The following is a 70,625-nucleotide window of genomic DNA, read 5'->3' as shown; positions in this document are numbered from 1 at the left end:
ATGCAGCTGAAAGATTCTAGAACCATCAACCTTATTGAAACGCTCTTTCAGATCATTTTATACAGAGCTAGTATCAGAAGAATACACAATTCCACTTAGTAACTCCTTCGATACACAATTCTTGATCCACGATAGAACTATCGCATTGCATCATTCCCATAAATTTATCAAGTTTGTATCAAAATTAGCCTTCTTACATGTTCCATTGATGAATCCCAACTTGTTGCGTCCAAGTATATCGATTTTCATCGAACGACTCCAAACTGAGTAATTCTCAGATCTTGTTAATTGAATAGAAATCAATACCACTCTGAAAGTGTCTGTCGTATTCAGATACAACTGATGATTATGACTCAGCTTTTCTGGCAGCTCATTATCTAGAACGTCCGCCATTGTTTCTCTCATTGGTTTCGATAATTCCGATCTTCAAACAGCTCAATCTAGACCATATCAATAGGCAAAAGCTCTAATACCATGAAGAAAATAGAATCTAATAACAATGAACAGAAGAACAAAAGAGGGAAAGTGAAATTAACTATGTAGGAGAAAATGAATTTCTGCCATTAGAGAGAATTTTAAGTAACTGCAATTACAAGGGTTAAGCTAGAATGTTCCTATCCTCTTCTATATATACATGAGCTAATCATGTACCTCACTTGACAGTTGTACACTAGCTGCTTAACTAATTCACAGCTCAAACGAAGTTTAAGCGTTTGAACAACTGAACTATCAAGATATTACAATATTTTGAAATATTATAAGTTGATTTTTGTTGGTTAACAAAAAAAAAGTCTTCTAAAAAGCAAAATATTTTTTTCCAAAAATGAACAGGTAAGCAAATTAGCTTATACAACTTTTTAGTAATGTTTTCACTTAAACTTGTTCTTTATAAATTATATTCTCTTCTTGATTAACACAAACCTTATCCATTTTATTGGAGTATAATTTTTAAAATCTAAAACTACTTCCTATTTTATTTTTATTTGACATTTTTTGGGTGTATTAATTTATTTGAAAAAAATAGAATCAAGTTAATTTTAAATATTTTATTTTATCTCTCATAACAATGTTTTTATAACTATGTCACTTTACAGGTTTTTATTATTATATATAATTCCTTTCAAAAGCCTTGTACCGTACATAAATATTATGATAAGTTAACGATTTCATACTTCAAAATTTTCTCTCAAATCAAATTACGTGACATAAATTGCGAGAATAATTTTGTATAACAAACCAACCTATTACTATCACTCTCCGTAATTGTAGAATATTAATGTTATAATATACTCGAAAATATAGTTAGATGTTTGACTAGGACTTGCAAAGCAAATGGTTGTTTGTACTTTCAGTTTTCTTTTTTGAAAAACTTATCATCCAAAAAGAAAATTCATGATTTACGATTATTCTTTTCTCAAACATTATTTAATCTAAAGACAGATTTCTCTTTTTCTAAAGCTTTTCAAAAAACATATTTCAGATCATGAACTCATCTTCAATATACTCATTTTAAATGCATCTATCATAACTAGTTACTTGAATTATATTGAGTAACATAATATTCAATAACTGTCGTCTTTCATCTTTAATATGTTATCTTGAAATTAAAAGTACCATGTAAATTGATTTGTGTTTACTATGAAATTCATTGAAGAAGACGTTTTTCATTTTCTATTTTAGTGAAAATACTTGCATGATATATGTGACGTGAATATCCAAATTAATTAAATTTAAATATATGATTTTGGTATATGGGTACTGCTGCTGATTAAAATTTTTGGACTGAGAGTTAGAATCCACATGGAATATTGTCGGTGTAGGGGAATGAGACAAATTAAATTAAATACACCTACTGTCTCTATAACTTAAATGTTTTTTTGTGGCTTATATAGCATATGGTTTTTTACGTACGGAAACTATATGCCAGTATGTGTGTGGTGAAGTTCTTAATAAAATCCATAAGAACCTAAACACAAAATGTGTGTTCAGTATTACATCATTTCAAAAATAACCCGTTGGTGTACGGAAGGGTGGATGGTTATTAATTATTTGATATCTTTCGTCAAATATTATATAATATAGATAAATTAATTATTTGATATCTTTAAATAAAATTTTTGAATTCGTTGTTAATTGAAAGTGTATGAGAAATGGAAGGTTGAAGCCAAAGTTGGAAGGGTAAACAAATAATGTACACATACCCACTAATTAAAGAATTTTTCATCTCTCAATTTATATGATATATTTTTTTTAGTCAGTTTCACAACACATTTCTTTATTTAGCAAATACTTAATGACATTAGTAAAGCTTTGCTATTTTGGATCCTATTTATTTGGCAAAAATTTCATAAAGATGTAAAGTAATTTAGAAATCCGCAGAGTCTTCTCATTTCATATCAAATTACATTACATAAATTAAGAATAAAGGCGTATAATTTACCTGTTAGATTGGACATTTTTTACTCTTTCACATGACATATATATTATTAAAAAATGCAGAAAAAGGACGAGTAGTATATATAGCGTAGGTGAGGAAAAAAGGAAATGCACAAGTCCAAATACAGAAAAGGGTTGAGATTTGCCTTAGGTAGGAAACTTATAATCATGAATGGGATCTCCCATTCACTTCTCTGTTCATTTCCTCTTGTCAATACATGACCTCTCAATTTTCCCTCTGACGCACTCTACTCATTACTGTTTGGTTTAATTCAACGCTCGATTTTTTATTTATTTAATAAAACATAGTGAAACAATTATTTGTGGTAATTTCCTTTTGAATCATTCTATGTGAGATGATTTGGCGTACAATTTGGATATAGAAGTTTCAAGTTTTTTGACATAGTTCGAATATATATGAAAAAGAGGTGTGTGAATGCATACACTAGCAACACAGTGTGAGAGATTGTCTATAATAAAATTTAGAAAAGGTATGATATTAGATAGATCGAAAAAGAAAGAGGATGGTGAAGATGGAGGGTGATTAGATATTTATAACAAGACACATCTTTAGCTTACTATTAAAGACATGAGTCTAGATAGGAATGTATGAAGATGGGTGAGTAGAGTTGAAAGGTAATTATAATAGGTAATCAAGTGTTTTCATACTTTTATATGAAAGAAATGAAATACTGGTCTCTTCTCCTCCTTATTTAGTAGTACTATTTTGTATTTGCATAATATCTTACTCTTTATTTTACTTTGTTTATTTTGTTATTTTATTATCGTTATTTTACTTTTAATTCTTCTTTGATTACATCTCTTTTGAATCGAGGATCTATCTGAAACAAATTCTTTTATCAAACAAATGTAGAGGCAAAATTTACATACATTTTATTCTTTCAAGATCTCATATTACGATTACAGTAATTTTGTTATTGTACATAAATAATAATATTAATTCCATATTTTATAATTTAGAAAATTGAAAACTATATGAAATAATCGCAAAAAAAAAACTTTGACTTTTCAAATAGAAATTGTATCACGAGTGGACAAATAAAGTAATAATTTTAATTTTAAAGGTATAATAAAGTTATCCTACAAGTAAATTTATAATTTTAAAAGGTACAATAAATTTAATTCTGAAAATCTTAAGGTCAAACTTATCAAATAAAAATATAAAATTTGAACTCTTCTCTTGTTTTATGTAATGTGAACTGTGAAGCATAGAGCGGCGAACTCAAAAAAAGCAAAATAGACACGACATGGCCTTTACTTACGTGTCATCGTTGAGGCTATTGCGTGACTTACTGGGGTTGCAGCGTCATACGGTGTTGCTTGTATTAGGCCATTAGTTTTCACTTAATAATTTTGAAAGTGGGTATTCTTCAATTTTTAATTTTATTTATCTTATGAGAATTTTTTTGAGCTTCATAACTTTAGTATTAAACCTTATAAGTTTGTGAGCGAAACAATTAATTTTCAAGGTTATTGGATGTAATTGTATATGGGAAAATTACCTAAATGTACAGTATTCAAAAAATATTTACCATATAAAGCAACATAATTATTTTAACCATATAGAGCAACATAATTATTTTAACCATATATAGCAAATTGTTTGAATTAAATTAACTCTCACCCCTTATTTTCTCTTCCCCTGTTTCTCTCCAACTTTCCTACGCCAATATTCTCTCCAATCTTCTCACCCATAATTTTCTCCAAAATTAGGACAATACTTAGCTTCATAGCTTCTCAACCACAACTTTCTACAACATTTGTACTCCAATTTTGGAATTAAGTGACGTGTATTCGATGGAATCTCACTTCTCAGAAGAAAACTTTTTGTTCTCCATAGCCAAAAAGAGGAAGAAGCAAACATGAGCAACAAATAGTATGATATTCAACAATATTCATGCGAAATTTTCTCCAATTTTTTTTATTTTTATTACCCATTTTCATTTTTTTGATTGCAGCGATTACTTGTTCAAACTATTGTTAATCGGCGATTTTTCTGTCGGCAAATCATGTCTTCTTCTCAGATTCGCCGTATGTTCAGCTATTTAACTTTGATCTCCTATGTTTACAGTTTAATTCAAGTTTAATGTGTGTGTAATTCCTTTGTTGTTCAACTTTAATTCATTTTTGTGGCCTCACAGATCACTGAAGGTTAGTTTTGATAGCTACATGTTTCATTCGTGTCTAATACTCTCTTAATTCAAGTTTAATTCATTTTTGTGGCTTGCAAAGAAGGTTGGTTTCATTAGCTACAGGTTTCAGTCGTCTCTAATTCTCTTTTAATTCAAGTTTAATGTGAGTTAATTTCTTTGTTGTTCAATTTTAATTCATTTTTGTGGCCTACAGATCACTGAAGGCTGATTTTGTTAGATACATGTTTCATTCGTGTCTAATACTCTTTTAATTCAAGTTTAATTCATTTTTGTGGCTTACAGAGAAGGCTGGTTTCATTAGCTACAGGTTTCAATCGTCTCTAATTCTATTTTAATTCAAATTTAATGTGAGTTTAATTTCTTTGTTGTTCAACTTTAATTCAATTTTGTGGCCTCACAGATCACTGAAGGTTGGTTTTATTAGCTACATGTTTCATTCGTGTCTAATTCTCTTCTAATTCAAGTTTAATTCATTTTTGTGGCTTACAGAGAAGACTGGTTTCATTAGCTATAGGTTTCAGTCGTCTCTAATTCTCTTTTAATTCAAGTTTAATGTGTGTGTAATTCCTTTGTTGTTCAACTTTAATTAATATACTGTGGAGAGGCAGGCCACTTTTCTAGGGAATGCACTAGTCAATCCGTAACTGCCTTCATAGTTGTTATATCCCATATTTTTTTTAATTTTCACAATAGGACATTTTTGGGATAACGGTAACAAGTCAAGGGCAAGGCTATGTTTGATTTTGTTGGATACATAATTCTTATGATTAAATTGGGATGTGAAAATATTGGAAAAGTTTAAGGGTAAAATTGGAATTTCACATGTGGAAATACTATAAAAGATTAAGGACAAAATTGGAATTTCACATGTGGAAATACCATAAAAAAAATTAAGGATAAAATTGGAATTTCACATGTGGAAATACCATAAAAGGTTAAGGACAAAATTGGAATTTCACATGTGGAAATACCATAAAAGATTAAGGATAAAATTGGAATTTCACATGTGAAAATACCATAAAAGGTTAAGGACAAAATTGGAATTTCACATGTAGAAATACTATAAAAGATTAAGGGCATAATTGAAATTTCAACTTGGAAATATTAGAAAAGGTGAGGGGCAAAATGACAATTTCACATGGGAGCCTTTAAGTCATCTAACTCCTAGAATCTTCAAGAAAATTGAGAGAAGAAGGAAGAGGAAAACCAAAGGAAAACAAAGAAGAGAAATCGGACAAGGAGGGGAAAAATTCACTCCTTGAAATTTCATATCTAAAATTAGAATTTCTTGGTATTTCCACTAAATCAAGGGTCCTCTATAACATGGTAAATTTATTTTGGAAGATGTTGTAGTATGTAGAGATGTGTAGAATTTATGGAAATATGGAAGTTTGTATGGTGGGTTTTACATATGTATAAATCCATGTATATGAAGATTTTGGAGGCAAGATGAATTAAATTTTTGTGTAGTATTTTAGTAGTAGTTATGGAGTAGTAGTTATGGTAAAAAATTTATGTTGGAATTGGAAGTTGAATGAATTTATTGAAGATGGAAATATGGGTTAGGTGATAAAATGGAAAAAAATAAGTTTGTATAATTTGTTAGTTGTTGTTATGATTTTTGGGATATAAATGAAGTTTATATGGTGTAAGTTGGTATTAAACTAGTTTGTAGGAATTATGTAATTTGAGTATGATATTATAAGAATATGGAGGTAAATTATTAAAAGTATGGAGTGTTGTTGTTGGTTGTGAAGTTGAAAGAAGGAAATGAATTTGATTATGAAGTTGGAGGAAGAAAATGAATTATAATATTTTTGTTGTGTTTATGGAATTTTTGAGTGAAATATGGAATTGATAAAAATTGGATAGCTTACTTGGAATATTTTTCATTTATGTTGGAATGAGTTGAAATTAATTATGGATATGAGATATTCATATTTATTTGGAAATGCAAAGTTTGGTTGAAAGTTGTTGCACTAATTGGAAAATTACACCAATTTATGTTATGGTGTGTTAAATTGATTATCGATGGAATTGGTGTTGTTGTTGGCTTGGTTGTTAATATTGTGGCCGAGTTGTAATCTCGGGGTGTCATATATATAGGGGAGATGCTGCCGAAATTTTTGTAGACAAGTATTGGAAAAATTGAATTCTTAAAGTCTTATGAATAGTAATTGGTAAATGCGACCAATTGTAGATTTTGGAGGAAACGGAAATTGAACTTGGACAACCGTAGAAGGCCAAAAAGGTATGTAAAGCTTTACATTTTCTTCTCTTGGCATGTCCTAGATGTAATAGGAGTGAATACGAACCTCGGGGATCACTATATTCTTCGAAATCGACGCTCGAAAATTTCCCTTTTTTTATTCAATAGAATTGAATTAGGTAATTATGAATAGTTTTGGAAAAATTGTCTAAACTTCTAGATTTTGTACAAATGAATTCCGAATACCTTGAAACTCTTCTAAATAATGTTATGAATTCTAACGCACGTGATTTGTATACGCCACTTTATTTGACCGAGGTGGGCCCCACTATTCCGAATTTTTCTTCGTTATTCCGTTTGAATTACGGTAGGTAGAATTTGAAAGAAACTCTTTGCTATTCTTCCTAATATTATATGAATAATTATTCCGTTAATTCTCATAATATATTTGAAAGTACGGAGATGATTCAGAAAATACTATTTTTACGTAGACTATTGTGATATTGGAAGTACTTGTACTATTATTATTATTCAAGTTTCCTTTTATGATTTGTTATCAAAATTATGCGATCGAGTCTGTATAAATGTTTTGTAATTTAAATTGCATTTAGTTTCTCACTACTCCACTCGTGGATGCCTCAATGCTTCTTTCACTAAGCCTGGGCCAGGATATGTTTTCGTGCGTATTTCTCTGCATTGTTTGCCGTATCCCGACGTGAGGGGGCAGGTATGACATGTACATGGGATGGTAAATATTATGCCACGGAGTTATGCTGTGCCATATACATATATGTTTGTGATATGATATGATTTGATATGACCATCTGATATGATATAATTTGTTACGGAGATATTCCCTACTCTGGTGTTATGCTGTGCCGTGGTGCCGATGATGGGAGGGCAACCACACTTTGTTCACCGAGTCCATAATGGGGTCGGATATGGCATATGTCTATGCATATATGGTTTGAGATTTTGATAAGCATTTTGAAATTCTAAACGTTGATTTCATGTTTTGCATATACTATTCAGATTATGATTTTATATATTACAGTGCATGCTTTACATATTCGGTACATTTTCCGTACTGACCTCCTTTCTTCGGGGGGGCTGCGTTACATGCCCGCAGGTACCGAAGTTCAATTTGCTGATCCATCTGTTTAGGATATTTGCTGCGTCGTTGACAGTGCTCCCTTGTTCGGAGCTTGTATTTTGGTACTGACTTTATCTCTGTATATTTGGATATTTTGGTCAGGGGTACGACGGGGCCCTGTCCCGTCATATGACTATGCTATCATCTGTAGAGGTCTGTAGACAGATTTATGTTGTGGGTTTTGTATATATGGTTTGGGTTTTGTGTGTTTTGTGACGGCCTATCATCCCTCGTGCCTACATCCATTTTTTTGATCTATTTAGCATATTTTTTTTCACTACCTTTGTTTATTCGGTCAAAAGGCTAATTTGGGATAAGGGTACGTTTGGGTGCCCAATTCGGGCACCAGTCACGGCCTACGGGGTTGGGTCGTGACAAAAGTGGTGATCGATTGCCTTTTTCGAGGTTGCTTGACTAATATTTCCGATTATCCATTCGAGCTGAAACTTCTTGGGCTCTGCAATTTTTGGAGTTGCTGTAATCCTGCAAAATTTGGATGATTTTTGGTGATGGGTGATGCAATTTGTTGAGGGCTGTTGGGTATTGTTCAGTTTGTGTGTTGCTTCTGGCTGTGATGTTGTTGCAGCCCTGCAAGTTATAGGTGCTGCAGTTTTGCCTTTGTACCTGCACAAACAACTAAGCCCAATGAATCCCCAAGATTGTTTGGTATTGTTGAATGTTGCAATGCTCCATAGTTGCTGCAATTGGTTTAGCTCTGTGAAACCTGCACAAACTAGTAAGCAACCACAAGCAAAAGAGGGTGATGGACTACTGGTACAGATCTGTATTGGATGATGTATTTGATTGCTATGGTTGGATTGTTTGGTGTAGCAGGTTACTCTCAGCAAGGATCCCTGCATTGTGATCCACCATTCCTTTTTGTGCTCCATGTATTGAAACTATTGCTGCACAACCAAACTCAAAATCACACTAAAAGTTAGTTGCTGCTTGCAAGCTGATAGTGCTTTCATGTGCTGCAGTTCAGAGTGTGCCTGCATAATAAGAAAAGAAGAAAGGCAGAGGAAAGAAAAGAACTCCGGAAGAAGTCCCAGAGATGGTTGAACATGTATGTTGTTCACTCTTGGAGCTATGCTACTTGCTGCAGTTATGGTGTTGCAGTTTCCAGGGGTGCTGCATGTTGCATTTGTTGCAACCTCAGGCTTGCTTGTTGAGTGTACCTACAAAATCCTGTACCTGTACCTCCAAGATTGTTGCACAGCAGCAACATTGGAAAGCCATTGCATTGTGCATGTTTTTCCTTCCAGATTGCAAGATATGTTGCAATTTTGAAAGTTTCTTGGTGGTCCAATCAACTTTAGTGTGTATGTAATTCATTTTTGTGTTTTTATAGATCACTGAATGCTTTTTCATTAGCCACACTTTTCATTCGTGTCTAATTTTATTCTAATTCAGCTTTAATATGTATGTAATTTATTTTTTATTCAAGTTTAATTCATTTTTTATTCAAGTTTAATTCATAATGCAGGTTTCAGTTTGATAGCACTACTGAAACACTTTAACATTAACGTAGCTATGTATTACATTATAAAAAAAGAAGATATATTTTACATGAACAAAAAACTATATTAAAATTGTATTTTACGTGTACAAAAATTATCTTAAAAAGGATAGCACAAAACAATCTTCAAAACCTAACTAATACATCAGCTATAAACTGTTTTTAGACAACATAGTTTTCATATACATTTTAACTAATATAACTACATTTATTTATTTATGTGGTCTTTCATCTTCACTTTGAAGGTTACTCTTTTGCTTCTTCACTGCATATTCTCGTAGTAGAGCCTCAAACCTCTTTCGGAGACTGTCTGCACTTAGTTGTTGATTTGCAATATCCTGGCCATTGCTCACTAACTCCACAAATGCAGCTACAAAAATTCCACAGTCCCTATAAAATTTAAAATATAAAATCATTATAAAAATACTATTGAGTTTAATAAGACCAATACAAAAGATAGTATTTATTTGATAAACAATTAAATTTATGATCCTGCATATAAATAATTTCAATCTATCACTATAGATAATTATATCTTAACATGAACCCTCAAATAGGACTTAAAAGATATGTGAGATTTCAAGGAAAGAAGAGTAGCTTTATCAGTACTAATATTAGCTAGTGAAAAAAAATGGTAATGAAGCATAATGAAAACTGTAAGAGAAAACAGAAGATTGCAAATTCTACCCATGACTATTTTTATATTGGAATGTCTTTTATATGACAATAATTGATAATACATAGCAATGATCTTAGAAGATCTATTTATTGCTATCAAATCTTCCTTTGATATTAAGCTCAACAATAAGATAAATACAAAAGATTAAGGGATTATGAATCTAACGTAGGAAGTGATTTCAAAATAGAGAAACTGATTTTTTTTTCCATTAGCTATAGGTTTCATTCGTCTCTAATTCTCTTCTAATTCAACTTCAATGTGTGTAATACACAATTTCATTCAAGTTTAATTCATTTTTGTGGTGTACAGATAACTGAAAACTTTTTTCAATTAACTACAGATTTCATTCATCTCTTATTCTCTTTTAATTCAACTTTAATGTATGTGTAATACATTTTAATTCAAAGTTTAATTCATTTATATTTATTTATTTAAAAAAAAATAAACAAATTGCAACACAAAAGATCTAACAATTCATGACAAAACTCCCAACAATCACTGATATATAAACTTGAGCAAATAAATTTAGACTATAATAAAAGTATCAAATACACAAATTTTTCTTCAACATCTAGCACACAAGTTCAAAACAACAACAAACTAAGAAAATACACATAAACAGATTGAAAATGCTATTAGTTAAATAATGTGTTGGTAGAATGACATACCGGATATAAACTCTCCGGTAGAACCGTATTTTTGCACAATCAATTTCGAATTTTTGGATTCTTCTCTTGAGTAACTGTAGGTTTCACTTTCTTTGACTGAAATTGAGGAGGTAAATCCTCAAAATCATCATCACTGTCAACAAATTTCTTAGATGCTGATGCAACATCAACTCATTTTCTTTTCGATTTAGAACTCAATTCATTGGTTTTTTTCTTACTTCTACCGCCCTTTTTCTTCACATGCAATGCTTGAAAATTTTGATTAACCTCACCACCAGCTTCTTCTGGAGATTGATTTGCAGAAATTCTCAAACTAAAATTTGGACCGACATTCATTTCACCACTGCCGGTTGAATCAACAATTCGAATTCTTGGGCTTCTTCTAGGAGATTTCTGACCTTTCATTACAATTGTGCACCTAAAACCTATAAATTCCGTCTGAAATAAACAAGAAGATTAAGGAATAAGGGAAGAATGAAGAAGAGATGAAGGAAGAAGAGAGAGACGCACAAACCTTAGAGAGAGAAAACCCTTTCCTCTTCCTTAAATAAAAAGGGAATATAATGTTTCTTTAATTAAAATATTGCTATTAATTGTTAAAAATGGTAATAAAATAAAAGTATATTTAAAAATAATAAATATTTTTTAAAACACAGTTAATTAAGTAATTTTACCATTGTATATTACAAAAGAGTTTTGAGAAATTTGCTCAACTAAGCCCATTTTATTTGCATGGCAGAAATAAGGGTCCAATAAGATTCATCCTAATCCTACTAGCGGCCCAATTACTACATTTATCATTCGAAAAAATTACTTAATTGAGTGTTTTTTAAAAATTAATTACTGATTTTAGCGATATTTTTTATTTGTTATAATTTATAGCAATACATAGCAATATTATAATAAATATACATTTGTATTAAAAGTGAATTATGCATATAATATAAATGTATTATAAGTGTTTTAAAATATATATTATGTTTGTGTAGTAAGAAACTGACATAATGTATTATAAGTTTATTAAAGTATGTGAAAAATGTATTATCCATCTATAAAACTTGTATTATATATGTTTTATAAATAGTTCTCTGCAATATATATTAAAATTGTATTATAAATGTATTATAAGTGTTCAGTGATTTTTTTTTTATTGCTATAGATGGTAAATATTTTCTTAATATTGTATATTTATGTAAGTTTCCCTTTACCATTCCTCCTTTCAACTTTCACAAATAATTACTATAATAAACTTAATTAGGCTTCTTAGCTATAATTTGCATATTTATAGGTTGTAATTGTAGTTTAAGATGACTCGTTTGTAGAATTCATGGATAATTGAGCTATTTTGTATAAATTTGAAATAATGAATTTATACAAATCCAAACATCTAAACTTTAAACAGTTATACCAATTACATTATACAAAATTTATACAAATTATATTATATACAAATTTTGAATTATACAAACGTGCAAATTATACAATTTCAAACTGTAATTAACGCTAAATATTATTGGCAAATTGTAAATTAACTAAACTTTAGTTATATTAACTAATTAACTAATATATATATATATATATATATATATATATATATATATATATATATATGTACTTATTCGCATAATTTTCCCTTTCTTTAAAGTAGTTAAGTGAATTAAAGATTTCTTTGGAGAACAAGAAAATCACACTATAATTGACACTGTCACTACACACTTTTCATTGGTTTTGAACTTATTATTGTTTTGGTTTTGGTTTATAAAGAACTTATTATTGTTTCGGTTTTGGTTTAGAAAGTCACTAACTCCTCACTATTGAGCATAAATTCACAACATTACTAACTTAAGATGCATTTCCTAACAAACATTATGCATAATTGACATCAACAAAGGTGTCAACAAGAGAGATACATGCATTGTGAGTTAAAGAGAGATTTTTCTTCTTAATGTAAAGAAAATAAATAAAATTATAATTAAGAAAAATTGAGAAAAGAATGAGCAACACCTAGTAGTGATGGAATGTAGACCTAAGATTGTGATGATGATGAAGTAGTAAATATTTTTTTATTTTTAATTATAAATTGTTAATATAAAATCACCTTTACTAAAAATATTTTATCATGACAATTAAAATAGAATAGAAGGTATAAGTTGACTCACAACAAAATAAAGTGAGAAAAAAAAAAGCACAGTAAACGACACTGCACACAGTGTGCGTGAGTGTGTTGTGAAAGTAAACAAAAAGTTACAAAAACCGATTCAGAAACTCTCTTAGCCCTCTTTTGTACTCTCTCATCTTTTTCTTCACCGTCTGCAAATTTTTTCTCTCTCTCTGATACACTAACCATGGAGGAAGAGTACTCTGTGGATCCGGCTCAGTTACTGGAAGCAGCTACTGACTTTGCGTATCATCCTGGTATTTCTGATTTTTTTTTTAACTTGTTTCTCCTCTTTGGTAAATAAACAATTGGTTAGTTTGTGTATCATCCAATTTTTTTCAGGCGCTCATTCCGATGCGTTAGCTCAAGACTTTCTCAATCGATTTCCTCTTCCAGCCATAATCAAGTAACTCTATTTTCTCTTTTCTGTATTGTCAGTGCTTTCTACATGAGTTTTCGCCCTACAATATCAATTTCTCACTGAATATGTGTGACAGAGTTAGAAACTATGCAAACTCTTTCCAAATGCTACGATTAATCCTGTGGATATTGGTATAGTTTTTTTTTTTTTGATATGAAATGTTTAAACTAGATGAAAGTAATATAGATTACAATCTTTTACTCCGTTAGTTCACTTTTACTTGTCATGTTTCGCTTCACGAGAGTCACTTTGAATAATCTTTGAAGCTAAATGGATCGAGTGAATTTAATATTTTAAATTTAGATATTAGGGAACTACATGAAAAATACTAGTATAAGTTACAATCCTTCAATGAAAATATATATCTTAAAATGTCGATCAAAGTTCATGTAGCTTGACTCTTGAAGATTGAAATGTGACAAGTTAAAGTGAACGTGAACGGAAGGAATACGCTTAAGAGAATTTAAACCATGTTTGAGTCTTTTTGGAATGGAGGGGGTATTCAACTTTTTAATTTTGGAATGGAGTCTTTTTGGCTTGAATTTTGCCTCACCATATCGCCTAGCCTAGAGAGATTATGTTTTGTCAATTTCCCACCAAATATATGTGGCAGAGTTAGAAACCATGCAAACTCCTTCCAATTATAAGTGCTAATGCATTAATCCTTTGGAGATTTGGGTAGGATTTGTTTTTTGAAATGAAATGTTTAAACTATATAAAACTACTATAGATTACAATCTTTTACATTTGAGAGAATTTAAACGATGTTTGAGAAAGTTGAAGTCCAAGAAAACATAGTAGAGTATTTTTGGGACACAGGGGGTATTCTACTTTTTGGAAGTGCTCCTCCTGGCTTGCTGATTGTGAACTTTGAATCGCTTGCAGTGCTTTGCAAACAAAAGCAGATTACCCTGGCTTAGAAAGTGCTCTGGCTGATTGCTTGGAAAGGCTATTCAAAACAAGATATGGAGCATCACTCATTCCCCACTACATGGTATGACAATAATGCTCGTACTACTAAATAAGCTAAATTCGAATCTTCATATGTGAATGAGTTTTTGTGGGTCTGGTATCACATGTGTGATGAAGTATGTATCAACTATTTGGTTATTTACAGTTTAGACCATAATATTACAGGGGATGTAAGCATTAGATTGATAAGTTTTCCTCTTTAGATTTAAATGTGCTCAGGAACTTTAGGGTTCTATCTAGTAGAGAGCAAAGGAGAAACACTTACAATGAACAGGAGGAAGTTTTAGAAAATTTAATCAACACTCACTTGTTATTAGTCTCTGTTTTTATGTGTATGAAGGAAGCTGATCTTTGTTGGGTGATAGATATAGACAGCTATAATTTAAACCAACTTATTGCGGTAGGGGTACAACTTCCTTTATAAAGCAACCCAAGGAATATAAAAGGTTCATTTTCTTGCTTTTCTTTCTGCTTCGAGCTATTCAAATGGAGCTTTATCTTATAACCATGTAAACTTCTGTTCATGACTGATTTTAAAGGATCCTGATTAATAGTGATCAAGAATGATTTACTCTTTTACAAAAGTTCTGTTCATTGTAAACACGTAAACTACCCAGTACTTTCACTGATTTGACTTTCCTTTATTGTTAAGACTACAAGGACCTAAAAAGGAGCTTAAAATGGAATGAAAAAAAATAGGGAAGGAAGTATACATCATAAAATGTTTAGAAAGGAAGCATTTTGATAACAATATATGTTGGTTTTTAGAAATCAAAACAAAACCTTTTTCCCAAAGTGAAAACAATCCAAAAATAGGGTTTTCCTAACAGCTAACGTCTCCCCTAAAAATTGCTTTTCAAAATATTTTCAGAAAATCTAGGCTTCTCAATATTGAGCCAAAACCAAATCCAGAGAACTGATCTTAGATGGCAATGAGGAAACAGATTTGGAATTTATCAGTGTAGGGGTCCTTTTTGTGGTCTTATAGAGCTAGTCAATCGTAGGTCAATGTACATTAATAATTTATTTCCTTATCCATCTCTGTGCAACATTTATACTTACTCTTATGTGTGTCCATCATTATAGATTTTGCTGTAAATCATTAACTTTTTCTAAATTGCTTGGTCTGCTTTCTGCTTCATTGCAGCCATTTGTTATTGTTGGTCTGGGTGCAGAGTCTCAGAAAGTCAGACATTTAGCATGCCAAACAGTAAGTGCTTCTATAATAATTTCAAGCCTTTTTTGTTAAGCATTAGAATATGTGCCTCTTAAGGTAAAGTTAAGATCTTGTCTTCTCATATTTTTCAGTTTCCACCCAATTGAGACTCTTTCTGTATGGATGCTTATATATCTGGAAAACATGTAGTTAGCTCTGTAGGATGACGTGGGTGTATGAGAGAACTGAATAGTGATGACAAATGAATTTAACAGCTCTCATATTTCTGTGTATGTGTCTCTGGATATTTTAAGCAGGATTGATATTAATCTTCTTGATGAAAAAGCGGTATTGATGTTAATCTGAAGTTGACAACTTGGCAGGTTTAGACATTTCTTCTTATGAGAAACAGAATATGTGAAGTGGTTATTGGAATTGCCGAATGTTCTAATTTTTGTTACCACACATTCTTATCATGCTGGAGAATTCACTTCTTGTTGTATCTAGTTTTCATTTTGCTTTCCTCATTGCGTGCTCCATGTCATTCTAACTTTTAGCTATCTTTGTCTGACTTGCTGAAAACCATGAATGCGGGCAATCTTTTTTTGGTCTCCAAGTTTGACTCTCATGAAGTAGTAACCATGTCCAGGTGTCTTGCCTGTTGGAGAATATTGATGAAGCAATTGTTATACAGCTAATTCATGAGTATGGAGTTTATCAACTTTTGCTTAATTGCCTCATCAGTGGGTAAGACACACTACAATTTGTTACTATATGCAATCACTGACCGAACTGTCTATAATTTTTTTTGCTCTGTGGAGATGGCTTTGTTGGATGTACTGATCCTGCTGTGGGCTGGCCTTTTTGTAGCAGTTGATTTGATTTCACTTGCTTCTTTGACAGTTGATTTGTTTCTTCTGCCTGCATAGTGTTGGACATCACATGTTATTCTTACCTCTTTAACCGTCATATGGGGCTCATTCTAAGAGAATATGGTGCGGTCATGAGTTAGAAAAATAATATGTACAGGATTAGATTAGGTAACTAACTGTTCTCTGTCGCGTCATATTATCTGCTAGCATGATATGTTCTGTTAAAGTACTTCAACCAGGTAGTATGACTTTCTTCCAATTCTGCTTCTTTGATGCACATTTTTTTTTAAAAAATATAAAATTATTGGGTCATGCGGACGAATGGTTCTTGTATAACCTACATGTCTTCACTTCGTGAACACATTGTCTAATGTGTTGTTTGTTGGATTCTATGTTTGTTCTTGTAAACAAAAACATTGATATTTGTGACAATATTTCTTGTCAATGACAAAATCTTGAATGAGAACTATTACTTTATTTTTCCCTTTTAAAACTTTTTTCTGAGCCATGTACTCAGGATGTATCTTTGTTTGCATGCTATTGCCTCTTGAATTGCTGACTAGTTGGTTTTGGGCTCCCCTTGTGGAGGTTGCTGGTGAACTGATTTTGTAAGGCCATGCTGCTTATGTTTGGGGACCTGTCATCTTTTACTGCAACATTCTTTAGTTCCTCACATCCTAGTGGAGAGGCTTTACATGCATAGATCCGTATGATTTTGCTGCACGATATGCTTGTTGTGACTTCCTAAAGTAGAATTTTATATCCTCATTATTGATGATAACATTTGATTAGCACACATCAATAATAAAAGCATGCACCCCAATATCACTTCTTTCTCCTCTTCTAGAAATCGGGTCTGCTTGTACTCATGTAGGGTTTATTCTTCTGGCAGGGATGCGGAAGTTGCTGCAGCATCTACAGATGCAATTAAGAAACTGGCTAGCCATTCGAAAGGCATTGTATGTAGTATTCTGGTTTTTATCTTGGTCAATGCACATACATTTCTGCATGCCTGTGGCGATAATTTGACCAGATATTTTGGAAATAAGGATCTCTGTTGAATTTGATAAAATTTTCTGAAGGATATCATATTTCCTGAAAGCGGCAATGAAGCGACAAACCTTGTGAACTTGGCAACCAACTGTTCACCTCTGGTATGGTTTTTTCTGATGGATGGTAAAAGTTCTGTGTACCTTTTGACAGACAATGTGCTGTATGCAATGAACAGTTCTCTTCTGAAATTAGTGCTTCGCTTTCAGTCATTCTGAAATTAGTGTGAAAAAACATGTTCAATGAGCAGTTCTCTTTTGAATTTAGTGCTTTACTTGATGTCATGTTGAGATTAATTGTTATAGTTGCTATCCAATTAATCATAGCACATGAACTTATTCTTAAATAAAGAATCTAATTGGCAAAGACACTACTCTTAATCTATACATACTACGAAGGAGCCTTGGTGCAATGGTAGGGGTTTCTACCACTTGACCAGGAGGTCAGGACTTAAAGTCGGGGGAACATTGTCTTGCAAAAATGCAATGTAAAGCTACATAAAATTAACCAAACATAGTCTGGCCCTTCCTTGCACCTGCATATAGCGGTTTCCCGCACTAGGTTTCCTATTCTTTTAACCATCGTACTTGTTATTTTTTCTAATTTGGTGAAGCTTCTCCAACATATTCACTTTACTTTATAGTTTATTATAAGAGAATCATACCTCAGAAATATCTTTTTGAATTCAAACTTGGTTTTGGTTTTGCATCAATCGCACATAGAATCTACATGACGTAAGTTAAAAAATGCTAATATCTATTGTACGTGTTCTCTCCTCTCATTTGAACAGAAATTATAATCATCCATCTATTTTTCTCTGGATGTAATTGAGCTGGTGCCCTGTTGTGTTCGTCTTGATTATAGAACTTCTCTTACTCATCCCTCCAAAATTAAAATAAAAAAGGTCCAAGAAAGAGGAAATAAAGTAATTAAAGTGGAACCCAATGTCTCTGGTGGTTCTTGATTCATCTGAAACTCATTGAGCTGTGGTATGCTTTTGCCCTCCTCTATCAACTGTTCTATTATCTCATTGCGAGTACTTGGGCTTTTCATTTTGCTAAATCCTCAGGGACGAGTTAGAGTGTTAGCTTTGATAGTGAAGTTATTCTCCATTTCCACTCCGGTGGCGTCAAGAGTCTACAGCTCAAATCTTCTTCGCCTGTTGGAGACAGAAATTAGCAATTCAAATGATACATTAGTCACTCTGAGCAGCTTGGAACTCCTATTTGAGGTTTGCTCCTAGCTAGTTATAATTTTTCCTCTACATGTGATCATTGCAGTTGCATTTTGCTTGTAACTTCTTAAGGTCTCATCAGTTATAAATTTTGCATATTTTGTTCAGCAGTGGTAGAACATATCACTGGGATTTTATTTGTTTGAGAAAAACTCAGGAAGGCCATGTCATAAAAGTTGTGCACTCTTCACGCAAAGTATCAACTCTTTACCTGTTTGGCATAACACAGAGAATGCAAAACAAACCTTTTTGATCGCAGAATAACATGTGCTGAATCTGAACCATAACTATCTAGTAGTGTTGGTGATGTGACCATGTCGTAGAATATCAAACTTGTCTTGATGCCAAATACTTGATGTTCTCTTTTTCCCCAGCTATCGAGAAATTTCACTCTCTTGCTTTTTTATGTTTTGTGCCTTCACCTACTGTTCTACGATGTGGTTCCATAGTCTATTTTAAACATAGAAGAAAATGAAAATTTCAGGTAAGATACTCTGAAAAGATACGGCATAGAACTAGGGTTAGGTATCAACCCAAAGAAAGTTTTCCTTGTCTTCTTTTAACACCTTATCAAAACTTTGCATCATCATGTGATGTGGAGAAAGGTAACTAACACTTGGAAGTTTCCATATAAATTTAAGAGCTTTTTCTTGAATACGTTCTTCTTTTTCTAGCTAGAGGGGTTCTAGTGGTGGCATATATCAAATACTCTCCTTTTGTTTGGGGGTGTGTACTTGTAAGTTTAGCTGCTATATTCTTATTCTACAATCACTCAATAGCCTTTTCTCCAATTTGTTCCTGATCAATGTTTTACTTGTTTTTCTTGTATGTGTTGGGTGAATGAAGTTGGCTGATGTTCAGCACAGCACTGAGTTCTTGTCAAGGACTAAGCTTCTCCAAATTCTTACTTCTATTATTAGGTCTGCACATGAGAATTGCTGCTTATGATTCTGAATTTGATGTTCTAGTCGTTCAATGATTCTAACTGTCATATTTATTTCGTCACCTGTCTATCTTCCCTAGTGATGCTTCTGCTGATTCGATTTTGCGATCAAGAGCAATGATGATTACTGGAAGACTGATGACTAGGGAGAATGCTTTTGTGTTCATCGATGAATCTGGTGATACTCACATATACTTCTTCTAAGTCTTAATTGTCAGCCAAATTTGTTTGTTTGAAATTTACCAACTTTACAATTTGTAGGGATGTTGATTGAGTATTAGAGTTTTCATTTTCTTTATTAGCTTATCACTAGAGTGATGAATAAGACATGTACATGGCTTTGGTATTGTATTCAGGTTTTCTGGTGCATAATTAATGGACTTGTGAGTGGGTCCAATTCAAGTTCTTTCCATCAATTAATTCAATATCTGATTGAAACCCACCGTATACGTTAGGTACAAATATTCTCATATCCATGAAAATTAGCGTCGCGGTTTGGCATATTTTAAGTAGAATGTAGGAGGAGCTCAATTTCATCCTCAAAATCTATGGTATATTCTAGTCAAGGAAATACCTATGTCCAAAGTATATACATAGGTAGGCTTTGATTTTGTGAAAGAATTTGGTTTCCAATATTAAGGCTCCTTAAGGCAATGGATGGGCGGCCCAAAATTCTTATAAATTCTTTTGGAAGCTTACATAATTTAGGTAGGATGACTAGGACAACACCCTCATGTGAATGAATCTAAGCATCTACCAAAAACCTCAAGGCCCCTTAAGCAGGGTGTCAATGGCCCAAGACCGTTATAGACCATCAATTGGAAGCCCATTTTCAACCTACGTGGGACAACAGAACTCAACAGATTTTAATGCACACACGGTAGAAGTGGTATAGCAACTGCATTTATTGAGATGTTGGTTGATCTCAAGTATTTGTAATTTATTTTAGGTAGGAAATAGGAAGGTTATATACATAATCTAGCAAAATTAATTCCTTGCTTGATATTCCTTTCTTCCTCATTGTTGTCTAAGTTAACAAGTCAATATGTATCAACAGAGGATAGGGTCTCATTATGTGGTATGTTTTCTATGAAGTTATCTGGTGCCACGTCGTTTGTTGTAATATATCCTACCTTATCTTTTGTTGTTCTACTTCAGGTTTTGTTTGCTTGCATAATAACACACTGGCAGATGGGCAAAATCATATTTGACTGAAATCTTTTTATGACTTTCAGGTTGTAGAAATCTTATTTCTGCCATTGATGGAAGATTCAATTTCTTAGAAAGTCAAAATGCAGATGAATGTGAATGTGCTCTTGAATCATTGGGACAAATTGGATTGTGTAAGTTTTTAATTTCTTTATATTTATGTCCATTTTCGGAAACAACCTCTCTAAGGTAGTGATAAGGTCTGCCTACATTCTACCCTCCCCATACCTCACTTGTGGGATTTCATTGGGTATGTTGTTGTTATATTTATGTCCATGTGATGCAGCTCAATATTTCCTTGACAGAGAATACCTTGAACTACATTTATTTTGACAAAAGCTTTAAATAGTTGAAGCAATTTTTATTTAGGCTTTCTTTTAATTAATGATCACACCTTGTACTTATGAGACCTCTGTTGATTTTTTGGTGTTTAACTTAGAGTTCGAGCCTTACTTTTTTTTTAAGTATCTGAACAAAGTGTGTGTACCGTAAGAGGTCGTTTGGTTTGGATACAAGTTATGATGTGATTAGTTATATTGGGATAAGTTATGCTGGAATAAGTTATGCTGGGATTAGTTTTTATTGTTTGTTTGGTTTGTCATATTCAAAATTATATTCATTATATAATTTATAAGAATAAGTTGTTTGTTTACAAAAGTACCCTCCATCTTATTTTAGTTTTTTTTTTACATTTTCTTTGCAACCTTTAGTTATTCATTCTTAAAAATAAAATTTTTATCTTATTTAACTTAAATATTTTTGTGTATGCATTTTCATAATTGTGCCGTGTGTATTTAAAATTAAACTTTGATCTTATTTAATTTAAAAATAAAACTTCCATCTTATTTAGCTTTAAATAAAATTTCCATCTTATTTACATTTTAAGTTTATTAAAGTAAAAGAAATTTTATTATTAAAATTATTTACATTTTAAAGTTATCTACATTTTAATTGATATAAATATAATTTTTAAGTGAGTAATAAACTATTTAATTAAAAATATGTAATTTAGTAGTGGAGTGAACATTTTAAGAGAAATCAAAATATAAATAAACATAAGAATTAGACAAATAAATTCAACTTATAATATATTCATAAATACAAATTATACTTATAAAATGTAATTGTTTTAATAGAAAGATATATTATCTTAAAAACAACGATTAATTAAGGTCGTGAATGTTATTATAAATGTTATTAAAAATTATATTAATATACATGAATGTAAAAGTAGTATATAAAAAAGACTTTAAGGAGGGTATTTTTATCATTTCACATGCTTTATCATAGGATAAGTTATCATGGGATTACTATATCCACCCACAGGGGGGATAACTTATCTCAATACTAATTGTTAATCCTGGGATAAGTTATCCCAGCCTATGCAACCAAACAAGGAATTTAAGGACACTAAAAAATTATCCTAGGATTAACCTTTATCCATCACACCAAACGACCCCTAAGTGTGCATGGCAATAGTAAGAGAGTATTGACCTGTCCTCGGGTCTTTCCCCCTTCTTTTTTGAGAAGGTAAAAGGCTTTTCATTGATGTCAAAACAGTACAACATTATCAACTCCAAAATAAGAAGATAAAAAGAACAAAAGATTAGACAAGGCTTATAATGTAGCCTGACTGTACATGAAGAGTATCAAAAGCCTCTAGAATGGTCTCAGCTTCGCCTATGCATTCCATTTTGCACCAAGAAGCAAACAAAACCAAACAATTGAACTTGATCTTCCAGATTTGGTTGATTAACCCGTCAAAGCATCTTTGGTTCCTTTCTCTCCTAATAGTCCACCATATACAAGCTGGGATTGTTGCCCATTTCTTCCTAGGCCTTTTGTCTTTACTTTTTGTGCTCCAGCATTTCAAGTGGCGATGTGGCAATTACCCACTGTAATCCCGTCTTTTCCTTACCCTTTATACAGTATATTTCTGGTTTGCCATTTAATAACAATTTTTTTTGTTTGATATCAGTAAAAATGAAGAAAGATTGGAGCTCTGATGCTATAATTTCTTACATACCCTATAGAGATCTTTATGCAAGAGCAGAACTCTGGTATAAGTTGGTGTCTAAGAACTAAGCCATGGATTACCATGTCACATGGAAGGAGTTAACGTGATGCTGTATTGTGCATGAATTCTTGGTCTAATGACGCTAGTATAGCTATCTAGAAAATCTGGTTAATGGTACCAGCTATTACTTTTTGGTGCATCTGGTCAGAAAGGAATCCTAGGTGATCTGATTTGAATCTCAACTCCAAGTCAATCTCTAAAAGCCAATTCACAGTCTGTTTAACTGGCTAAATCTGAACCTTTTTTTGGATTGTTGCAGCTCTCCAGTTATAGCTTAATCTTTTATACCTGAGCAGACTCGATCATCCTTTTGTTATGTTCGCTTATGCATCTGCTTGATGCTATTAATGAAACTTCTTACTTCATCAAAAAGAAAAATTGTTGGTCTGGTGACACATTGGGTTATGCTTAGTGGGCTAGAATGTTGTGTCATGACGTAGTGATGTACTAGCTCAAAGATCCATATGCTTTGTATAACCATGTGACGTGATGGTAATCCTACTTCTATGCATATTTTATCATTCTGGACTCTAGCCCTTGTTTTTGTAGTATTAGAGTTGCTTCATAACTATTCTCAGGTATTAATGTATTCAGGCTATGAAAAATCAGTACTAGGTTGCAATTTTATAATTGTAGGGAAATGCCACTGGTGGTAATTGATTCTAATCTCATTCTTCTGCCGTTCTTTCTACTAGATATTACCGTTTATGCTGAGCTAATATTTTATCCGCTCATCAAATATTCTTTAGTCTGTTCTCTTGTTCTTGATATGCCTATGTTTCTCGATAGTACTGGTTCCTGCATTCATGCAAAAACATGTTCTTTTGTTGCACGTTTGACCGTTTGAGTTTCTTTCTGGCATTGTGTAGTTCAGTGGGACACATGCCACTTCAACCCATGTTCACTTGGTTAAGATATTATGTTGTAATTGATTTTTTTTTTCTTGGCCTTGACATCTTGCAGCCAGCAAAGGGGCAGCATCACTTCTCTCAGGTGCACAACCTGCAGGAAGACATGTGATTTATGCAGCTTTTGATCGGCAACAGCATGGTAAACAGCTGGTAAGCACATCTTTTTTGCTGCATTTCCACTCTGCTATAAAAATTGAATTTGAGACTCTATAGTGGGTGAGCTTTAACTTATGTTATCCATGTCCATTTACACAACCTTGATTTTATGAATGTTGTTGATGATGTCAACTTATTATTGTATTCTAATATAATTCAGCTAGAAGCAAACAGGAGACATATTTAATATCTTTATCTATTGCTTAAATTCCGTGCGGAACTCATGCAGACTCTGACTTCATGATTTAAAGAGAGTCAGAAATTTGTGACCGGCATAATCTTTACTTTAGACTTCCTTTGAATGCAAAAACAGGCGGCATTGCATGCTCTTGCAAACATTGTTGGAGAAACTCGAGCAGAAAATGATGTATTGCTTGATGGTGATGCAGAGCAGAATCTTCGGCGCCTGATCTATGAAGCAGCATCCAAGACTTCAAAGCTGACACCTTCAGTGAGTTTTGATTTTTGTGTGTCGTCTGGCTTCATGATTAAAAAAAAAACCTGTAATCATTACTCCATGTTCCCAAAAAGGGGAAGGGAAATTGAGAAGCAAAGAGAGGGTAAACAAATGGATTAATAAAGAAAGGAAAACATGTGAAATGCATTACCCTGGTGGGTTGAAGATTTTATTGGGATTTGATGTGCATGAACGTGTTGTTAGATTTGTGTTCAACATTAATAGCCTGTTTGGCCAAGCTTTTGGGAAGACGGTGGGAAAGAATGGTCAGCACCTTTTGAGAAGAATTGCTCTTTGGCACACAAAAAATCACCAGCAACATCTCTAAAACACCCACAGCAGCACCACTCTTACCTGGAGCAGTTTGCAACTCCGATCCCTAAGCCAATTAGCCTTTGACAGGCTTTCTCATGCAAAAGAACTAGGGTCAATAGTTCAGCATTTAGGCCATACCATTTAGCAACCAAAAAATATTTCTGATGTGAATTCGGCGGGTCGTCCCCCCTTCCTATGGGTTCCCCCACCGACCTAGTGACACACCAACCACGCCCCTTCTCTTTCTCCGATCACGTGGGCTTGCCAGTTTTCACATTAATGAGACAAGTCTGGTAGAAAGAGGACGTCTTTGTCCCCTCACCTGACACCTACTGTGCTTATTTTAGAGAGTTGTGGTGTTTGCCCAAACATTTAGGAACAAAATAAGTGTTTTTGAGTAATTGTAGAAACTATTTTTCAGAAGTTAAAAGAGTAGTTTTCCTCAAAAGCACTTTTGGAACCTTGACCAAGCACAATTACTGCATTAATATTAGTAAAAATGCTTTTGAAATTGATTTAGCCAAACACATACTCCTAAACTCCAAAAGTACTTTTTTTGAAAAACACTTATAAAAAAAAACACATTTAAAAATAAGCAGATTATAGAAGTTTATCCCTATAGGCTATAAGTCTTCAAATTCTTCTTTGAATTTTTCCCAATATAATTTCTTGACATGATGGTTCTTTTTCTGGTCTTTTTTTTATTTTAACCCTTGATTATTTATCTGATTGTTCCTTGTGACAGGGTCTCCTCTTATCAGTTCTTCAACAGGATTCAGAAATTCGTAAGGCGGTGAGATATATCTCTGCAACTAATGACTTATATCATCTCACAGAGAGGAACAGTTTGATGAAAGTTTCCTCGTTTGTGTTATCCTTCTAAAATTTACTATTTGAAGTAGCTATTCCTTCCTACCTAGCTATCTCTGTGGAAAGTCTTAATTCTTTTAGCTGCACAGTGAGATGTGTGATGCATGTGAATCATTTCAACTGAATTTGGATTTTACAATTGACTAAAGTGTGTGGAGGAATACAACAACAATATACCCAGTGAAATCCCACTAAGTGGGGTCAAGGGAGGGTAGAGTGTACGCAGATTTTACCAGTACCTCGAGGAGGTAGAGAGGCTGTTTTAGAAAGACCCTCGGCTCAAGTGCATGAAAACCATGTAAAAGAAGAAGAAACAATGAAGAAAATATAACCGTTAATAAGAAAGGCAATGTGAAGTCTACCAGAAAGAAATAATAACGACAACAAAATAGTGTCATAATTGAAACACAATACATAACATAAGGCAAGACAACACTTCACCCCCTACTAACCTTCTACCCTAATATGCGTCTTCCAATCCTTCCTATCTAGAGTCATGTCCTCAGTAATATGAAGCTATGCCAAATCCTGTCTAATCATCTCTCCCCTATATTTCTGCTGCCTACCTCTAACCCTCCGGGTCCCCCCTACAACTAGCCTCTCACACCTCCTCACTGGGGGGTCAACGCACCTTCTTTGCACATGTCCAAACCATCTCAGTCTTGCTTCCCTCATCTTGTCCGCCACAGAGGTCACTCCTACCTTCTCCTCGATAATCTGATTCCTAATCTTGTCGCTCTTAGTGTGTAGAGGAATAATGGCTACAAAACGAGTACTTTATTCTTATCTCTTCATTCATGTATTTTCTGTAGAGTGCAACGTAAAGCAAACCATTTCATGATGCTGGACGTGTTGATGTTCCACTTAAAAACAAATTATGAAGTAGATAATATCTACGATTTTTCTTTTTATAAAAAAGATAAAGGAGAACGAATCCATAAAGCAACTATCTTAAAATAGATTTCCAACTTTGGAAAGTCAATGCACTGCATAACCATTTGAATATACCTTTACATTGTTAAAGTACAAACCCAGCTTGCCTCGGTGGTTTTCAATTTCTTTTATCGATATTATTGTTTAGTAGTTTTTGAGATTATGATTAAGTAAATAAAATTGTGCTCTCTCTAACAACTTAAGCTTTTGTATGAGATAGTCACACACTTCAACAATGTAGTATTAGAGCAGGCAGACGTCCTGGGTTCGAGTTCGCCAATCTTTATCAAGAAGAGTTTTCATGTGCTTCGACTCATAAAAAAAAGAATCAAGCCTGCACATGAGGGCGTGTTGAGAATATAATTAAATAAAAAAAGTGTGCTTTCTTAACAAATTAAACTTTTAGATGCGATGGTCAGTTTATTTTTGTGATCCCCTTATTATTGGTATTCATTTGATTGTTTGGTTAAATTATGTTGTCTTGTTGTTCTTCAGTATTTTCAGTGTTGTCTTGTGGTGACTTCATTTACTATTTGTTGAACTTTTCATATTTTTAATGATCAGGACATCTTCCTTTGATCTTCTTGCTCAATTTGGTATCTATTTCTTCTTTTGGTGTTAAAATATGTTCTTCACTGTTCTTCATAGACATGAAGGAAGACAGATTGGACTTCTAAAGGCAAGTTTAAATATATACCATATAGCTTCTCACAGTTAGTAAAGTCAGTATCTTCTTACATTTTACAGGGCTACAGAGTGATAACTGGGTTGGTGATGCGACCTTGGTGCCTGATGGAGGTTATCTCCAGACGTGAAATAATAGATATAGTAACTGACGCATTTACAGAGACAGAAAAGATAGGTGTGTATGCTAATATCCAATTGACTCGACAGTATACAGTAACATTGTTTTTATGGGTACAAGTATCTTCTGTTTGCATATCTAAATGCAGTCATTTGGTGACATTTTTTTGGCTTTATCTCTGATTGGTCGTCTCTTCACCTAAAGGACTTCTGTGCTACTGCATTTTCTCATTCAACCTTATGTTGGCCCATATTTATGTGAAACTGCAAGTTAGTGTGTTTCTTGTTTTAATTATCTGGTCACCCTTTACCCTGATAATTCCATTAACAAATATTGTCCATAACTTACCATATCTCCGTACTACTAAAGTGCATTATCAGCGATTGATTTTTTAACTCACCTGGCTAAGCAGGACTTTGACAGTTGAGATTGAAAGACCACCCTCACGTAGGCCTTTCATTGAAGTTGCATGCATCTTCATTTATATCTTAATATGTATTGTATTGTAAAACTGTAAATATTTCGCATGATACATGTTCTTGTTTACAAAAATATATTTCTAAAGTTTGAGAAATATTTATGTTTTAACTCTATTGCGTGCGTGAACTTCCTTTCCAGTTATATAGATATTCAGAATAACCTAAAATTGAACTTGGGTTCAATTGCAACATTTCTTCTTTTTGTTTCCATCACAATTTCTTTTTATAAAAGAAAACTCTCGATGGCTCCCGTTGATAAAGGGTTGAACATGTATCCTTTTATGAGAATGAATTGAAGGGATAAAAATGCAGCAGCTGGAATCACAAGGCCCAAACCCAGTATCTTAGGGGCTTGCTTCTACATGGTTTAACCACCTGAAGAGTGATTATATGTTGAGAAAATAACTGTGAACCTTTTCCTGAAGCTGGTTAATTTTCAGGTATGGAAGCTAGAAACAAATGTTGCCAGTCAATCTACAAAGGTTTCACCTCATCTAGTAAATTGATTGCTGACAATGAACTTTCGGTTATAGCTACAAAGGTGCGTCTTTCCTGATTTATATCATTTGTGTTCAAATTTATACAGATTTACTTATGGTTCGTTGTGGATCTTAGATGGGATTGGTCTTCAATCATAAAGTTCCCTGTTAAAGAAGTCTGACGTGTCCTTATTTTCCCCCTGTATATCTTATAGTTCTATCTTCTTACTGTAGATATAGATAAACATGTCAGGTGTCCAACCTATTTTTGCTTTTCACTTTTTATTGTGCAAGAATCGCGGGTAAATTTGCAACAACAACATACCTAGTGTAATCCCACAAGTGGAGTCTGGGGAGGGTGATGTGTACGCAGGATTACCCCTACATTGTGATGGTAGAGTGGTTGTTTCTATCAACGATCTAGTATGTAAAATAAATCCGATAGTGAAGAAGCCATACTGAAAATCAACGGAGAAGAGAATAGTAGCAACAACAAATAATATGAGAATCAAAGCAAATGAAACAAGTATTACTAAAATCGAAGAATAAGAGTAATAATAACAATACTGATAAAGAAATTGGACAACATTGGATTACCTACTAACCTTCTATCCTAATCTTCGACCTTCATATCCTTTTATGTAGCGTCATATCTCCTTTGAAGTTTGTTTTAATGAGCATAAAACTAGTTGAAGAGTCTAATTACTGCTTTTCTGTTGTTTCACTTTATAGGGTAGGGTCACCGAGCCTATGTGGGTCATAGAAAAGAAAATAAATAAAGCCTAACAAGCGAGCTTCCTTAAAATTTGTCTTCGGTAAGCTGCAGGTGTGTCATGTCTTCTCTATACTTCTTCGGCCTACTTCTACCTCTGTTTAGATTTACCATGGCCGACCTCTCACACTTCCTCACCGGGACATTTGTGCATCTTCTCTTTACATGTCCGAACAATCTCAACCTCACTTCTTACATTTTGTCCACCATTAAGGTCATTTCCACCTTGTCCCGAGTAGCTTCGTTTCTAATCCTATCTCTCCAAGTATGCCCATACATCCATCTCAACATCCTCATTTCCGCTACTTTCATCTTTTGGATGTGCGAGTTCTTGTCTGGCCAACATTGTGCTCCATACAACATAACTGGTCACATTGGTGCATTTGCCTATTTATTTATTTATTGAAGAAGTAAGAGGTTTCGTTAAGTGAGTTTGCCTATTTATATTGTCAACTGCATGGAAAATTTAAGAATGAGACTAGCCAGTAGCCACAACGGTAACAATCGGAGAAAGAAAGAAATGAGATATAATTTACAAAAAGTCCAAGGTAAATCTTCATCAAACATAATCTTTTAGCCCAAGTAAATGTCTTTTCAGATGGCCGAGGACTGATAGCCCAAGTGACAGTGTTGTTTGATCAAAGATTCTTCATTTTCTATTCCTTTTCTCCTTCTTTTGACGGTCTGCTTTCCTACATTTGTATTATAATAATGTGCTTTCCTGCAGCTGGAGGAAGCGATCAGAAGAGGTCCTTATCTAGGAAGAAAGCTTTCTGAAGCACAACCTGCAGTAATGACTGAGCAGAGATTTTAGTCTTCTCAACATCATAGAAACTATCTACGAGTGCTATTTTCAGCCATGACATATCATCTTTAAGATGTTGACCCCCGGTAGTACATAGTGGATCAACTTGCTTGCTCACTTCCCTTGTAAAATGTCCCCTTTTCTGTAAGCAATCAGCAACAAAGATTGTATACCAGATGTCTAGGCATTTGGTGCTAACTGCTAAAGTTCGGTTTAGTTATTCGAGTTCACTGACCTTGCTCACTTCTAAAGATCTCATCCAAGAGACTTCACTGCTTTATGTTTGTGTCATGCTGAATTGATAAATACTTGAACTCGAGCTTGCTTAGATGAGCCAACTTTGAGCTGAAAAATCTCAGTTGAATCTTGGTTGGCTGATGTTCTCTTCACCTGGGGTATCTTTACTATTTTGCTGTCAATACTTTAATAGCTCTTTGCTCTTGTATCTTTCAAAGCTGTTTTGAAAATGTTTTTCTTGAATTGAGGGTCTTATAAAAAACCATCGCTCTACCTCTCCCAAGGTAGGTAAGGTTTGCGTCCATCTCGCATTCCCCGGACCCCACAATCTTGGGTATGTTGTTGCTTTCTATGTAAAGTCAAAGTGTCTTGTGTGGGCATAAAATGTAAGTTGCTGCGTTATCTGTTAAGTGAAAGATAATGATCATTACCAGAGTCATGTCAAGACAGACCTCGTTGAAAACTATGAATTGTGATTTCCTGATTAGTATGTTGTCCTTCCGCAGGTTATTTTAGATACATAATTCTGAGCAACGGTCACAAATATCCGTTTCTATGATACCTATTTGAGGAAATTGTATAAGTTTACAAAAAAAAATTAAAATTTAGCAGCCTCAAAATTAAATTTAGACTTGTGGGACTGAAGTTGAATATTGGGATCTGAAGTTGCAACAATAGAAGGAAATTATGCACAATAACCTTGGAAATGAAGGAAATTATGCTCAATAACCTTGGAAATGACTGATCTGTACTTTTATTCCTCGCTTACCTAGTAGGCAAACCTTTAAGGTCACAACTTAAAGTCTTTTTTTGTGGAGCAAAACTTATTAAATTTGAATTAATCACCTAACAAACGAGGTCAAAAAATTCAAAATAACTCGTCTCCAAAGTCATTCTTGTAAATTACCCGAGCATAAGTGAACTGATCTCATCTCTTTCACTCTTAGCAGGCCTTCTCTTTTTTGTTGGGCTAACTGGACATTAAAACTTGGCCCATATAATACATCAGTCTCCACCAAACGAGCCCATATCCAAAATCAAAAGAAAATAAGACACTGCGGATAAGATGAGACACCATTATTCCAATTACCAAGTTCTCCCCAGCTTCTGCTGTAGAGAAAAGAGAGTGAGAAATACAGAGAAAGAAAGAAATAGCCATGGCAGGAGCTTGCTTATCTTCTTCTTGTTGGAGCTTTACTACAAAATTCAACACCCTTTCTCTCAATGGACCACACCCAAATGCTGATGCATTAAGGTCACTCAGTTTTTCTGCTAATACTTCTCTCAATCTCTTCTCTAAAGGTATGAACTTCATTTACAATGAACCCATCACTTCAAGAATCCTTTTATTTTTATCTTTTGTTTTGATTTTTTTCAAAGATTAATCTAGCACGGATAGGAATTGGAATTAAAAAAAAGTTATTTTGTGCTTCATGAAGTTCTTGTTTGATATGCCTGCTGATCGGACTACCATAATATTCGACCTTTTTATCGGGTAGGTGGGGTGAGGGTGTTTGATTTCTCAGATGGCCCTCAACTAATAGTTTTTTTTATCTCAAAAGGTTACATTTTGTGTTGATTCCAATTTTCAAAGAAGACGATTTTCTGAGATAATAACTATTGGTTGAGTGAACGAGAAATTAACTCAGTTTTTAGGTATTTGCTGATTTCAAATTGGTTAGTAGAATTTAGAGTTTTATGGCCCTAGTGATTTTTTTGGAATTGCAGGGACTGTTTCACTGAATCCGGTGCAAATGCCATTTCGTCGTTCCATCGTTTGTGAAGCTGCTCCAACAAAGAAAGCGGATTCTGCAGCCAAAAGGGCAAGGCAAGCTGAAAAGAGGAGAGTTTACCACAAGGCTAAAAAATCTGAAGTCAAGACTCGGATGAAGACTGTAAGTTGCTTTCACTTTTGGCTTTAATTATGTTTAGTAATTAGTTTGAACTGTCAATTATTTTGTTTTTCTGGTGGCAATTTCTCTGCATTGATTTTTCATTGTTTCTATTAATATTTCTATACAACACGCTTGTTGAGTTCTTCTATAATGTGTCTTTTATTGTGCAATCGGTATTTTGCTTTTGGTGTTTTCTTTTTAGTTTCACTTGTGGTGTCGAGGTCGGCTAGGTAAAGAAACCCCTCCTTGCCTCTCAGTTTGGTTGAAGTTGATCTAAAGATTTGAATGAATTCTGTAAATGATTAAGGTAGCAAGAATTATGTGCAGAACGACAACAGAGTTGGTCACCGGGTCTCCCTTCCACATACTTGTAGAAGCTAGATGAAATTATGTACTTTGTTTAGTCAGTAATCTAGTACGACAAGCATTTTGACAGATTGTCTGAGTAACTTTTTCTTTGACTCTTTAAAATTGTTCCGTTGGTCCTCCTAACTGAATTTTGTATGAATGGGCACAAAGAAACTTCAATGATGCTGCTTGTTATCTTTGTAGTTTGAAGTGTTAATGGATTTTAATAGGACTTATAGAAGTAGAGAAAACTCAATTTGAGGAAGAACTATAGTTTACATAGAATCCCTAATTTCATGTGAATCTGCCCCACAAAATGATTTAGTATTGAGATTGTGTTTAGTTCTGATGTTTGTTTATTTATCTGATTCGAGTGCATGTCTAACATTTTCTGAGTCTCATCTTCGGATCGTGTCATATGGTACACCAAATCTTTGTGGAATCATTTCAAGCAGCAAGGAAAGAGTGAGTGATGAATGGAGAGTTGGGGAGGAGTCCATTTTATGTCGATCTGATCTCTTTCTTTTTGATATTTAAGGTCTTAGTTACTATTTTGCTTGTCATTCATCATGGATTGCTGTTTTTGCCGAAACTGTTAAGACAATAAACCACTGATGGGTTTGGGATCTTTGAGGCAAAATAGGGTCAAAATTGGAGCTTTGGAGAATAGACCAAAGTTAAATTTCAATAAAATAGTAATGCATTACCATTGGACATTTGTGCTAAGCAACTCTTGCATGGTCTTTGTTGTCCTTTATTAAATAGCAGTTGTCCAGTACGAGAAATATGAGTTATACATATGTCAAAACTATCACCTTGTGCACTGTCTCTCTTCTCTTAGAGATGTCTATTGAATATGTTAAAATACCGAAGGTTAAAATCATGGAGCAAAATGTCATTTCTAGTCGTGTCTTATTGTTGGACGACTCTCTGAAGCTGCAAGTACTACCTTTCAATTTCATTTTAGCTAATCCTAATCATTTGGATAAAAACGTGAAAGCTATCCTAATCTATTGGATGAAGAAGTGAAAAGTTAAAAACAATAACCTCAAAGACTAGTGCTATGCCTTGGGTTGCAGTGAATTGTCATGATTCTGCAGTCAGCATGGCTTCAACCTCCAGCTTTTGTGGCTGAGTCATAGTTTCAACTTTTTAAGGCCTATTTGGCGGCTATTAGAGCTCTCTTATGTAGTCAGCAAACTTGTTTTCATTTAATTTCCTTCCGTTTGCCTTTTTCCTAATTTTCAGAGTTCCTAGAAGAAGAATATTGTTTGTCGGGGTCATTGATATTTAGGATATGGAGATAATTACCCATCATATTTTTGTCTTTTGTTCCCTCCATCTATATAGACATATGGTGCACTAGGCTAGGTGATCCCGGAATCTCTATGACTGAACAAATTCAAGATTTCTGGATAGATGAAGCCCCTATATTACTTAGTTTTAAGATAAAAAGATGTAAGAAGCTACTCTGAAATGCCCTTGCACCATCCGGCAAAGTGAATTGACAAAGAGAGAAAAATTGCAGACTATAATAGGAGAAGGGTTCAGTACCTAACAAGAGTTGTTTCTGTCTGAACGGAAACTTGAACTGGAGCCAAGAGTTGATTGTACTTGACTGATTAATGGAGATTTAAATGGTAATTGAGAGTGATGAACAAACTAAGTGAGAAAGAATCGGCTATTTCTGAGAAGTTTGTAACACAAATAAAGTCATTTCTAAATAATGTAATGCTGATTAAGTTCCATAAATCTCTATTTTATCAAAAAGATCCATGAATCTGTTTTGAGCTCACTTCTAAAATCATGAGTGTTCTCAGCTTTGTGCGATATAGGTCAATTTTCGTGGACTTCACCTGCTGCATTTACAGCATGAAATTAATAATTTGAGGAAAATCAAAGAACATTTTCCAGACACGCTGACAAACACATTGAGAAAAAAAATATATAGCTAATGCAGCCTTCTTCATCTCAGCTTATGGAACCTAAGCTTTGTTCGTTTCTAGGTTTTGGAAGCATTGGAGACATTGAAGAAGAAACCCGATGCACAGTCAGAGGAAGTTGTTTCGGTTGAAAAGTTGATTGCAGAGGCATATTCCGCAATCGATAAAGCAGTGAAAGTTGGGACACTTCACAGGAACACTGGCGCGAGAAGAAAATCTCGCCTTGCTAGAAGAAAGAAAGCAGTTGAGATCCATCATGGCTGGTATGTTCCTGCTCCAGCCACTGAACCTGATCTTGTAGCCACAGCTTGATGTCAATCCACATTTTTCATATTCAATGTAAAGCAGTGGCATCTTGTGGAGAATTCAGCTTCCTAGAGTATGATCAGATATTTTATTTCTTGATAATGTATATGACCTTGTTGTGCAATCAATTTCTACTTCTCTTTTGTTCTTCTGTTAAAAATTGTGTGTACTTTCTCTTTTGTTCTTCTGTTAAAAATTGTGTGTACTTTCATTTTGTTTCTTCAACATAATGGCGTTGATGTTTAGAGTTCAGAGCTCCCATACTCCACTTGTGGAATTACAATAGGTATGTTGTTGTTTAGAATTCAAAGTTCACGAGAGATACATCTTCAAATGGATATTTTTCGGAATGTTAAATTAGTGTGAAAAATCTGTATACTGTTAAGAGTGTATAATTCAAATCCGTCATTTTATGAGTCTCTTCCTTTTTTGACGAATGCCAAGTGTTTTTTCCTTGCTTGGATCCAATGGGAATTTCCATTTTTTACTAACAATTATGTATTTATTTAGTTTGGAAAAATAAACTCACGAAAACAACATTCTAACTGTTACTTCAATAAGAAAATTTGATCTTAAACGTTTATCACCTATAAAACATTTTATAAATTAATAACGAAGTTCTAACTGTTACTTCAATAAGAAAATTTGATCTTAAACGTTTATCACCTATAAAACATTTTATAAATTAATAACGAAGTGTTGATAAAATTTAATTGAAGTTAAATACATTTGCGTATATTACTTAAGGTTCCAAATATGTAAAGCTTAAACAAATTAATTTTGTCTTAAAATACCTGATGTCTGGAAAAAAATTACTCATCATTTTTAAAGTTAGATTTTCTAATTTAATTAGCAAAGTATTAGTACTGATCAAATGAGTCATTTTAATAGCCAAAAAGTAATTTAAACAAGTATATGAATGTGTCATTTAATTTATCTTTAGCTGGTATTTATGTCATTTAATTTTAGATGTAGATAAGTAAATACTTAAATTTGTATAATATTAAACAAGTAGATATATGTATTCTACGTGATGTTTTATATGTAATATGTCATGTACGACATATGTATTTATTCATTTAATTTTATACAAATTTAAATATTTATTTATGTACGTTTAAAATTGAAGGATATAAATACGTGCGTTATGCTGTTCAAATAAACTAGGCGGAACTCATCGGTGGCCCCCTAAAATTGGCACCAACTTTCACTTAGACGCCTTCAACTAACCTTTGTTCATTTTAGACACTTCAAGTAAGGTTCTGATGTGTCATTTTGACACTTTGTGCTGACTTGGCACATTGCGTGTGCTGCACCCATTTTGAACGCGTGAAGAGCATTTTTTTTAAAAAAATATTTTTTTTCATTTTGTTTTCTTGTTCTTCTTCTTCTCCATTTTCTAGATGTTTTCCTCCATAACTTTGGACCTTGATTTTATAATCTCATTGTCATTGCCTAGATCTAGTTCTTGTTTTTCTTCTATTGTTAATTAGTAATTGATTTTTTAAAACTAAAGTAGAAAAAATTATATCTTTGTAAAATAAAATTTTCAAAATAGTTTCTTTTGATAGTGTTTCGCGAGAAGATAATATGGGTGGGGAAGGAGTTGGGGTTGGGGTGGGTGGAGGTGGAGAAGACGACAACGAGGTGGGGTGGGTGAAGAAGACAATTAGGTGGGGGGTGGATTTTTTTTTTTGAAAATCACTTTTTTTTAGTAGATGAATTTCTTCTTTTTTTAAAATTATTTGGGTAAAAAATGTCATATGTCATCAAGTTAATGATCACTTTTTTTTCTACTCAAAAGTCATTATTTTAAAATTATTTTTAATATATATGTCACGTGTTTTTATTTAATTGGTCACTGTCTAAAATGAACAAAGGTTAATTGAGGTGTCTAAGTGAAAGTTGCTGTCAACTTTAGGAGCCCACCAATAGTTCCGCCAATAAAATATTAGTAGCTCTTTTTTTTATACATTCAAGTTTTTAAGATCACTAAAAGATAGAAGTAGGTAGCTTTGAAATTAACAAAATCTGCGCCACATGTAATAATAAGTCGGTCTTCTGGAATTGGACACTTCTGTTCCTTAAACCCCTCAAATAAACCTTGTTATTTTCATCTTTCTTTAAGAAGGTTTCAGTTTTGGGATATTGGGGCTGAGCTGCTGTTGTGTGAAGTGAAAAATGGGGAGACTATTTTTGGTGGATCTTGAAGGCAAAACTTACAATTGCAAATTCTGCAAAACCCAACTTGGCCATGTTGATGATCTTGTTTCCAAGGTACAATTTTTCATCTTCCTCTTCTCTTTTTTTTTTGTTTTGGTTGAATTATTGGATGTAGCTATGGAAATCCTGATCTTTCATTGACATGGTTATATATCACTTTTGGGTACAAGTAAAAGTCTCACCTTTTATAGTTTAGGAAATGAGCAATTTTTATGTTGTTTAGTGCAAATGTAACGTGTTTCTGGTTAATTCAGAAGTTTCAAATTTTTCGAATTCGTCATCATGAATCTGAATTAACCATTAGGAAAATGTTGTGGATATGATTCAGAAACGAGTGGCTACTTCGTGGGAGATAGAAGTGGTGTGCGAATGACATTTGGAAGCTCTCAAGCATGTTGGATCATGTCGATTTTATGTATATTCCTAGATGTTTGAACAAAATAGATAATAAATTAGCTAGATTTTCTATTTCTTGGTTGAAGGATATCTCTTGGGAAAGTTTTCCCAAGTTGGATCATGATGCTAAGGGTACACATTTGAACTCTGTAGTTCGTTGATGTAGTAATACAAAGTGTTTAATTTCGGTGGAAAAAAAATCATTAATCTGACAAGTTTTACGTTGGATGCCACTTCCGCATCTGTCGTATTCGGGAAAGCTTGCTTCGTGGCGGAGCATTTAGCAACCGTCCTCTTTTGTTTAGGCTTGGGGACCGGTAACGTGCGCAAGCTCAAACAGGCAGAGCTTAGTGATGTATCCTCATAATACAGATTGTTTGGTTCTTTGGAGTAAGGGTTTGGACTTTAAAATGCCATAGGGGTGATGACATATGGAACACAGTTTTACATAAGAACTCAATTGCAGATTCTTCTCCATTGTGTGTGTTAAAAGCAAAGGCGGATTCAAGATTTGAAGGTTTTGGGTGTCACATTGCTTTGATTATAGACGTTTTGCTATTTATATGATCCATATAAAGTAAATATTTGGTCGGTTTGATCAATTAATTTGGGCTTCTGTAAGGGTTAATCGTCTTCTTTTCTATTTATAAAGAGAAATCGATCGAATGGGGAAAATGCATTATGACAACTTGGCGCAAAGCATAAAGCTTCCAATAATATTATTAATCTTATAAATATACATCATTCATTTACAAATGTCCTCGACGAGTTTTCGTATTTTGGAAATGGCCAATGATGACATCATTAATTACATTGGACAATATTCCGTGCTTTATGTAACAAACTAAACAATCATTTAAATATTGATCACCAATGTTATTCCACACTTCATTTTTATTTGCTTCATGGATTAGAATGTTCTTTCCACAATTGATAAATAAAACTCCCACAAGATAGATCAATGCTTTTGTGAGATCACTAATTCCTTGCAAGTTGGAGAACATGGGTTCACCACATCGCATATGAATTATGGAAAATATCGAGTTGGTAATGCAAATTTTAAATTTGTTATTCATTTGGATAATACTTTGCCATAGTCATTATTCTACTCTTGTCTAAATTAGCAAAGGAATTAACTAGATTCAAGCTAGCCATCCCAATAATTCATGCATCAAAACATTTATTAAGCAGGGGAGGCTGTTTTCTCTTTTAGAGGGAAAGAAAAGATTTTGGGGATAGAAAGAAGGCAAAAATAAAATAAAATTGAACAAGATTAAATAAAACAATAAAGTCAAAAAGAATTACTACTAAGAAAAAGGGGGAGAATAGATGAAATGCCTAACTCCTTAATTGCCCAGTGAAGCTAACAAAATAGTAGGGCCGGGATCGAACTCACGCAGCCTAGAAGGAATTTCCGGAGTTTTGCCAGTGGCACCATGGAATATTTTGTTCAATGGGTGGCACTTTAACTATTTTTCATAAATTTTCTATATATATACACACATATCAATATACCGAGTCTCGGGTGAGGCTTGCGGGTGGCATGGCACCCCCTCGGCCATTAGTAGATCCGTCCCTGGTTAAAAGTAACTCCTTTTTTCACTCATAAGTAAAATATATGCATAAGAATTGTCTAGCGCCAATAGGTGATGTAAGTGGGAAATCTCGAAGCAGGGAAAATTAACTGGAACTCAAGAAGTTTCTTTTATTTCATTGTGCATGAACGGTCAGTTTACTTGCTTTGTCGTGATATATTGCATGAGAAAATTGTGTTTCTTCTTTTCTGCATGAATTGCCGTTTAGTTTGCAATGGTTAACTATGTTTGACGTATCTTTTATGCTATCTATGCAGGCTTTTCATTGTCGCAGGGGAAAAGCATACCTGTTCAATAATGTGTGAGTGACCTCTAATTATTCTCAACAACAGATTGATAGCATACATTGCTGTTTCATGGATCAATATTTTTGTTTTACAAGTGATTTAATTTGTCAATAAACCTGCATCCATTCGTGTGTGACAACTGGTGCTTTCTTTTGGCGCTTATATGTGATTGTTTCTGTTGTCTTTACCATTGAGAAAGTGGTGTTTAATATGTTTGGTGCATCGTTAGGACGCAGTGAATTAAATATGCTTTGAAGGTGTTTCTCCTAATTAGTTACGTGTCACTTTATCATTGACAACCTGCTGCGTCTATTTTAAGTGAGTTATTGGCAATACCATCATTTTTATTCAACACGATGTCATTTGTGACAGTATTTGTTGAATGTATGATATTCCTTGTTCGGACTTTTTAAAAAAATTTTCCAAAATGGTAAAGGTTTTATTAATAATAGTACAAAGATGGTACAGAAAGACAAGCCAGGCACACTTTCATCAGGTGTTCAACTATGTATCAGCTGGAATTGAGCTAAATTCAGAATTTCATTCTGATTTACATAAGAATAAAAACCAAGTAACAGCAACCATTCTTTCCTCTCTTTATTATTATTCCTTTAATTTCTTTTTGGGTTGGGTGGGGGGGGTGAACGAAATTAGTTGTTGAGGAAAGGATGATAGGAAAGTGCAAGGGGAGTTTGATTTCTTTTAACCAAAAATGTATGCATAGATATAAATGGCTGTTATAAGTTTCAATGTCTCGTTCAGCATCAGAGTCAGCTATTTGTTATGTGCATTTAAGCGTGACTGTTTGGCTTAGGCCACATTTGGATATAGGGTTTGCTCGGTTGTTCAAGGTATTTACTGTACAGAACTTACGTATGTATGCTTGCATTCTTCTTGCCCATCTACCCTTCAGGACTTGGGTTTCCCTGGATTACCCTGGCTGCCCAGATGGTATGTTGTCATTAATTGTCAAATTAGTGGGATATCGACCTAAACTGGAAGACAATGCAGCATGCTGGATTCAATCTGTACTCCTATTACATGGTTGCTGTGTGTAGGCTGAGTTTTTCGGAGCGGCTGTTGTTGGTAGAAGACCACTTTGCTTTTTTTAAAGATGTTGCTATGTTTAAAGCTTATTTTCTGACAGGAAGCTAAGCTGAATCATCTTACAGCAGAAGCTAGTTGTTTAATTAAGGGTTGAATCGATTAGTTTATGTCATGGTTGGGAAGTGGTGATCTCTTCAAGGGGCACAATCTAGTTCAGTGGTCTTCTTACTTGGCTTTCTTGATTGTGCAAGAGATGTGTGTTGTTAGCACCATTTTCTGTTCTTTTATCCTTCCATGGCCTGATTAGATCATGTTTCTTTTCCAATTTATATGATGGAATTTTTCACTTTTCTTTCTTTCTGTTATTCAGGGTAAATATAACTTTTGGACCTCGCGAGGAGAGGACGATGCTTTCTGGAATGCACACTGTGACAGATATATTTTGTTGTTGCTGTGGGCAGATTCTTGGCTGGAAATATGTAATCCCTCTTATTCCTTCTTCTTCTTCTTTGTCCATAGGCACCGACACACAGAGCCAAAACACACAACCATGGGAACACACACACAAAAATAAAGAGGAGGGAAATAGTCCCTCCTGCATATCAAAATTCCGTTGTGCACATAAATAATATGCACACGTGGCAATTGACTTGAACACACCGTCAATATAAAGAATTTTCACTCTATCAATGTACTTTCATGTGTTGTAGCTGGTGTAACTTGAAAGTTTTGTTGTCTTTTGGGGGATATGATTCGATATATACAAGTTAACCTCACAAAGTATATGTAACACACGTAGTTTTATTAACGACTAATATTTGTTTCTCGTTTACACAGGAGACGGCCCATGAGAAAAGCCAGAAGTACAAAGAAGGGAAATTTGTCCTTGAGAGGTTTATTACTCTCTCCCCCTCTTTATCTTTTTTTAGTAAAATTAGTTATGTTAATTCACATTAACATTTTCTCCTAATATAACATTTATATGTTGTTGATAATGTGTGGGGAACAGAAGCCGAATCATTGATGGAGAAGTTGATTCTGAATTCTACATTGATACTCGTGCAAGCATAAGTGATGGTGAAGATGCATAAGTGATTTTGTTTACATTTGTATTTAAATACAATGATACTTTTATGGTTGTATCTTGTAGACTTAGCAAAAGAATAGTTGTATCTGTCCTCAAGTTTGTGGATATAGAAACTATGTTGCTGCAGAAGTGTTTTTTAATCAATGAGATTGCCTAGAGTAAATGTTTTTGTGGCCTTACCTGTTACTGATTAGTGGGTTCATGCCCCACAGAAATCGAGACTTTTCCAATATAGAATTATTTGTTATGTTAAATATCACGAAAAGCTGAAACCTCTGCCTTCAGTGATAGACGCAATTACTTGGACGATTCTATTCCCTCCTTGCTTATAAAAAGATTTCTAATGAGAATCAGCTGAAGCTTATTCAGGATTGATATTTCTTATCCAAAAGTCTTTTCACTCGCAGACCCAGCCCAGCTGCTTCCTTTTTTTGGAATATTCCTCGGGCAAGAAGGTTTATTGTGCTTCGTTATTACATTATTTTACTTTTAGTATAGTTTGTTACGCTTTCTATATTATTTGTTATGTTTTATTTGCTTATGTACTATCTTTTCTGAGGATTCGAATTAAAGCAGGATTCGCTTATTGTCAGATCCTTAGGATAGTTCTCCTATTTATTTGCTCAACCTAAGATTTATGATTGTCACGCATTGTAGGATCCTTTTTTGAGGGTAGTGCTCCTGTTTATTCTCAAGAGTTCGAACTTATACTCTTCTACTATCTCAAAATCTTACTTTGCTTAAATGCTTCTACTCCCTTATAGTGATAGAAAGAAACTTCTCGATTGAACATTTAAGATATGCATTTTTTAAAAATCTATAACACTTTTATGTCTAATTATTTTCAATAAATATGTCATCATATCATTTGAAACTGCTTAATTTAGACTTCACAATGTCAACAAATAATTTCTTTCTTTTTCTAATAATAAATGAAACTTCAGCGTAAAAAGGATAAATTGCATAGGTTCAAACTCCTTAATATCTCAAGTTGGAGGAGAGGATCTTCCAAGTACCAAGCATGGATTTGATATCATTCGCATGTGTTTCTCGATCGAATTAGTCACATGAAGCTTATCTAATACAATTATTTTTGTTTGTGATTTACAGGTTATATCACAAAAATAGAGTTTATTTTGAGTGCACCCAAAAAATAATAATTGTGAAATTTTTTGTTACAAAACCAAAAAAAAAATTAAAAATCTCCTTATTATCTCAAGTTGGAGCTCCATTAGAGATCAAGAGGGAAAAAATGTGATTTGTTCCTAAAATAATAGGATATTACTAAATAAAAAATATTGGAAAAAGTTTTTTAAATTTTAGCGAGTACAGGTATAAATTTAATATTACTCCATTAAGAATGTACTCGCTCATTTAAGAAAGAAAATCAAATATATATTCAAAATAGGGATCAAATCTCATCTTATTAGTTGATTGAGTTTGGTGTAGTGTGATAAAGAATATTAGGTTATGTCTCCCACATGGTCTCACTTATCGCATTAGGCTTATCTAGAATTCATCATTTACATATCTTATATGATTTGTGAGTTGCTACAACATGAAAGTAGGATAACGACGTCAAATTTCTTTAAGAATATCTAAAAGCAAATAAAATATTCTTTCATATTTTGCTTACTTTCGAATTTGTTGTTGGCGAAAGCAAAAAGGATTCCTTCTGGTTGTCAAATCAGCCACTACATCTGTAGATTCCATCAAATCATTAAACCTGGCGGCTGCTCGCTCTTTGATCAGTGATAGCTGACTTGGCATGGAAGGACGGCTACCCAAAAAGTCGAGTGATCTCAGGGATTTAGGAATGCTTCTCCTGCTGCGACTACCCCTCTTCTATTTGAAAGGTAAAGGCCCACTAGAGAGAGGTCGACTCAGGGTGGGTAGCAATGGAGTCAAGAAGCCTGTCAAGAACATGAATCAGTTTGTTGGGGCTTAACAAAATGTTAGACCAAGGCTGACAGAACCGAATTGGTTGAGGAAAAGGAACCCCCAGCGACGAATTTTGGCTAAGATCCAACCTGCGCTACCAACTTTTTGACTCAACTGAATTTTTTTTCTTTTTTAAGCTAAAAGTTGAAGACTAAGATCAGTAATTCTGCATCCACTTTCCAGCCGACTTGGAAAGAATTGTAAAATACCATCATAATCTACTCTCCCTATTAATCCAAATAAATCGGATTCGGGGGGGGGGGGGGGAGGGGGGGCTTCCGCAGAAAGGCAAGAAAATGCGCTCGAGCAGAAGGACTCACGCTCGGTGGATCTTATTTCGATATCGGTATGACCAGCGTGGTTGTTCCTATTTCATTTTCTTCTTGAAAGTTCTAAAGCATATTGATGATTCCCACCAAGAATTTGATCGCCGGATCGTGCTAATTCCATACGAATCAGTACTGAGAAGAAAGAGGATCCATCGAAGAGTTTATGTTGTCTCGGTGGGGAATAGTCCAATCTTTTTCGGTCTTTAGAAAAATTACAACTAGTTAGAAATTGCGTAAGAGAAGAGACGTCGTAAGTAACAATAGCGCAAAAGCAGGCGGCGAAGATCTTCTTCATACGGCGTGACACGTCTATCTTTGACACTCATCAATCAGCTAAAAGATGACGGTTGCGAAGCAAGGGGTGAGGTAGCACCCAAATAAAAAAGGAAAAAGTCAGGATCAGACCAACTCTGTTCAAGAGCAAATAGGCTTTCTTCGTTTTCGGCATTTGTATATTCTGAAATAGTTTGCCAAAAGCGCATGTTTTCTGTCTTTCCTTTCCCTTCCTAGATAGCGAATCGAAATCTGAGTCTGTTTGAAAGTGAGTGAATCTCGGGGAGAGGTTGTTCCTGATGCTGGACTTCAGCAATGGTAGCCACTGCTTCTTTAGTCTGAGAATCTGCCTCTTTGTCGCTTGTAGCCTGGGCGGCTCGGTTCGGCCGAGCCTGTGGGCGTGGTTGTTCTCACACTCGCTAACTTGGCTAAGTTTGTGCACTTACAACACTCCACAACGATTACGTGATTAACCAAGTTTGCACTGCGCCTTCCCTCCCTGAGCCGAGGGTCTTGACATCTTTCTTAAGGGTTTCTTTCAACGCCTTACAATTTGTTCTCATCAGGAACCTCTGGTGTTGGATGTAGATTTGGAAAAAACCAGCAATATACTTTATTAGTATCGCATAGAAATCTAAATGGGGCGTGATGGACTTCACCGGTGACCATACTTTCGTGAAAGCATCATTGGGCGGTGGTTCCTCTCCTTCCTCTTGAACCTCGAACAAAAAATTGATCTAGCCATCAGCTCGACTAAGAGATGAGTGTTTGTTGTCAGCCCCAATCCTTCGATTTCCGGATTGGAGTAAGGAGTTCCATATAGATTATAAACTTGCAGGATCAAGTGAGAACTTGACATTTCTTTCTGCTTTGAGCTTGCGAGCAACCCGTTGCTGCGATTGCCGTTGCAAGCTTGCGCTTGCCTGTTGATATTAAGACGATCTCTAACTCATTACTGTATACAATATTAATAAATAATAAATAGATAGTAATTTATTTTATTTTTAAAATTATTAATTTCAGAAGTAAGTAGAGTACATACATATTAGGATAAAGTACAAGTCAGAGAAGTTTGAAATGATATAAGGGCTTGAGTGTGTCAGGCACCATTCAGATCCTCTCAAATTCCAAATCCCAAATCGTAATTTTGCAGATTTTCCGATATTGATCGGATTTATCGATTCGTTTATCTGCGGTTTGCCTTTTGGCTATTCCAATATTTTTAACGAAGAAGAAGTAAATCCAGAAGCCAATGGGAGAAAGGAAGTCTCCGTCGAAGAAAAAATCTTCCAAAAAGAAGAGGCTCAAAGTTTCCTCTAAGGTTTATTTTCGACGCTTCACATTCTCCTGTTTTGTTCAATAATATGTAGAAACGTTCATGTATAGTTATGTTTTTTTTAGGGTTTATCTTCATCATACTTTAATTTGCTTTTTAAGGGCTTATATTTTTCTGTTTGCTGAACTAATTATTGTGATGCGATGGAATATTTGTTAGTGTCCTTCTCTAATGATGCTAATACTTCCCTCTTTACTGCTGGTGGAAATAGGGAAGTGCTTAGTTACCTGCGACTCTCCAAAAATGTTGTTGCACCTGTGGAGGATTGACAATATTTTTGAAGAGTCCGAACAAAGTTATCTGTACCCTCTGTTCAACATAAGTCCAACCAACATATGTAATTTGCTGGTTTAACTTTTGGGTCTTTTCATGTGTGTGTGTATCATCAGGGGACTTTTTTTGGGGGGGATAAAAATTAAGATAACTGTTCTTTTTAGCTAAAAACAAAAATGAAACTGTTTTCCAAGAACAAGGGTCAAAAAGTAGTTCAAAAGGCTGGTTATTTTTTGGGTACAATACTTATATGAGTTGACATTACTGAACTGGGAGTAAATAAGTCCTACTCCTTCCAGTTTGTTTAGAAGGGATTCTTTTCATGTAAATATGTTTAAAATACGCTCATTTACAAATCTGTAATATGGTAAGGCTTCATGTGATATATAGCTCATGATCGCTTGTGGGAGTGTAAAGTCACATTGCATAGTCATTTGAATTGCTATAGCTAGAGTTCCATGAATCGTTTACTGTTCTTTGTATTTTTTTGTTTTCTGCACTGTCCTTAAAATAACCTTAGCGGAGCAAATCTAGAGTTCTTTATCAAAAGAAACAATTATCTGCACCTGTTAATACTTGGTATATCTTAGAAGCCACCATGGAAAAACAGATATCTTAGCTCTTGCGTTAAATATATTCTCTTTTGTTTCAATTTGTAATTCCTTAACTGACACTCAGAAGAAAGAATTATGAAAGACTTTACAATGCTTGATCAAGCCAACACACTTTGTACACTCTTTATTGAATATATTTTATACCCAAATATTCATGGAGATGTTTTCATGAGATATTTTTAATTAATATTAGGCATGCTTTCTTTAGAACAATGTAAGGTTACCTCCTGTTTTCTTATCAATACATTATACATCTTCATGTGTTGTGTGGTTAGATACGGAAGAGAAAAAGCAGAAGAAACAAATCCAAGAAGTTATCCAGTTCTGAGGATGACTCGTCATCTTCTGCTTCCTCTGATTATTCTAGCAGTTCACAGTCTTTGTCCTCCGATTCAGAGGTTGATTATAGTAGGAAAAGACGTAGGAACTCACGTGTTATGAAACACGTGAAGAAAAGAACTCGGAGAAGATCCTGTAGCCGAGATGTCAGTGAGGGTTCACCCCCTGTAAAGAAAAGAAAAAGGTCAAATAGAAAGAGTCTTGATTATGGGAGAAAAGTGCAGAAGAAGCGAAAGAGACACGCTAGTATTAGCTCCACGAACAGTCACTCAAGAAGTTGTAGTTGCCGACGTGAAAATAGTATTACCTCCAGAGGTAGAGATTCTAAGAGCTTTTCCACTTGCCAAGATGAAACTAATAGTGGTAATGAGGACACCAATCTTCAGATTCCCAGGATTAAGTCTAGCAAAAAGATGAAAGAAAAGAAAATTTGTAATGAGCCAAGAACTGGCAGAAGGAGCGGAAGTAGGGGGCCAGTTTGTTCTTTATGTAACCATCATTCATGTTCTTGTAATACTACTCACAATGGGAAGGAATATGTAGAAGAGAGTAATCCTAATCGCTTAAGATCTTTTATTACTATTCCAGAAAAGACACGTGAGGAAGAGGGCGACGAACAGGGACCAGATATGCTTAAAGAAGAGATTTTGAATAAGCTCCATGATTGTCCTTCATGCAGAAACCATGACAATAATGACCTGGAAATTAAAGGGAAATTAGCTTCTTGTTCTTGTTTCCCGTCCATTCAGACAATGCAGGATGGAAATTTGAAAATTGATGATTCATTTCCTCCCAATAGTGAAACTTTTGGCCCCAGAAAAGTTGATGGTGGTCTGGATCCTCATCCAAATAAAGTCAAAGAAGTAAGTCATGATAATGGAGGTGAGAGTAGGAATTCTAATAATATTGCTAATACAGGAGTTGAGGATCTTGAGACTGTCTTAAGGAAAAAGGCGTTGGAGAACTTGCAGAAGTTTCGTAAAGAGCTTCAAACAAATTTAAAATCTGGTGCCAAGGAAAAGAAGAATGGCAGTGATGTTAATCAGTTATCCCCTTCAAAGACTGAGGTTGTACCATACAAGTCTCTGGAGCAGGGGAAAAAAGAAGGATTGGCTTTAAATCAAGTTGTAGAATGTAGGAGCAAGCTTGTAATTACTGAGGAATTTTCTCATTCCACAGAGATTGAGATAAATACTCCAGTCGAAGAGAATAATGGAAAAGGATCTGGCTGCGTTGAGCTAGGTTTTACACAACCTGCTGATAGATCAGCACTCTCACAGAGTCCAGAACAGGAGAAACATACCACTGGACCAGTTCTTAGCAATGAACCTGAACCTGGTAAACTATTATGCAGTACCACAGTACAGACAAATAAAAAGGAAAATCCATTGGCTTCCAAGAGAAACATAATAAAAACACCAGTTCCCATGAGACCTGGAGCTCTTAGCACTGGGACCAGCGATAACTTAGACACGGGAACTGTTAATGCCGGTATCCGCCCTACTGTAGAAACTACTTCTAGTGTCAGATCCACATCTGACGGACTTACTTCAAAACACCAACCAGATGAAACCAAGGATGCCTCTGAGTTCGAACAAAAGACCATGTCTGTAATGAGGGGTGGTGAAATGGTACAGGTATTATATTCATATTTCATTATTTATGCATGTTAGGCTGGGATTTTTCAACTCCATAGTTGATCAATAATCCTACAAGTAAATAAATAAATGGCCTGTTTTGTTTAGATTCTTTAAATTGTTTCTGATTGTTTAAATGATTGAGTACTAGAGATACTGATAGAAATCATCAGTTATAATGAAGTAATAGTGACTGCTAAGTAGTTCTAACTATAGATTTCTTTTAGAAATAGTCAAACACTGATAATGGGGACTTGGGAGCAAACTGATTAAACCAAAACACTGTTATAACTAGATAAGGTAATCATGACCAAACAGGCTTGGTATTTGGTAAAACTTTCAAGGATTTACTTTGTTCTCTCTCCCAGACTTAATATTTCTAAGATATAATAATTATCATTGATCTTTTCTTGTGGGTAACCTTGCATATGTTTTTATATATCTAACCTCTGCCATACACATATGGTAATGTTCATGCTTTGTTGTATTTATATTTTGGTTTTCGGCTATAATTTCTCATTGATTCTTTTACCTGCTTTTAATTTAAGAGGAGAAACAAATATGCGTGCAAAGTCTCTACGTATTGGGACTTTTGGATTGCTTTAACTAGACTGTCTATGAGAGTCACTTGAAGCACATCTTTGTCACGTAAACATCTCTTAAGTGTAGATGTATTTAGTCTTTACAAAGCTTGAGTATTCTTACCATAACAAATACCCTTGAGACATTTTTAATTTTTTCTGATTCCAATTTGTTTGACCTCATCTTCACTTGGTGATGTTGGCCAGGTAAACTACAAGGTCTACATCCCCAAGAGGGCTCCTGCTCTGTCCAGGAGAAAACTCAAGCGGTGATGTGGCTCAGTTAAATTTTCATGCCAATTTTGTTTCATTTGTAGATTCTTAATCAAATTGGCTTTGCTGCAATGTACTGAGTCAGGACTTAGTGCTAGTTGGCTGAATTCAGAAGTTCCTGGGATGACTTCGCTGTGAATGCTTGTGTATCAAAGAAACATTTTCCTGCCTGTGAAGCAGCTCTTGTATCCTACGGAGGAAAGCTGATGGACAAAGATATCTTTAGCTATGTTTGTGTAGAACAGAAAAAAGAATAAAAAAATTTAGCATTTCACAATGAATCTGTCGTATTTCCTTCTGTGTCATTCTTTTTGGATGAAGTTAATCTAGATTTTATTTTCCCCTTGGCTGCAGTCTGCTAAATGTGTGTTGAATTGTTTAATTTTAGCATATTCAGTCCAAACTTTTTGGTGATTGACTGGAACGTCTTAAATGCTGTTGTAAGCATTTGTTATGGAGTGGAAGTAGGTTTTTCGGACTCTGTAGAACAACTGCTTTGTTATGGACTAAACTGTAACTGTTACTGTCACTTTTGGAGAGCTTTTTAAAAAATGAATATTTTCCCTTTCTTTTTAAAAGCCTCTTGGATCTTATTCATTCGTAGATGGAGCTTACTTTGCAACTAGGTCTAGAGGGACTTTATGAGCATTACATTTCATGATCCATTCGTAGATGGAGCTTACTTTGCAACTAGGTCTAGAGGGATGCTATGAGCATTACATTTCATAACTTGATTACGAGAATGTGCCACAGCCCACATGTATTCTACCTCTTGACAACAGCATTCTCAGTGTGTAATCCCATTGGGGTCTAGAGAAGGTAGTGTGTATACAAACCTTACTTTGGGAGGTAGAGACATTCTTTTCGATAGACGTTAGGGCTTTTGAAGATATCATTTACACAGCCATTTAGAAATATCCTTTTACAGACATTTACAAACTAAATAGCCGATAAACTTGGGGATTTGAGGCACTCTTTTCACACAACCTTCAGTAAGTATGACTTCGACTCGCAATTAGTGAAGTAGGTGGCTTTTTTACAACGGTTTCCAAGACTATGTCCAAATAAACAGAGGTGAATAATACACTTAATTGGCCATAGTCAAATGACATGCAAAGTTCATGCAGGGAGCCGCGAGGAGAGGACTTCCAGGGCTTGATCTATGGCTGTGTCCTGTGGTTTGGTAGAATCTTAAGTTCCACAACATTAGAAAATGAACCTCTGTTTTCTTTTAGCTGCTGTTATGTCATTTCTTTAAGCCACTTATGCAAGCCCAGTCATCCATCTTTGAAACTGTTATGTTCTTCAGGTATTGCGAATACCTTTCTAGAATGCGAGGAATCTGCAGAAAATTTTTATCACATTGAAAAATCAAGAACGCAAATATTGCAATAGGTAATCTACATTTGTTGCTTGTTTCTCAAGAATAAAACACCAGACACAACAATCTACATTCATAGTTGTAGTCTCATTCTTATGCACATAATTCTTTACATACCTATACATATAATTGTTGAAACGTTTTAACTGTTTGTAGTTTCATTGAAGAAAATGTCAACGGCTGAATTGAATAACTGAGGAGATTATTGACAATCATTAAGCATACATACAAATTTCAGGGAACTAGATATAGGTATTGAATTACTGAGACCGGAGTCATGCCATTGAAAATCCAGGAACAACAAATAGCAAAGGAAGTTTAGAACCTCTTGACTATCAAAAAGCCGGTAGTGTATTGTCATATACATGTTTTACTCTTATCATTTGCTATGAAATGGAGTTTTAACTTCAGATGCTAAGAAAGAAGAAGAAGAAGAAAAAGGAGGATCCAAGTATAGGGTTTTAGTTATCTTTTATGGGTAATAGATGATGATGATGTTAGGCAAATAATGGCTAACATCAGATGACAGCATTATTGTTATAGTTTTCCCTCATTCTTTGTGGTACCAGCAAATCAATTATCAAATGTTTCCTCAAGCCTTAATTCACTCTACAGTTAAACTATAAAACAGAATGTGCATACCTGCTCAGATATGATTCCGGAAAGAGCAACAGTTGCACCTGGCTTTGCATAGGACACAATATGATCTGCCAACTCAAGCAGAGGATTCAATAGTATGTTTGCCACAACAATGTCATATTTTCCCCTCTTATTTAGAACGTCTGCATCATAGGCAGTTTGGCCAATGTCCATACTCGAACTAAACTCTGCAGAAGGAAGAATTCCTTTGCCAGGAACAAGATTCAAAAGCAAGTTCTCATGTCCAATGTTGTTTAAAGTAGCATTATATTGAGCAGATGTGATTGCCTGGGGATCTATATCAAAACCAACTGAAAAAGCTGCACCAAACTGCACATAAATATTTGACAATGAAGATATTAGCAACACCATGATACTAAATCACGAGTTCAAAAAACGATGCTTGAGAATTCAGAAGGAAATCAGATTTAAGTTGTGGACGAAGTAGACAGACCATGAGTTTGATGGAATCTCCTACAGATTAAGAATTTTGATTTTGATTCAGGTACAGTTACCAAGCTATGGTTCACAGAATGCATTTGTCAGAAAATGTATTTTTTCAAAAAAAATCAAGTTTAGTTGATAGTATGAATGTTTCTGCTGCTCCAACTATTTTATCGAATCAGGCTAAACATTGAACATTTTTCCTCTTCCAACTTAGATCCAATACAAAACCAAAACTTCCTAAATGAATCTTCTCAACTTCCATCCACTTGTTAAGAAGTGAAATTGAAAGGCTAAGGAAGCGGTTCCCCAGCATCGAAAGAAAGAAGCAAGCCCTTAAAATCCCAAAGATGATCCAGCAATTCAAGAAGAAAATAGAAGTAGAAAATTGTTCATCTATTTGTCACCTCCACCACCCCAATGTCTAAATTTAGTACATTTCCTGGTCTTTTGCCACCAGCTACCGCCACCCTTTCCGACCTATCACTTCATAAAACTCAAAGGATTTAGTTTGAGACTTGCATCTCTACTATTCAAGTGTCAGAAATTTTCACGTTCATTGTGCTTTTTGTGACACACTTTGTTCCTTAATTATGTTATTAAACTAGCAAGATCAATTCTTTTGACAGTGAGAAGAGCAAGGCCTGTAATCAGTGAGTAAAGGATAAGGTTTAGGTGGAACTTGATTAATAAGGAATCTGTTCATTAGCAGCTTCAGCAGTGCAAGGTTTGAATGAGAACCCAAGTACCTTAAGAGCTGCAATTGCTAGCACACCCGAACCAGTTCCATAGTCCAAGAAGAGTTCTCCTCCTCTAATCAAATCACGCAGCAGGAGGAGACACAACTTAGTTGTTGGGTGCTCCCCAGTTCCGAATGCCAAACCAGGATTTAGGATTATATTTGTTGCTTGAAGATCCTACAATTCAAGCACACGCTCTTTATACATATACCTACAGGACATACACATATATACACATAATTTAGGCATGTGTGAAGTATTGCTTATGGAGGAAAGACGACAATGTGCAGACTAGGATTCATGACCAACAACCAAAAAAAGAAAAAAAGGAAAGATCGCAGAATCATGAGACAATAATATGAAAGTTGATTGAATATTAACATAATGCTTTGAACTGTGTCCTGAGTGTAGAACCAGTTGAATCATGCGATAATAAAAGAGAGAGAGAGAGGTATAATCATACTGGAGGAGTTGTCCATTCAGGCACCACCCAGAGTCCATCAGAAACTTCCACTGGACAAAACAGTTCCTGCAATTAATTGACAATGATTGAAAGATCTAAAACAACTCAGCTGGTTAAACCAGTCACCAAGATGATAACACGTGCAACATATAGACACCATGACTTGGTAACAGAATGATGTCAAAAGCTCAATTAGCTTCCAAACAAGCAGTTGAAATTAAGAGATACAGGAATCCACCGGCATCTTTAACATCAATTCATCACATTCGCATGCAAGCTTCCAATGGATTGGTAAAGAACCAACTCGTCTAGATCCCTTATCATTAACGTAACCTACTAAAATATGCAAAGGTCAGGAGATTGGCCAGGTTAATAAGCTACTGGATAAATGTCAAAGATGATCTAAAGGGACCTTTTAAGAGGATAATCATTATTATCCAAATTCCAACTTATGAGTCCATGCATGGTGTTTTCACATTTTCAAAATGACATAAAAAATTCATAATTAAGTAAACAAGACACGGGAAATAATGGTCAAGGCATTCCCATTCAGAATGGTATAACCTTACTTTTTCAAGGCAACTCATTGTCATTTCATGCTTTTTAACAAGAAATGGACATGATATACAAGACACAAACAGCGTCCAGTTTCATGTTCATTTTTAATATTGATTAATAGAAAGAGAAGATTTGGCAAGTAGTGCATTTGAAATTTGCAATTATGGACTATGGACTGCAACTTGATTGCATGCCCAAAAAGACCCTAAAAGTTGGTAACTGATCATAATCTTGCTGGTTGCTATTAGTCTTAGAGGCAAAAGAAGATTTTGAGGCCCTTTTAAAACTAATATTATCAGTGCATATACTTTGCTAGGCATAAATATGCAGGTGGAAGATCAATATAATATTTTACTACACTACTCAATAGTTAATAGCAAGGGAAAGAATGTTGACCTGTGTAGCTTTTATCCAATCAGTGTGGTCATGCATCTCAACTTCAAAACTAGGTATATTTTGCAACCCTACAGAATCAGCAGCAAGCGAAATGCAATCTTTCACATCTTTGCATACAGAAAAGATGGAAGTAATGATTATCTGCACGGTAGGAGAACGGGAAAAGTTAATAAATACAAATGAAAAGTTTGAGAGAAATCAATCAAACATATTTAGGGAGTAACTACTGATGCTAACTGAAGTCACATGATGATAAACTCCACCTCATGCGACTCAAAGTTGAACAGCTCTGGACACCTCAAATTGAAATTACCCCGAAAAGCAAGTTATGCTACTAGTTATCCGACAAGATGCATAACAAAGAACCACTATGTATACTCAGTTGTAAAGAGAAGTTAAATGCAGGCACACAGAAACAGACACAGAAACATCAAAACCCCTATTTGATTCATCCTACCTAGAAAACATCATTAATGAATAGAATAATGGAGACTCTACCTCATCACTTCTCTCACTGTTTTCTTCTTCATCCACAGTCGTTGAACTGGCTCCAAAACATAAAAGAGCCTCTGAGAGCATATCCTGATAGTAAAACAGAAATAGAAGTTCAAGCTCATTTTGATTACACAGTCACTGTCCATTTAGGGATTGAGCACGAACTAATAGAGCTCTAAATTGACATAATACAACAGGAGATTACATGGCAGCTTGAGTCTCTAATACGGAAACGTTTTCGCACAGCAAATGCATTCACAGTCTTCGACTCAAACTACGCATGATTTAAAAGTTCTGCAAAAATGTACTATACCGAGTTTGCACCTATTCCATAAAGGAGTAACTAGTGTAGTAATTTTTGGCACTCTGCAGATGCACGAAATTCAGCATTTTCGTATGAACTTATAATAAAGTAATGGCATCAAAGACTGAAAGTAATAGCCTTGTCAACATCAACCGCATATGAACTATAGCCTATATAACAATTTATCTCAAACAAAATTGTTCACTAGCAAGTGAAAACAGTAAACTGATCATATTCGCTTACGGCAACATCCTTTTGACAGCAAATGCGAACAGAGAGGTACGGAGAAGTGAATGAATCACAAGCCGGAGTCTCCGATGAAGCAGATGATAACGTGGAAAATTTGGCGGCGGTCTGAATGTGCTTCGAATGCTGGTATCTTTCTCGGGACAGCGCAGTAGATGATTTAGAGTAATGAATGAACGGAATTAGACGGCGAACGGGGCGGCCGGTGAAGAAACGGCCTGTGATTATGGTACCGGTAGTGCAGGAAAGATGTTTGAAGAAATGACCGCGAACGGAATTTAATACCATTGTCATGGATGATAGTTTAGCTGTTTGTTATTTTTGCGCCATATGCTATTTTAGTACGATTGGTGGGACAGCAAAGTGAAAGGCAAGCCTCTAAAATATCACATACATTAACTTAAGCTTAACATTTGGCCTCAAGTTTCCAAATATGAAATTTCACCATAGTTTGGCCATTAATTTATTTATTTTTCCTTCAAATGCAACTTCTTTAAAATTACACATACAATTTTGCACCTCTCTTTTTTCTTATTTGACATATTCTAGGGAAAGAATATCTTTATTACTTGACTGTAGGGTGGGCGTTTCGAATTGAATGATAGAAACTTCAGTTTATTTTTCATTTTCACATTCAACTAAATTGCGATCCAAATCCAATCCAAGTTTGAATTGAATCCCTTTTTGAAGTTTGAGCATGTAGTTTGAGTTCTTACGAAATCTATTTACATGTTAATGTTCGTGGTAAAATATTGAAAGCGGTTATGAGTGCATAGCATTGATATAAGGTATTTACTGTTCAAGTATACAATTGTCATAAAAGAGCTGTTGTGATAATTCATCTGTAGCTGTACCATGCAGCATCACAATAAGCCGGTCATCCACGTCACAACTCACGAGTGACTATTCAAAGTTGCACACCACCTTTGACAATTTTTAATGCTACTACAATATGAAGGGCCCTACTTTTTTACTCCATTCATTTCGATTAAGTCAATTTGAAAATAACATAACTTATTTTTTTCTTTTTTTACCCTTAATGAACAATATTTTTATAATCATACATATGTTAATCCTTTTACACGCTACGCTATCCACAACAACGATATCTTCATCAGAAATGAGTGTATGGCTGATTTTTATCGCGAGCTAGTTTTGCCACTAAACAGTCCTCTTCATTAGAAAAATTATAACTATCATCAACTGGTGCTTTGGAATTTGGCCAGGGCACTTTCATCAAATGATACATGTGGGTTGAGTCATTTCCATCCCAAGTGGTGCCCCAATTCGGCCTAGCAGAACAAGAAGAGAGAATGCATGAAGTAATAATCCAATTACAAAGTTGCAACAAGAAAGGTTTTTAACACAGAAAAATTATCGACCAGAATCCACCATGACCCCTAGAAACATAACACTGTTGAAATCTAGCCTAAACTCTCACCACCAATGGTGAAGATAATTTTCTCTTTAAAAAAAATAACAAAACTCGTCCAAATTAATCTTACTAATGCAACTGGAAAGGTTTTTAACATTACCATTTGGCCCAAGGGTGTGTAATTTGTGGACAGTTACCCAGGTTCGAATTCCACCGGAGGTGCCAAACAGAAAGGAGGTTCGAATTCCACAAAAGGAAAAAACATTAGATGATTTTTCATCCCATCTATCCAATTGGTAGACAGTTACCCAGTACTACACTGGTGGGAGGGTGCGGGTACCTGAAACTAGTTGATTTTTGTATGCCCAAGTTGGCCCCAACACCATGGTTATCCCAAAAAAAACGAGCAACAAGGATGAATAGAGAAAGTGAAATGTTATTTGCTATAGGTACCAAACAGGAAGGAGAAATCAAGAAGTTAACGAAATTCTAACAATATGTCAAAAGTTTCCTTTACAACAACTTCGGGAATTCGCAACACCGAGGTTAGCACTATAAATTCAAAGACACTTACTATTACATCGAGCAATAAAAACGCCCAATAAAAGGATAAATTCTAACAGAATAAAGAGCTTTAAATTACAATTTGCAAAGCAAAAGCAGAAAAAAAAATCTTCAATTAGGAAACCCCCCAAAAAATTGAATCAGAGGACGAAAATTACAGATGTCCTCACAATGATATGTACATATAATCAAAAATAATTCAGGAACAAGCAACATTGGAAAAGGCAAAATTTTGAAACAATAATCTAACCTCAATGTTTAGGAATTTTGATCTCGAGAAGCATGTCCTTGCCATCTGCAATTTAAAGGTCAAACTTGTTTAGGAACACATGCGTACAAATGCTTCGACGTTAGTCAGATAGATGCATGTCGTAATATGCATTTCATACTTCTAGATATATAAAACATAATAATTTTCCATCCAATACTGTGACATCACTTGATTAATAGTCCCACATTAGGCAAAAGAGGCTAAAAATAGTCGGAGGAAGAATAGATGTAAATTCTTATATCCAGTCTCTCACCTTGCAATTCAAAAATAGGCATGTTTTGATGAGGAACTTATTTGGTGCCTCAGTAATTTTTACACAGCACTACAAGAACTTAATAATTGATGACATTTTAGACAAACCTTGAAAGCAAGAACCTCGCCAGGGGACTCAAATTGGCATTTGAATTAAGCTCTTTACTCTGCTGCTTTTTTTTGCTATCAGACTCAGTACTTGTACTCTCTGTTTCAATCTTTCCCTTTGAAAAGATGCGACCAGCCAGGTCTTGCAGATCTTTCAAAGACGGATCCTTTGAGCTGCAATGGGATTCAACTCTCTTGAGTCAAACTATTATTAACATCAAGTTATATTTCAAGGGTAGCATAAAGTGTGGAATAACTAATAACCTTGCTAGTCGCTGGAGCAACCTAGTCATGAACAGATCGCAAGAACCAGCCTTCATGCGCTCCATATCCAAAAAGGAGCCGACCATCGCCTGCATGAGTGAACCATCTGTTTCACTAGTAGCAGCCTACACACCAAGATAGATGAAGAGAAGTTGAGAAAATTATCAGAAGAGCAATTATGTGCTAGGCTTTTGACTTTTGAGTCTGATAGAAGTAAAAAAAAAAGGGCAGCCCGGTAGTTGCTTCCACACCTAATAGAAGATCGGCCACCTTCATGGAAGGCAAAACGCCAACAATCACTTATGTGTTTCTTGATAGATTAAATGATTCAGGTCAAATTAATTAGATTCACTCTCGATTTTTCGATCACACGATACCTCAGATCACATCAGACCATACCACCACTATTTCAATGACAATTTAGATAAAAAGTAATAATATGAAGGCTTGTTCATCTTAGTCAGCAATCAACAACAAATAGGCTTTTCCTAATTTCAGCTTAAGAAATCTAGATTTTTCCAGCAATAATAGTTTTAAAAAAAAAAATCTGCCAAATAGCCGATTTTAAGTCCTTTCTGGCAGAAATGCAAGGTAAGGCTGCGTACAATAGACCCTTGTGGTCAGGCCCTTCCTCGGATCCCGCGCATAGCGGGAGCTTTAGTGCACCGGGTTTCTCTTATGAGTCTAGATACGATAATCCCTTTCTTATCTTAGTCTAGCCGAGAGTTTTTTTTAACCAATATCTTAGTCTAGATAGTCTGATTTTATACAGTACAAGTATTTGATTCTGAATTCATCTATGAATAATTCTAGTGAAGATGAGTTCATTGAAGTCTACCAGTGCCATTGTAGTGCAGTAGTGCTCTCAATTATAAACATACCAGCAATTGCAGATGTCCTATTATCATTACACTCTCTTTGGATTGTTTATTGCAATTCTAACCTAGTAGTGATGCCTAAGCCACCTAGGAATTGATTCTTATGGTTAATTGAACTTTTGATTTTTGCCACCATTTTCCAGCCTTATTTTCTCATCTTTCTTCAGCCCTTTTCATACTAATACAACTCAATGTCATTATTCTATTGAAAACCCTTTTACCCCAAAAAAAATTGAACCCTTTCAGTTTCAAATATACACTCTTTAAAGCCCCAGAATGTGCAGGAAATCAGGCTTACAACAAATGTTTGTGATGGAAAAAGGATCATCAGCACATACTCTAGTATGCATACAGACCTCAAGTTCATCTAGCATGACTCCCATAAAACATCACCCATAAGATATCTAAGGTAACTTAAATCTCAAGGCATACCTCTTTTAATGAAGGAATAAGGAGAAAAGATAAGGTGGCAGATGAAGGTGCAGCATATGTTCTCGCACCATCTTCTTCATCACTTGTATGGCGTGATCTTGAAAACACCTTCTGTGCATCAAGATAATCTCGCGAGTGCCTGGAAAAATTATGGTGCTTCAGGGAAGAAATGATGAAACTACGATAAACCAACTTTCAGCCCATCTTTCAGCTTCAAAAACTTAAGTACCTAGAAGAATCAGAGCTCATTGTTGATTGTTCTGTTTTATTTTCTAGCCCATCACGTTGCACCTTGCCCAATTTTGATCTGTCTCTAACATTTCCTTTCTTCAGTCCTGCTAGCATGGCAGCCTTGGCCTAAAAAAGTTCACATCTAATAAGCCTTATGCAACAAACCATGGAAAGATTTCATATTGGAGGGACTTTAACATAATTAGAGTAATAAATTTTCTCAAAAAAAAAAATAGAGTAAAAAATCAGAACTAATGAGTGGAAAAAATATGCAAGTTTGTTACATGTAAGAAGAAATCCAGCCTAATGAATAAACCATTGCTAGAAAGAATTAAAGATGTACAACTGAGGTTTTATATATGATCCTTTCTTGATAAAAGTTCAACACATTTTCCGAATTTATTATCCTTGTGGCCGTCCCTATACCTAGTTCAAAGTCCAGGAGTAAAAAAATCAAGCCACTGATTTCAACATATTTTAGCGCCAAGGGTCTATCGGAAACAACATCTCTACCTACCAAGGTAGGGGTAAGCTCCGCGTACACACTACCCTCTCCAGACCACAGTTGTGGGATTACACTAGGTATGTTGTTGGATTATAGCATATTTTAATCAAGACAATTTCCGATAAATGGAAACCAGCTTGAATTAAGAATTCTGAAGTGAGATACCTCTGCAAGGTTTGCCGTGCTATCTTCAAGTGATGCACTTGAAGATCTCTCTTGAATTCCTAACCTAGATTTTGGCGTTCGAGGAGAATCTGGGTCATCATGACGTCCACGATAAACTACAGTGCCACTGGAAGAAGCATCCTCAAAAGAAGCAAGTGTGCTACTGGACTGCAAAGTGAATTGACACCAGTAGTCAATGGCAAATACACCAAAAAGATTTTGGCATATGACTGTAAAGAAATTTTGGTAGAAAAGCTGACAATACCAGGGAACTCTGATCACTGAATAGGGAAGAGGACTGGATTCCTCTGGGAGATCCTCTTGGAGATCTCACAACCACAGTTCCAGTACCACTCACTGACAACTCCTGTAAATTGAAGATTGGAAACAGTGTCACAAGAAGAAACTAGCAGAAAAAATAAAAATGTAAAAGAGCAATGTTGAACAGTTTTTGTCAATACTTCTGATACTTAAAATATCAAGATCAAACGTGCTAGAGTGCCAACAATTGAGCTCAAACATGCTAGAATGCCAACAATAAAGCTCAAACATGCTAGAATGACAACAATAGAGCTCTTTATTTTCCATTTTAATTTTTTTATTGATTTCTTTTGGGAGATCCGTAAGGTTAAGTAGCGATTTCTCTTAGCCTCGGGAAGAATTTGCACAAGCTTGATGCATTTGATGTAGCTATTTCATTGGATAATAGTACAATACACTAGAACTTGTTGAAGATGACAGGATTCATCCACCTTTTATTTCAAGTGTCACAATATTTTTGTGCATGAAGAGCACTGTTAAAACCACCTAAATAGGGTCACCCTTACAGTAAAAGCCTAACATGCTGCCACATCGGAAAATCAATTACTGTATTTTCGGATGTCTTGAGTATACATACGTTCTCCTGCAACTTGGATCTGTAATCAAATTTTCTCCTTCATACAAGCTTCTAAATTTCAGGAAAGGATATGAAATAGGATATGAAGTAGGTAGACAAGGATGTAAATATGCACATGCACATAGAAAAATACACACTTATAGAGAACAAAGCAATACATCTTCACGAGAATAATCTTTTTTCTCGTTGTTTGCCTCTCCGTCATCTTTTTGGTTGAAACCCTCTGATGAAGTATAATGGACAGTTCCAGAAGCAGAGGACCAATTGTTACCACTGTCCAGATTTTTTCTTGAAGCAGGTTGATTCAATGGAACTTCTGGTTTCCTATCTCTAACCTGTGGTGGTTTCACACTTCGGACAGTTCCAGTACTAGATGATCCTCCGATGCTGAAGTCCCATCCAGCACTTTTTAGGGTTTTCCCCTGGCCACTGTAAAGGTAAACCTTAGCCAAGAATCACCACAGATAGCAGTAAAGCTCATCAACAGGTTTCACTAACCTGACTTTAACAGTGTCTTCAGTACCCATATCTCTTGTCACCTTAACTGTGCCTGACGCTTCCCCTACAGGTTTCTGTCCATTCTTAGGAGAATCCATATCATCCTTTATTTGAAACTTGGGGCGCTCCCTACAAGAAACACACGTAAATTTTTTTGGGAAGAATACACATTGGTTGACCCTGTATCATTAAGCAAACAATCCTTAAATTCTACCCGCTAATATTCAGAACTGATAACTAGTCAAAAAATGGTAAACCAATATATCATTTACTCCCTTCTTTTTTTAAAAAAAGAAAAATATTATTTTCTCCTTTTTGTCCCAATATTTTATGCACTCGACTTTAAAACAATTGTTGAGAAAAAAAATTTGAACAATGAATATTTTAATGCTAACGAAGGGAAAGATGTATGTAGGACCTTTCTGCTTTTCTGGTCTTACAGTCATCTTGTGAAATATTAAAGTGGTACTCGATTAATTTTGTCCACGTGAGATAAAACTTACCACCTTAGAAGTAGATATTATTTTGGGAAAGTGAAAATATATCTATTTAATGGAGTATCACTGAATCAAATGACACCGAGTATGGCAACACACAAAGCCTTGAACTCCTTTTACCAAAGCAAACCATGCAAAGAATAGGTGTAGGTGCACAAAATGTCAGAAAGTGGGATGCACCTGATTCTCTCTAACAGTCTGGGGCTTTTTCTTGCATTCCTTATAAAACGATGCTTCAGCAGTTCCTTTGCACTTGGCCTCTAGGATCAATAGAAAGTATAGAATAAGAGAAACAAACCTAATCATAACCAAGATATATATATTTGACACCTTAAATCAGGAAAACCAATGTCGCACAGAATATTTTTTTCCTGATAAATTCAGTGTTCGCAGAGAAGATAGGAGACGAATAAAGGCATAGGTTAAAATATGTAGATCATCCATACAGCATTATGATTCTACTAGCGACCATCCATAGTCTCTTAAATTGGCTTACACTAGAGCCCAAATTTTGAGGTGCTTGTAGTAATTACCAAACGTAAAATGTCCAAATGCCAAGACTAATGATTATTAGAAACCCATAGGTCATACACAAACATTTTCCTTCTTAGACTCTAAGGATGAAGTGACACATAAGGATGTGTCAAGTGAGTTGGTAATATTATCAATGCATCTAAGGATATATAGGCACCTTTATTAGATGTACCATCATGAAAACATCTTGAAGTGCTTTAACATTTGTGCAATGGCTCTTTCTCCAAATAAAGCACTAACAATGGCGGATAAATTATTTAGAACAGCAAACTACAGCTGTCAGCAAGTCGTCCTAGGTTGGCCACACCACTTTTTCAGCTTATTCCCGATGTCACACTTTTGTATATAATACATATTGGAAATGTCTTGGAGAGATTGGAGTAGGATTGCTTATCAAGCTACTTAATGCTATAATAAGAAGTGGCAAGATACCCAGAAAGTGAGGAAGAGTACCCTAATTCCAGTATATGTGCACACGGTAGATATTTCAAGTCGTGCTAACGATCGTGGCATTCACCCTATGACTCATTAGATGAAACTTTAGGAAAGACTGATAGACTTAGGGACACTACAAGAGTAACCGAGAAGCAGTCTGGATTATGACTGGTAGTTCTATAACGTAGGCTACATTCCTTGGTAAGAGACGGAGAGAAATTTATTGCGAGATGAAAAACGATCTATATGTGGTGTTAATTGACCTAGATAAAGCATATGATAGAGCACAGGCAAATCCTTTGAAGGGTGTTGGAATTTGGAGAAGAAAGAATTTCATATTAAATATATTGATGTTATAAAGAATATGTAGGGAGTCGTCACTAGTGTGAGAATAGTAGGAAATACAATAAAGTTTCCATAACCGTGAGTGCACACTAGGGATCAGCATTGAGCTCGTATTTGGTCATCTTAATTATGGATGAGCTAATCAACACAAACTGACAAGTAAGACTAAATATGTGCACTACAAATTTAATCAACATAAGAGCAATGTTGAGGTGAGATTAAATGACATTCTAATGCCTAAATGCAAAAAGTTCATATATCTATACTCAGTTCTCCAAGAGAATGGTATGATAGATGAAGATGATACACAAAAAATATCAAAACAAGATGGTTGAAATGAAGAGTGAAGGAGTTGAAAAAGAACAAGGTAGACATAAAACCACATAGAAGAATGTTGTCGCAGTCCTCTCGGAATATCTACAATCTCCGGAAAGCATAAAGGCTCAAGGAAAAATAGGGCACAATAGAAGAAAAAAGATCTATAAAGGTGATACAAATTAGTTAGGAACATGTCATATGTTATGTTTTCTAGAAGTCTTTTAGTCATGTTAAGAGATTTATATCCCAATAAATAATGTAGAGTTTACTTATCAGGTGATATTTGTAGATAACCATATTAATATTATTAGGTAGATTCTCTAATTTTTGGCATATGGCTCGTAATAGGGGGGTTTTCCCACATTACTACAATTATTTACCTAAAATATCGAGAACTTCTTAAACTTTGTATTATTTTTTATATATATAATATTGGTCTAGATGAACCTAGATAGAGTGACCCAATCAATGAAGATCCATAACTTACGACCAAGGTGTAGTTTCTGTATACTGAAAGGCAAACCCTGGTTGTTCAAAGTGCTAACCCTTTTTGGACCAACTTCTACTTAAAAGAATAGAACTCCAACTCTTTTCTTTGCATGGATGAAGGAACACTTATAGGCACGTGGAAGTATGATAATAGTCAAGCACAAAAAGGAAACAAAGACGATGAGAGAGAGAAAAAAAACCAGGGGATTGGCAGCACAAAAAGTGGAACCTACCTCAGCAGGACTCTTCTTCAAACACAAGGACACAATTTCTTTGAGAGGACGAGAAAAGTGTTCCTCAAGCTGCACATAACAGAAAAGACAGTAAACACTACCTCTGAAAGAACAAAAGAGTATCACGAATTCTAATTTTTCAGTTTAAAAAAAAAAATAGTCACGAAATAAGAACACACTTGTAAATCATAAGTGGATAAACAAAATGATCAGAAAATCTAAAATATTGAACTGGCAAAAGTATAACCTGGGGAGGATTTTCTCGAGGTATGATAAAAAGTACTCTCATGGGGTGAAGATCAGCAAGTGGGGGTTCCCCTTTGGCCATCTCAATTGCAGTTATACCAAGTGACCAAATATCGGCCTGTACAGAAGAAAAAGCTCTTCGTAGTTGGCCCAAACCTTAAGCAAGAGCATACAAAGAAAAACTAATACAGGAGTTTCAACAAGAATCATTTCAATCAGCAATAGAAGGGATTAAGATTAAGAGCTACACAAAGAGGAATCGGAAGAAGGAAGAAATGAACAATTAGATGAAGAGAAATGGACTCCCTATATTTCTGCAGTTCAAGAGATACCTTCTCATTGTATCCGTCTGAGTTCTGAATTACTTCAGGTGCCATCCAGAATGGTGTTCCTACAAATGTCTGCAAATATTAATTACATCAGCATAACTTGACTGACTTGCTCTTACTTCTAACCGACAATATCCAATGCAACTTCCAGCAAAAATATGGCATGTAACCCAAAGACCTCTATAACTACTCAACAAGAAATGATACTGCCCTCAACAATGTGATTGAGCAAAAAAGTCTACTTGTCAAAAAATGAATTCCGCAAGTATAGCAAGTTGTACCTTTCTCCTAGAGATTGTCCTCGTCAGCTGTGCAGAAACACCAAAATCCGCTACCTGTGGAAGAGCAGATCAGAAAATAAGAAACGCACCGACATGATAGTAACCATATAGTTACCTTCCTCTCTGTTATAATTTGGAACATAATAAAGGATCATGTTAATATACCTTCACATCACCATTTTCTGTCAGCAAGATATTAGCCGCTGTAAAAACATCGATAGATCTATGTCATTTCCACAATAAAAAAGGGGGTAGTGGGCCTCAAACTGAAAAATAAGTTGTTAGCAACTAAGGGAAGAAGCAGTTAGCAAATTGAGACAACTTCCAACTCCGAGGAATAATATGATTTATAAAAATAGATCTCAACTGCTGCAGTTTAACACCAAGAAGCATCTAATTCCAAAATGTGGTAACCCACGGCAAGAACTGATTGTCAAGTTTGGCCCACCCATTGATTCAAAATCTAAAGCTCTGGCCAACATTTTAGCAAATAAAACTGAAGATAAAAAGTAAGGTAGAAATGGCCCATGGACAATACCAATGTAGATATCTCCAGGCTATCAATATTAGCTACAAAAGAGAACAATGAACCTTTGATATCGCGATGAATTTTTCCTTCGGAGTGGAGATATTCAATAGCATGAAGCAAATCACGTAAAATGCATGCAATAGACATTTCATCCAATGGCTGATTTGGTTGAATCTGCAGGAAAAAAAAATCCTGGTAAGTATCCAGAGAAGAGTTCATCGAATACATGACTAACATCTTGCTTCTAGTGGACCAATGTGCCATAGAGAGGCATTCAATAAGCGCCACTCAACTGCGCTAACTAAGCCCATGTGTCTTAGTGAAATAAAACTCACACCCCTACAATTTTTCCTTCATCAAAATAAAAATAAAAAAATACACACGTATAATACGTGGTCTGGAATGTAACATTGTCTCTGGAGGTGCTGATCACCAACAGATATTTCAGCCTGACTAACAAAAACAGATGATTGCACTTTGCTGTATCAGTACTATGAAATGATTAGGTCTGGTGCAAGGTACTTTGGATGTAGAAGCTTTGGAGAGAGCGGAACACAATTCCAGATTCAAGAGTATTTTGCAACCTTTTATCCATTTATGCAGCACTAACTATCTATGCTCTTGTATATACAATTAAATGGACTTGGCCAGGAATGTTGTCATATCCGGATATTCTCAGTACTCATGGTATATAGGCTCTTCCTCGTTGGAAAAGCAATTATTTATCTCTGAAACCCCAACCAAAAAAAAAAGTATGCAGAACAGGTATAAGCAAAACAAAGTTAAGGGGTTGACAAGTGATTATGTTCCCTTTAGTTTTAGCAATTCAAATAGTAAAAGTCAAACAACCCAGAGGAGGTATAAGTTTTTAACCAAAATAGCATTGGTAGTGGAGTATCATAGACTAACTCAACAAATTTGGCTAAGGAAGGTTTTGAAAGTCAAGCTCTACGTTTGACACCATGGCCCAGCTGATCCCTAAAACTATAAACTTTTAGCATTGTTCAGCCATAGCTTGGCAAGATCTAGCAATAGCTAAGGGCCATAGAGTGAGCTGAGATGGATGTTACACTACGCTACAAAGGCATTCACTTTCATTCAATTAATCATCAAGATACCTTAGGTTTTGAGGCCATCACTCTATCCCTCAATTAAATAAGATCCACATCTGAATTCTATTCAATTGATAGTCAATATACTTTTTTAGGTCTAGAGGCCATTATTCTACCCGTCAATACAACAACCCAGTGTAATCCCACAAGCACAATTACATAACTCCAAATTTGGTAACTGCACCTACATTTTAAGTTCATCTCACCAGTCAACGCAGGATTTGCCTTGAGTTCCCAAAATTACTATTTCCTTTATAAGCTTTACCAGAGTGAAATAGATTTTCCTTCAATAAGTAGAATACAATTCAAAAACTTCAAACGAATGTCGGATCAAGTCAGGAAACCTCCAATGCTGGTACTTGCAGACAGAATGAGAGAAACCATGGAACTATCTCTTTTTTTCTGGGATAAGTAATAGATAACCTTAAAATATCTCATATCATTGATTTCCTCCCTCACCTCAACATACCAAGCACAAACTAGAGCTACTCGTGTTGTATAATACATAAAGGAAAGTAGAAACAACATATTACACTGATTTGACATCAAGATTTTGGGACCACATTTAAAATACTTTGCACGGAAGTCACCTAAGTTGCAGTTAAACATTATATTTACACTTGTATACATAATATCATGTATTAAACACCCCGTCTCACAGTCAAAGTTAATCCCATTATTTTATGATGAATATTCACTCTGTATCCAGGATAATTGTTTAGCTAGGGCAGAAAGGTTGGAATTATCTTAGATTTTTTTCACTTACTAGATCGGCAACTGAGCCACCAGCCATGTATTCCATTATTATCCATAGCTTAGTTTGGTGAAGGTATGACCCATAGTACTCCGTAATATAGGGAGATCGACATTGTGATAAAACTGCAATTTCCTGAAAAAGAAAGTCATCCAATAAAACCCTGCTCACTTAATGTTCTAATATAATCACCAACAAATAATATAAGTCCATAAAAATGTGAGCATACCTTTTGGATATCCTCAACTTCGTCCTCTCTAAATGACAATGATAAAAAGGAAATTTAGATTAAACTAAAACTTTAACCAAGTTTATAACGACAGAACTTAACAAGAAATATACAATGAAGCAATTTAATAGTATGAAACAACAGTTTCATGTTCTCAACCCAGCTTAGACTGCTTTATGCAACTAGAACCAATTATACACAATAGTTTTTTTAATTAAAGGTCATACAAATGGCAAAAGTATTTTCGTCGATGTCTAAGCGGTGATAAATCGCAAAACCTTGAAAGTCAAGTGTGCTTCAACTACCACAAAAAAATTGAGGGAATTCATGGACTTCCAGTATAATCTTTTAACTTTTTACAAAGGCACAGTTAAAATACGAAGCAAATTAAGTAGCTTTACGGCTTAACCTGATCAAAAAATTATAGGAAGTGAATTAAGAACATATAGGGACTAAATGTTTAGTTGGTCAGTCTATCCACCACAAAGACCACTACAATTCAAGCTCTAATCAAGTAGATCAAAGTAAAGACTATTGGAAACATCTTCCATAACAAATATATGCAAAAGAAGCTTTCGACTCATCATTCTCTTAAACTAGCTAGAAAAAAATATGTAGAGGCCTGAAGATAATCATATTAGAACAGCAAGGAGCAGAAATCACTAGTTATAGTTTGCACTAACTATGCTACCATTGATTCAATACATATTTTCTCCTGTATGGATTGTACTAGAATAACTTGGCAAAATTGACAAAAGATGATAGAGCTCATAGTTTATCAACCTATTTGGAAGTTCTGCCAAGGGAGTCTAGTCTCATTTCAAAATCCTTGACTGACTATTCCCACAATAGAAACCTAACTTAAAAGTGCATGAAAAAGATGCATGGCCCAGATGATATACAAAATATGCAGAACAAGAGTAAAATATAACATTGCATCTTCGATATAAGCTATCATTGTACTCTCTCTCCATGGGGAAGGAGAGTGAATGAACAGTAGCTCCAGCTAAACAACGTCTTTGAGAACATAACTTCAAACTCCAAGAAAAGTACTCAAGGCCATATACTCACGATTCTTCTAGATCAATAACCTTGATTGCAACCTCTTTGTTCAGTTCCTTATCAAACCTGCAAATCAAGAAAATTAACATGATGATATCTCAAAAAAAAACTTAACGTCAAGCTGGTGGAAATAACAAGGAAAAACAAACTTTCATTGCTAGAATAGCTTTCACTTAGTCAAGACATGGGTTTCTCAGATATTCAAAAGTGTTTATCGCTTATCATACTATTGTATATGTCTTACCAAAGGGCTGGCTATTACACATATTCCCCCGTTACAGCTAAAGAAGAAGATGCTGATTGAGATTAGGGACCATGCAGAATGGACTAGATTTTGCTTATCCATCTAATAAAAGGAGGCCATTCAAGCTCGTTCTCAAAAAGAATGGCATTCAAGTCCCACGAGTTGTTAGATAGTTTCTTACCAAAGATATAGAACTAATATATAGATGCACTGGAAAAACTTTATCAGCTTGTATAGCAATAAGATCACATAAATGCAGCTACCGGCATCCACTGAGAGAGTGCACTTAAACCGCATAGCATATCTAACATCCATTTCCATAAATAAGGAGATAGCACTTAACAGAACCCAAATCCCTGGCCTAGCAATTTATTCACTTGTGTAAACAAGATCATAATTTGCTGGCAGGTTCATGCTTTTTCGTCTCAGTTTTAACAACATGGTAGGGAAGAAGTGAATAACAATCTTTTAGTTACTGTGCCCATCTCACACACTCACCTCACCTCCCCTTGTTTTTCAATCAAAACTAAAAAATCATTCAGTACTACTTCTACAGTGCTATTTGCAAAAAAATGAAGAAGAAAACAAGCTGACTTGTCGTGCATTTCTCTCATTGATAGATTTACCAGATTTTCCACTGGCAATATGTTAAATGTCCCTCTTTTGGTTACAGAGAAACTAGCTTACTTCAAGAGAGTTCTTTATTGCTAAATGGCTGGTATCTAGAATTCTGGTCTCACCAAGAAGACAACATCCAGCTATTACAAAAGATGAAATAAGAAATCCAGTACTAGAATCCATATGCTATTTTATTCTATAAACTTCAAATCGCAATTCCTCCATATTACAATCATCATATATCAAAATCTTTAATCTACTAATATATGCAGCCTCTCTACCTTCACAAGGTAGGTGTAAGGTATGTTTTACACTAGGGATGTTGTTGTTGTTTGAAAAAAATGAATATATTTCTGCAAAATATAATAAGATAACACATCATAGTAGTTGCTCCTAATCACTTAACCATTTGAATGTGAGAAAGATTATCTACAGTGTTAGACATACACGTGCATGCACCCCTTCCAAATCTATGGCACATCTTCTACTTGTTAACATCAAGATATTTGACGCACTTCCCTTCATCAAAAAGATATTTGACTCACTTCAGCGGATAATACTACTCGTACACACCAGTAAACAATCTTAAAATTAACCATTCTGAAATATTTTCCTTCTCAAATCCGCTTTGACACAAATTTAGACAAAGGGTGCAAGTAGTACATAGAAGATGTGCTGAGAAAATTGTTGTATGTGATGGTTTATCTATGCTCTAAGGTGAACTCTAAATGTTGTTACATAGGTGCAACAACATAAAAAGACTAAAGGTGTTGAAAGGGATAAAGTATACCTAAATCACGAGGAAGTTATTTCAAAACCTTACAATCTCTTAGAATTAATGGAGATTTAACAAAGAACAAAGTTTAATGAAAATGAATAATTCATACACGCAATATCAACTAGTTATAATTAAGGTTTACTACTTATTATTAGATGTAGCCTAGAGTATATTTTGTAACATGGACTTGATCATTTGTCCAAACCTTTAATTTATCGCGCTTTAGTCAATTCACCTCAAATGTGCAAGTTAAGTCAATAATGGACGGGGTAAATCGGACTAAGTAGAAATATGTATTATGATAAAATATGTCTAATATTTGCTTGGTCACTATTGAATACCAAAAATTGTTGTGTAACAATTGTCAATTGGGTTGAAATGTTCTAGATAACGCAAGAGAGAACTTATGACCTTGCGGATGGAGAGGGATTTCGAACCTCCGGTTATCCAAGTTATGCAAAAGACACATTTTTAAAGTTTTTACCTGCCTCATTAGGGCACACTTTAAGTCCCAAAAGCAAAGATCATATCTTGACACGTGTACTGTACTGCTATCCAAACTAAGATTAATTACATAATGGCTTGTGTAAAGGAACTGAGAAATGTAGCACTC

General features: G+C 34.8%; 6 protein-coding genes across 7 annotated transcripts in view; 4 read left to right on the top strand and 2 right to left on the bottom strand.

The window, feature by feature from the left end:
- The first annotated feature begins 13,026 nt into the window (after nucleotides 1-13,026).
- On the top strand, nucleotides 13,027-30,290 carry LOC129891479 (uncharacterized). Its single transcript, XM_055966861.1, has 17 exons — nucleotides 13,027-13,253; nucleotides 13,339-13,402; nucleotides 14,303-14,411; nucleotides 15,537-15,599; nucleotides 16,195-16,292; nucleotides 17,310-17,376; nucleotides 17,500-17,571; nucleotides 18,537-18,698; nucleotides 19,548-19,621; nucleotides 19,725-19,822; nucleotides 20,880-20,987; nucleotides 23,894-23,991; nucleotides 24,311-24,448; nucleotides 25,515-25,562; nucleotides 27,320-27,434; nucleotides 28,297-28,397; nucleotides 29,835-30,290. Exons 1-17 carry the CDS (start codon nucleotides 13,184-13,186, stop codon nucleotides 29,919-29,921), a joined length of 1,572 nt encoding a protein of 523 aa, XP_055822836.1. The 5' UTR covers nucleotides 13,027-13,183; the 3' UTR covers nucleotides 29,922-30,290.
- Nucleotides 30,291-31,223: 933 nt separating this feature from the next.
- LOC129892610 (30S ribosomal protein S20, chloroplastic) lies at nucleotides 31,224-34,784 on the top strand. The gene is made up of 3 exons (XM_055968194.1): nucleotides 31,224-31,451; nucleotides 31,878-32,044; nucleotides 34,399-34,784. Exons 1-3 carry the CDS (start codon nucleotides 31,307-31,309, stop codon nucleotides 34,645-34,647), a joined length of 561 nt encoding a protein of 186 aa, XP_055824169.1. The 5' UTR covers nucleotides 31,224-31,306; the 3' UTR covers nucleotides 34,648-34,784.
- A 1,863-nt stretch (nucleotides 34,785-36,647) lies between these two features.
- On the top strand, nucleotides 36,648-41,443 carry LOC129893331 (protein yippee-like At5g53940). The gene is made up of 5 exons (XM_055968838.1): nucleotides 36,648-36,918; nucleotides 39,113-39,156; nucleotides 40,560-40,668; nucleotides 41,027-41,082; nucleotides 41,199-41,443. Exons 1-5 carry the CDS (start codon nucleotides 36,823-36,825, stop codon nucleotides 41,278-41,280), a joined length of 387 nt encoding a protein of 128 aa, XP_055824813.1. The 5' UTR covers nucleotides 36,648-36,822; the 3' UTR covers nucleotides 41,281-41,443.
- Nucleotides 41,444-44,885: 3,442 nt separating this feature from the next.
- Nucleotides 44,886-49,286, top strand: LOC129891770 (uncharacterized). 2 transcript variants are annotated; one of them, XM_055967253.1, is made up of 3 exons: nucleotides 44,886-45,140; nucleotides 46,318-48,018; nucleotides 48,917-49,286. In XM_055967253.1, exons 1-3 carry the CDS (start codon nucleotides 45,072-45,074, stop codon nucleotides 48,950-48,952), a joined length of 1,806 nt encoding a protein of 601 aa, XP_055823228.1. In that variant the 5' UTR covers nucleotides 44,886-45,071; the 3' UTR covers nucleotides 48,953-49,286. The 2 variants fall into 2 exon arrangements, with proteins under 2 accessions (XP_055823228.1, XP_055823227.1); XM_055967252.1 differs by having other exon boundaries at nucleotides 48,807-49,286.
- Nucleotides 49,287-49,860: 574 nt separating this feature from the next.
- On the bottom strand, nucleotides 49,861-54,938 carry LOC129892013 (uncharacterized). The gene is made up of 7 exons (XM_055967533.1): nucleotides 54,536-54,938; nucleotides 53,992-54,075; nucleotides 53,494-53,634; nucleotides 52,540-52,605; nucleotides 52,086-52,253; nucleotides 50,896-51,222; nucleotides 49,861-50,214 (listed from the first exon to the last, which is right to left on the bottom strand). Exons 1-7 carry the CDS (start codon nucleotides 54,830-54,832, stop codon nucleotides 50,119-50,121), a joined length of 1,179 nt encoding a protein of 392 aa, XP_055823508.1. The 5' UTR covers nucleotides 54,833-54,938; the 3' UTR covers nucleotides 49,861-50,118.
- Nucleotides 54,939-55,548: 610 nt separating this feature from the next.
- Nucleotides 55,549-70,625, bottom strand: part of LOC129891993 (uncharacterized) — a 16,923-nt gene continuing 1,846 nt past the window's right edge. Inside the window, exons 3-22 of the mRNA XM_055967507.1 lie at nucleotides 68,382-68,438; nucleotides 67,311-67,338; nucleotides 67,094-67,216; nucleotides 65,278-65,389; nucleotides 64,852-64,889; nucleotides 64,687-64,740; nucleotides 64,409-64,477; nucleotides 64,078-64,194; nucleotides 63,831-63,899; nucleotides 61,657-61,736; nucleotides 60,980-61,108; nucleotides 60,640-60,910; nucleotides 59,849-59,950; nucleotides 59,584-59,751; nucleotides 58,912-59,039; nucleotides 58,683-58,821; nucleotides 57,373-57,497; nucleotides 57,109-57,282; nucleotides 56,728-56,772; nucleotides 55,549-55,830 (exon numbers count right to left, since the gene is read on the bottom strand). Of these exons, the coding sequence (XP_055823482.1) occupies nucleotides 56,736-56,772; nucleotides 57,109-57,282; nucleotides 57,373-57,497; nucleotides 58,683-58,821; nucleotides 58,912-59,039; nucleotides 59,584-59,751; nucleotides 59,849-59,950; nucleotides 60,640-60,910; nucleotides 60,980-61,108; nucleotides 61,657-61,736; nucleotides 63,831-63,899; nucleotides 64,078-64,194; nucleotides 64,409-64,477; nucleotides 64,687-64,740; nucleotides 64,852-64,889; nucleotides 65,278-65,389; nucleotides 67,094-67,216; nucleotides 67,311-67,338; nucleotides 68,382-68,438 (2,020 nt within the window). The 3' untranslated portion in view covers nucleotides 55,549-55,830; nucleotides 56,728-56,735. The remainder of the gene's footprint in view (nucleotides 55,831-56,727; nucleotides 56,773-57,108; nucleotides 57,283-57,372; nucleotides 57,498-58,682; nucleotides 58,822-58,911; nucleotides 59,040-59,583; nucleotides 59,752-59,848; nucleotides 59,951-60,639; nucleotides 60,911-60,979; nucleotides 61,109-61,656; nucleotides 61,737-63,830; nucleotides 63,900-64,077; nucleotides 64,195-64,408; nucleotides 64,478-64,686; nucleotides 64,741-64,851; nucleotides 64,890-65,277; nucleotides 65,390-67,093; nucleotides 67,217-67,310; nucleotides 67,339-68,381; nucleotides 68,439-70,625) is intronic.

This window comes from Solanum dulcamara, chromosome 6 (genome assembly GCF_947179165.1).
Source record: "Solanum dulcamara chromosome 6, daSolDulc1.2, whole genome shotgun sequence".
In the NCBI taxonomy this organism is placed as follows: Eukaryota; Viridiplantae; Streptophyta; class Magnoliopsida; order Solanales; family Solanaceae; genus Solanum; species Solanum dulcamara.
This window is presented reverse-complemented; position numbering and strand designations above follow the sequence as displayed.

Bases quoted from the DNA above. Each gene is read 5' to 3' on its own strand.
- LOC129891479 (XM_055966861.1), top strand. From the start codon at position 13,184: ATGGAGGAAGAGTACTCTGTGGATCCGGCTCAGTTACTGGAAGCAGCT. The intron at 20,988-23,893 runs GTAAGTTTTTAA...GACATCTTGCAG, and splicing joins ATTGGGACAAATTGGATTGT to CCAGCAAAGGGGCAGCATCA. The intron at 27,435-28,296 runs GTGTGTATGCTA...GTTAATTTTCAG, and splicing joins TACAGAGACAGAAAAGATAG to GTATGGAAGCTAGAAACAAA.
- LOC129892610 (XM_055968194.1), top strand. From the start codon at position 31,307: ATGGCAGGAGCTTGCTTATCTTCTTCTTGTTGGAGCTTTACTACAAAA. The intron at 31,452-31,877 runs GTATGAACTTCA...TTGGAATTGCAG, and splicing joins TCTCAATCTCTTCTCTAAAG to GGACTGTTTCACTGAATCCG. The intron at 32,045-34,398 runs GTAAGTTGCTTT...GTTCGTTTCTAG, and splicing joins TCAAGACTCGGATGAAGACT to GTTTTGGAAGCATTGGAGAC.
- LOC129893331 (XM_055968838.1), top strand. From the start codon at position 36,823: ATGGGGAGACTATTTTTGGTGGATCTTGAAGGCAAAACTTACAATTGC. The intron at 36,919-39,112 runs GTACAATTTTTC...CTATCTATGCAG, and splicing joins TTGATGATCTTGTTTCCAAG to GCTTTTCATTGTCGCAGGGG. The intron at 39,157-40,559 runs GTGAGTGACCTC...TCTGTTATTCAG, and splicing joins GCATACCTGTTCAATAATGT to GGTAAATATAACTTTTGGAC.
- LOC129891770 (XM_055967252.1), top strand. From the start codon at position 45,072: ATGGGAGAAAGGAAGTCTCCGTCGAAGAAAAAATCTTCCAAAAAGAAG. The intron at 45,141-46,317 runs GTTTATTTTCGA...TTGTGTGGTTAG, and splicing joins GGCTCAAAGTTTCCTCTAAG to ATACGGAAGAGAAAAAGCAG. The intron at 48,019-48,806 runs GTATTATATTCA...GATGTTGGCCAG, and splicing joins GGGGTGGTGAAATGGTACAG to GTAAACTACAAGGTCTACAT.
- LOC129892013 (XM_055967533.1), bottom strand. From the start codon at position 54,832: ATGACAATGGTATTAAATTCCGTTCGCGGTCATTTCTTCAAACATCTT. The intron at 53,635-53,991 runs GTAGAGTCTCCA...CCTACCGTGCAG, and splicing joins ACAGTGAGAGAAGTGATGAG to ATAATCATTACTTCCATCTT. The intron at 51,223-52,085 runs GTACTTGGGTTC...ATTTATGTGCAG, and splicing joins TAGCAATTGCAGCTCTTAAG to TTTGGTGCAGCTTTTTCAGT.